We start from the raw sequence: 72,089 nt of genomic DNA on the forward strand, positions 1-72,089 counted from the left end.
CTTTGTATCTGCCAAGTCATTGTCATGGTCGGATAGCCACTTGTTTGAAAACGAGGCTCATTTTGAATTGTAATTGCAGTTATATCTATCCCTTCTACTTTGTATGCTTGAATAAATTTTACAAAGTATAGAGATAAAGCCTGTTGATATTTTCCGTCCCAATCTTGATGAAAATCGCCTCCGTATAAGGTATTGGTGGATTTCATCCACGCGGGAGGACTCCAGGGTGTGGCAACTATCTTCAAAGACGGGTTAAGACTCAATGCTTCCTTTATGATAGGAATAAAGAATTCGCGATCTTTTTGAATGCTGAAGTGATTCATCTGGAAATCTGTTTGTCCCTTAGGTATGTCATTGTATGTATATGGGGGTACAGCTTGAAAGTCAGATCCGCCCATTGTTATTCTTATGTATGACACACCTGTAAAAGAAAACAACAAAACGCATAGATATACAATAAAGTAGTTAGCATATTGGGAGTATTACTTTGTACTAATATCAATTTTCTTTATACAATAATCAAGATGTTACACAAGCACACATAGTTATAGATTTGCTTGGTATTTTGTTTATTAATATCCATAATTGATAAATATCAAAAATATGGTACGAACATTTGTTTAGATATATCCCAGTGACAACGGGTTCCCGTAGCAAACACTACATACGCAGCTGAAATCGTAAAATGACATCTGTCATGCAAAAATTATGATAATAGTTTTAAGGTTTAAAAAAGAAGGACGAAAGACACCAAAGGGACAGTCAAACTCATAAATCTAAAACAAACTGACAACGCCATGGCTTAAAATGAGAAAGACAAACAGACAGACAATAGTACACATGACACAACATAGAAAACCAAAGAATTAACAACGCGAACCCCACCAAAAACTAGCAGTGATCTCAGGTGCTCCGGAAGAGTAAGCAGATCCTGCTCCACATGTGGCACCTGTCGTGTTGCTTATGTGAAATCAAATCCGGTAAATAGTCTAATTCGGTAGGTCATGACATTAACCCTTTAACGTTCCTACCGGTCAATCTGACCGTTAAGCTTAATTTGTGGCGGAGTAGTTTGCATGAAGTTTTGTATCGTTGACAATTTTTGACGTACATATGTGGTTGTGGGCTCAAATTGAAGATCAATATACCACCAACTTGATTTTTGGTGTCTGAAACCAACAAAATGCAATGCATTATGTCAATTTGCCCTATATTGACAAGAATTTTTTTGGGGAAAACTGTTTTATTTTCATTTTTAAATAGAATATTTTCACAAAATGTCACAAGACAAATTGTTGCTGTTTTTTGTTTTAAAATGACAATTTTCATAACTGTGCCGTGATCATTTACAAGAATACTATCAAAACTGTAAGTAAAACCCATACACATACAAAAAATCTGATTCATAGAGTATCAACACTGAAACAAAACTCAAATTACAAGGAGTTTTCATGTTTTGTTTTGTCAGTTTTTATAGCAAAAGAGATGAGAACACCTAAAATGTGTTAAAAATTGTTAGCCAAGTCGGAATAGCAATAACAAATCTTTGTTTCTTTAGTGTCTGGTTATGAGGGTGTTGGATATCGTATCGCTAAGGTATAGAAATAGTGACATATAGACGAAAAAACGAACATTTCTGAATTACTTTCATACAAATTTGCTTGAAAAAATAATAATTTTCAAAAAAATAGCTTCTTAAGAAAACGAAGTTGGATTATGTTCTCCCAAAATTAATTTCTAGTTTTACAGAGAGGATGACTTATATGCTTAAATTTCATAAGATTTTCAATGGTTTCTGTGGCTCAGTGGAAAGATGCACAGTCTTACACCCGGATGAGCGCGTGTTCAAACCTCACTGCCGGAGTATGAAAAAATAAATTCCTATATTAAATGAAACTTAACTTAACTTTACTTTCACTTTCAATTAAGACAACTGAAATACATGATTACATCAAAAAGAAAATTTTACCCCCCCCCCCCCCCCTTTTTGTCCCCTCTCTCTGTTTTTGTTACATTCTTAGCCTGGGCACTCAATAATACCAGATTTTCATTCAATATTTACTCAAAATTCTTTCCTAAAGCCTCATTCTGTAAGCAGTTATGAATAGTACCTATTTAACATAAACTTGGGCCATTTATTTGACTATGACAAAAATTCTCAAAAAATCCACTATTTTTCGGTGTTTCGAGTCTCGATATTTCTACCAATCAGACAGGTTTTGCATATATCTGTATAAAGTTTTCACCGATAACGTTGCCGAAAGTCTTCATGCATTAATTTAACATTAAAACTATGTTCTATTTTTGTCACTTAATGTCTGGAAAACCGCTTTTCGGCTTGAATTGTACATTTTTGCCACTTTAATTCAGCATGTCACGTGACTTTTGAGAGATATCACGTGACCAACGTAAGAATTATTTTCCTTAAATCAAGTTTTCCTGAAACCTTGGTCAATTATCTATCAGATGAGTCTAACTTGTCCTTTGAGTGAGCTTTTTATCGAAATGTGCAATTGATTGAAAACAGATAACCTTTATTCGGGAAGAAAAGGTTAAAATTCCTTGAATGTTAAAGGGTTAAATATGGCTTCCATTTTCACTGAACCATAACATATTTTTTAATGGTACAGCTGAAGCCCGCATTTGGGTGCGTGATTTTCTCACTGTGTTACAGGCCCATTGTTGACCCTCAGTTGTTTTCTGCTCTTTGGTCGGGTTGTTGTCTCTCAGATACCTTCGAAATTTCCGTTCTCTATTAATTCGTTAGAATAACACCTTTAAAATTGCTTTGAATAAAACTTTAAAACCAGTTGTTTCCATTTATTTTGCAATTTGACAAATCAATTACAATTCCATTTCTATTAATTTTGTTGTTATTAAATGAGATGTCACTGACGCTTACTTATAGTTTGCAACACAATTTTACGTGTTAAAGGTTAGGGTAGTTACAGGACGCTTCATATTACTTTTGTAATTCCATTTTAACACCTAACAGATAATAAATGAGTTTAATGCGAAAACCAAATGTTTAACAATTCAAGTGTTTAGACAAGCTCCTTTGAAAAGAACTTAGCAAGATCAGATATGTACATTTTGCTGTTCCTAGTTGTTTACACAATAGAAGCCGATTTCATGTGGACAAATAAAAACTCTAATTTTTCATAACCTTCAAAACGAGTAGCCCCAGGTACGTTATAATTGCGTTGATTTTTAATCAGATATTAAAGGATAAAAAGGTATTTAAACATGCAGTGTAAATGACAAACTACAAATAATTGTCATGAATAATAATACATCACAGTAAGTTTACCCTCTTGCATGAATAACATATAAAATAAGACAAAAAAGTTGTTTTCCGATGTAGAAAAAAAAAATCTATTTTCAAAATATAAGACAAAACCTGTGGGTATCGAATAAACCCAAAACGGAAGGATATCGGTCGCGTCGACAGGTAAAATGTCTTGATATTGATATAAAATCTGCACTGCAAATATATGTTTTAATTTTTAGTAAAAATGCAACTAAAGAGAAAAATAAAACGCACCAATTCCATCACTAGAGCTAAAAAGTTGTCTCATAATTTCATGTCTTTTTGGACTGTGGTAGATTACAGAGGCAGCTGAGTTCGACAAACCGGCACCAAAACCCTCCATTGTCTGATAACGCTGGTTCTTGTTGATATTTATTTGAGGCAAGTTGTTGTTGTCATGCAAGGGATACAGATCTGCTTCCTGCGATAACTTCTTCGACTGGTCACCAGTAGTAAGAAGCACTTGCACCTTCGCTCTGTCCAGCGTACTGAATAGAAACGAATCGACAAAAGTGATAAAGAGAAAGGATACTGAAATCAAAACATCAATAGATTAATATATTACAATATAAGTTGCTTCTTTATATTATGCTACAAAAAATCAATTAAAAATGTATTAATTCGTGTTGGCTTTTTTTTAACTCATCGGTGACCTATATTTTTTTTCTTTCAAATAAGCTGTACTTAATTTTAACTAAACAATCGTAAAATTGAAGGGATTTCTTTGACGTATGTCAATATTGGTCTCACATTTTATTACATATATATATACACATTTTCGGAATAGATTCATTGTGATTTTTTACATACTTGACCAAGAATTTTAGTTTTCTCTTCCAAACTATAGGTGCCAATGTATGTGAAGTTAGCAGCCGGTTCGTTATTCGATATTCGATATGCAATATTTTTGGGAAAGCCCAAAAGAGAAATACATAGTGAAAATCTACCCGAGACCGCTTAAATTAGGGTGAGACCCCCTTGGTCTTTCAATGTCCATAAAATTCATTGAAAAATAAATCATAGACTCTGTATATATAAAGGTTGTATCAGAAGAATTTCCAAGAATAATGTCATCTTCGATATCTACGGAGAGCTTATATTGTCACTTTTTAGCTAAAAATTGTCAAAATTTTCGGACAATGGGCACAGGGCAATGGTGAGAGCCACCTGATCTCTCAATCTTTCTTATATTATGCAGACATTTAGTTAATAGGTAGATACAATCTCGACTAAAAGGAATTTGGGTACACTTCCTGTCTTCCATGTACGTATACGGAGCGCCCACAGTGCCAGTTGGATATTCAAAATTTATAGTGAAAATCTACCCGAGACCGCTTAAATTAGGGTGAGACCCCTGGATCTCTCAATCTTTCTTATATTATGCAGGCATTAAGATAATAGGTAGATACAAACGTGACTAAAAGGAATTTGGGTACACTTCCTGTCTTCTATGTTTACGGAGCGCCCAAAGTGCCAGTTGGATATTCAAATTATGTAGTGAAAACCTACCTGAGACCCTGTCACGTTTGTATCTACCTATTAACTAAATGTCTGCATAATATAAGAAAGATTGAGAGATCAGGGGTCTCTCACCATTGCCCTGTGCCCTTTGTCCTAAAATTTTGACAATTTTTAGCTAAAAAGTGACAATATAAGCCCTCCGTAGATATCGAAGATGACATTATTTTCGTAAATCCTTTTGATACAACCTTTATATATATACAGAGTCTATGATTTATTTGAATTTTATGGACTTTGAAAGACCAGGTGGGTTTCACACTCATTTAAGCGGTCTGAGGTAGGTTTTCACTATATAATTTGAATATCCAACTGGCACTTTGGGCGCTCCGTAAACATGGTAGACAGGAAGTTTACCCAAATTCCTTTTAGTCACGTTTGTATCTATCTATTATCTAAATGTCTGCATACTATAAGAAAGATTGAGAGATCATGTTGCTCTCACCAGTGCCCTGTGCCCCTTGTCCTGAAATTTTGACAATTTTTAGCTGAAAAGTGACAATCAAAGCCCTCCGAAGATATCGAAGATGACATTATTTTCGTAAATCCTTTTGATACAACCTTTATATATACAGAGTCTATGATTTACTTGAATGTTACGGACTTTGAAAGACCAGGTGGGTTTCAACCTCATTTAAGCGGTCTCAGGTAGTTTTCACTATATAATTTGAATATCCAACTGGCACTTTGGGCGCTCCGTTAACATGGAAGACAAAAAGTGTACTCAAATTCCTTTTAGTCACGTTTGTATCTACCTATAATCTAAATGTCTGCATAATATAAGAAAGATTGAGAGATCACGAGGCTCTGACCAGTGCCCTGTGCCCCTTGTCCTGAAATTTTGACAATTTTTAGCTGAAAAGTGACAATCAAAGCCCTCCGTAGATATCGAAGATGACATTATGTTCGTAAATCCTTTTGATACAACCTTTATATATACAGAGTCTAAGATTTACTTGCATGTTATGGACTTTGAAAGACCAGGTGGGTTTCAGCCTCATTTAAGCGGTCTCAGGTAGGTTTTCACTATATAATTTGAATATCCAACTGGCACTTTGGGCGCTCCGTTCACATGGAAGACAAAAAATTGTACTCAAATTCCTTTTAGTCACGTTTGTATCTACCTATTATCTAAATGTCTGCATAATATAAGAAAGATTGAGAGAGCATGAGGCTCTGACCAGTGCCCTGTGCTCCTTGTCCTGAAATTTTGACAATTTTTAGCTGAAAAGTGACAATCAAAGCCCTCCGTAGATATCGAAGATGACATTATTTTCGTAAATCCTTTGGATACAACCTTTATATATACAGAGTCTATGATTTACTTGAATTTTATGGACTATGAAAGACCAGATGGGTGGACCGTTCATCATTTAAGCGGTCTCAGGTAGGTTTTCACTATATATTTCTGTTTTTTAGGCTTTCCATATTTATTTTTATTTATAGTTCTATATGTTTCTAGAGTGATCGGTTTTTGTTTTGTTTTGAAACATTAGATATAAAATAACATTTTTGGCGTCGTTTTATTGATAAAAACCTGTATATCATAAAGACAAATATGCAACTTACGTAAGCATTGATAAGGGTTTATATTCGAGGACAACGAGAGTTTAAGACAACGTTATGGGGTCATAAGACGATTACCTATGTATCTTTTCGCTCCTTTCAACTATAAAAATCATGCTTTTAATGTTATCAAATATTGTATTTTTTAATGATTTTAAAATAAATTTTAATATCCAATCCTAGCAGCCGGTTGGATATTGAATATCGAATAACGAATAACGAATCGGCTGCTAACTTCACATCGAAAATCTAAATTGTAATTGTAAAATACATTTGAATACAATATACATTGTACTTTTAATGTCAACTTACAACAAATTTGTCGTCCTTCCATCTTTGTTTATATGCGTGTTCCTTCTTATTGACATTTCCGTCATAGTATTGGTATATATAGTCCGAGATGTTATCTACTACAGATGTAGGCCATAACTATGTATGTACTTGTTTTACGTGTACATTAATTTTAAACTTACTAGCCTATAAAGCTATACTTACAATTGGATATTTCGAACCAAGAAACGATATATAGGACAAATCTTATCAAAACAACGATATCTGACTTAGATGAGAACACGAGTAAGGATATATCTTAATTTTAATCAGATTGCATATGAATAAATTTAAAATGTCACTTTCAAGATCTTATTGTGAAACTTCAACAATTTTTTATTTTTTTGGGTTTGTGTTTAATCTAAGACCAGATTGCATATGAATAAATTTAAAATGTCACTTTCAAGATCTTATTGTGAAACTTCAACATTTTTTTTATTTTTTTTGGTTTGTGTTTAATCTAAGACCATAAAAAAATAACGGAAAAACTAAGAAGAATTACAGTGTCCAGTATTTGTCGTTGGTTCATAATCATAGGACTCAACATCACAGAAGTATATATTAAATATGATTCGATTGCAAAGTTCAATCATCAAAACTGGATCTGATAAAAAATAAAATGCGTCCGGTTATTGCTCACATGAAACATGAAACATCACATAAAAGTATAAGCAGACGTGGAATGATTGTCAATAACTCATCATTAGAGACCAAGTGAATAAGAAGCTACCACACATTGGTCACCGTACTGCCTTCAACAAATGAACAAAATGCATACCAAATTAGACAAATATAAAAAAAAAAATAAGAACGAGAATAATAACAGCCTGATTTATTTATAAAACAATGAAAACTATATTTTTTATTAAAGCAAAATTACACCTATAAAAGGGACAAAGGCATGACAATTAACTAACTGTAAAAGCATACGCATGTCTTTATAAAGAAATACTGTAAACTTACATATTATATTTGCGTATGTTCATATTGCTAATATTGTGTTTCGTCCTGAATATGCATGAAATATTTGCCACTGAACAATAAGAAAACACTAATCAATAGTTGATAAGTGATCCTGTATTTTAAAGGGGCACTAGCTGTCAAATTCATTGTAATCGATTTGACTCAAATTCTCATATTTGGTTTATAACAATGTAAAACATTTATCCAAACTATCAAAAGTCTAAAATAAACAGTTTACAGAGCATGGGGTAGATAATATATAGGTTCGTTTCGTGTGTATTTTAGTCCAGACGCCATCTAATTAACTATCGATTTGACCTCAGATGACCATATAAGCGATGTAAACAAAAATAAAGATACGAATAGATTAAAACAACACGTGCAATTGCATTTTTATAGGTCTGTTTGATTTTATTTTATAGATTAAAAATAGATGTTTCTAATTGTTTTTAACCATATAAGAATGCTTTTATGTGCATCGAATTAGTAATCAAATGATTTACCGTAGTTTCACTTTCATTGTTGACATTCTTTTTATTTAAATAACCAGTACACGTACAATGCATGCGTTGTCAATCTCTAGCTAGGGGTTAACTTGAAGTTCACATGAATACCGGTTAGAATGATGATGACGTTTTCACTTGCAAGCGAATCAGTCAAAAATTATGTTTAATCGCTTATTTCAACAAAATTAAAGGAAATTGATTGCTAAAAGCAAATTATTATTTCATTATTCCAATTTGATTAATGATTGATCTAAAAAAAAATCATACTTTATTTTTTTATATATATCGTAGCTAGTGCCCCTTTAAACGAAGACGATCAGTTTTTTTAAAAGTTCAAAAATGTTGACTGAAACAATCAAACTGAAAGCTCTTTCATCCACACACAGATCCTAATAGAAAAACAATGGGACTAAACTTTTATTTTTAAATTTGATAAAAGAATTAGCATGAATACCATACATTGTATTATCCTTGGCCTATCTCTTATAGGTCATTTGTCTACTTTTTGAAATACCTTTAGTTCTTAAACTTGTAATCTCTACATAGAAAGTGTGAGAAGTATAACGAAAAGGATAAAATATTATATTAGAGTGCATCCGGTTCAAGTCACGGATAATATACACAAAATATTCAGATATAATACATGGAAAATTGAGAAAGGAAATGATGAATGTGTCAAAGCGGCAACAACCCGACCATAGAGCAGACAACAGCTGAAGGCCACCAAAAGTTGCATAAATAAAATATTTTTTGATGATTGTTTTACTATTGGGTGAAGTTATATATTTTCAAAAAGAAAACGATAGTATTTACGTTGCGTGCACGTTAATTATAAAACGATTTCAAATGTTGATTATGTAATATGTAGCTTTTAAGGGCCATCTGAAGGGTGCCTCCGGGTGCAGGATTTTTTCGCTTCATTGAAAACATATAATTTGTGGCTTTCGGCTGTTGGTTGCTCATCATGGTCGGGTTGTTGTCTCTTTGACACATTCTCCATTGCCGTTCTCAATTTTAATTGGTAAGACACTACATCTGTTAGGTGCTTATATGAAACATTACATGTTAATAAAAAAGAAAGAAAGAAGGCTAAAGTGTTCAATGTGTGTTAACTTGTTTTATGCGCCTGAAATATTTGCCGCTGGACTTTATGTAAACAGCCATCAATGGTGACTGGCACGGAATCAATAGGAGTCGGGTATTCTATTTCATATATATTGAAATGCATGTTATTGAGCCCACTGTTCGTCAAAAATTGTAAACCGGCACAAAAATGTAAACCGCAAAGTCGATAAACGTAGTGAATGCATTGACAAAAACCAATCAAATTACCCAAATTATAAACCCAATTTTCGAAAAAAGCGAGAAAAAAAAGCTCTTTTAAAAATACAAGATAAGGAGACGTGACATGATTACTAATGGGGTAACTAATCACAAGAGACCATACAATGTAAATTTTACGTGTTACAACCGTAAGTCACCGTACGGCCTTCACCACTTATCAGGAATGTTATATACATGTATCATATACTGAAGTTCTAGTAAGCCTGATTATCGACCAATCTAGACTGAGTGTGTCTACTCTTCGTTATAGGACTTCAACTTGCATTCAATACATACATGTAGCAGATACATGTAGGAGTAAGATGGAAAGTATAAAATATTATTAATGTGCATCTGGTTCAAGTCACGGATAGTATACACACGGGGTTAAAATATCCAAGTTGCATAAATGACAATGTTTACATGTTTTTTTTTTTTTTTACTTTTGGGTGAATTTGTATACACTCTTAAATTTTATCTTCGTCACGTTTAGGTCAAATATGAAACGATTACAACTTGGGAACACTGAATTTAGAGCTATAAAATATGCATGACAGACGTTTCCAAATTCCAGCAGCATTAAATGATTACCGGAAATTTTCGTTCTTTCTTTCCACGAACCTTCAAAGATTGGAACAGTCTCCCACCTGGAGTAGTGTCAGCGCCGTCAGTCTAGGTTTTTAAAGCCTCGATGACAAGCTGAACTAAATTCAAACAATATGGGGGAGGGGGTCCATATGCGCACCGAAGTCATGGCAAAATATTCAGTTAGTTGATTGTGGCCATTATCCGGTAGAAGTAGAAGTAGGGATATTATAATTATGATGCACTTCCCATTTGGTTAAAGTGGTGTTAACTTTAATAAAAGTTCATAAACACAAGATCATTAACATTTGACTAAGGCATAATATATTATGTAGTAATCAAATTTACCTACATGAAGATTTTAAGTCTTTGTTTGATAGTTGTTTCTTAAATAAAAGAGCAACTTAAATGAATTTTCATGACATACATGTACAAATGTATAACACGTCAATACAAACGAAGTTGTTATCCATGATTTTACATTAAATATTCAGTGGTTATCTTTCTTTTCCTATAAATATTTCAAATGACATAAAACAGATTTTCTAGCATAGTATAAAAAATACAGGATATCACGTAGATAAAATGATTAATTAATTAAGAAGAAAAAGAGAAGGAACAAACCTCACTAAAAATAAAAACACGAAATTAATCAAAAGAATGAGCAAAAATTATAAGTCTAAAGAGCAAATCGGCACGCCCACAAAATACTAAATTTTACACAATACACTTTTCAAATTGGTCTTTTGTGGATAGTTGTCTCATTGGTAATCATACCACATCTTCTTTTTTATACTTAAACCAAAAATGAATAAAAGAGAAACAAAGGACAAGATACAAAGTGAAAATAAAACAAGGTCGAAAATGACACACATAACAATCAATGAATATTGGTACAAAGAAAAAGTAGAAGGACTTTCAACTGTCAACAATACACTGCATATACATTGTACACCATTTTTGTTCATTGACAGTCGTCAGTGTATATGTTTTTTTAAGAAGACTTATGCTTTTGTTATTATCTTTATCAATGTGTTTGGCGCGTTGCTTTTGCACGAAAATAGACCATGTTTGCGCGACAAAACGCATGTCATTAAATGCATGTTTCGATAGGTTTCATGTTTTAGTGTCATTAAACTTTAAAGGGCAGTACTTTGGAATGAGTTAACACTAGTACACCCCGTTTATAAACAAGTGAAACTGCGAGCTTCTGCTCACTCAATAACCCCCCCCCCCCCCCCCCCCCCCCCCAAATTGCAAGTGGACAACTTTTATAGTGAAAACATATTATGTAATTGATCGGTAAACAGGAAGTTGTAATCTGAAAACGCATCACCCAGTGTAGCTGACATATATAAACCCTGAAACCAAATTTCAGAAATACTTGTATTGAAGTTTCGGACAAGAATACGCTGAAAAATATTCATGGGACCGACAGACTGACGGATGGATTGGTAGACAGGGTTAAACAGTATACCCCCTCTTTTTTTTTTTTTTATAAAGCGGGGGAATATTAAAATAATTAACCAACTTGTTCTGTGAAGATTCTAATTATAGTTTCAGGTTCATGGTTCAAAATAAGAACAACACTTTTTAAATTTGTTGCACCCGAAGGACTTTTCTATACTTACTTTCATCGGCAAGGTTCAAAGCCGAATAATTGAAAGTCAAATATGTATCATAATAATGGTCCATCATACGTGTGGATCATATGTGTAGATTCAGCCAGGATCATGAAATCATACTATATTTCTATACCTAAGTAACTACATAATATGGAGGAATGGAAAAGGGTCCCTATTTCCAATTTCCCTTACTACATTCAGTCTTCCCACCAAACTTGATTTCGTTCCTTACTCTCACCCTCCTTTATCCCTGTCTACTCCTTCTTATATAATCATATTTTTTTTAATAGTTAGGAAGGATTAACGAAGTGTTCCCATTTGATGTTTTCAATAGCTACATAAAATTCTGTGAAATTCAATGCTTGTTATATTGTCGTAATTTTATCTCCATATAGAATTATAATTCTTTAATAAACCAATACCTGTAGCTTTCCTATGTTGATTGCAAGTGAAAGAAATGTGGTCAAACCTCTTTTTATTGTAAAAGTATGTTCAATTGATATTTACGACGTCACTCCTCATGTTCAGATACAATTAATGTCAGCTAGTGCATAGCACCTATCAACCCATGAACTAACAACGAGCAAACAAAAGAAAGATTCAGGGTGTAGTAGGTAGGGATAGAAGAATGGTCGATTTTAACTTAACTCAAATATTCTGTAAATTAATGAACTTTTTCATACCTTTGAAACTGGCATTAGTTTTGCACTCCCTTTTTTTAGACGAGTGAGAGGTTAAATGTACGTATTGTCTGTTTACAATTAGGCATTTAAGGGCGGATCCAGCCATTTTAAAAAGGGGGTTCCCAACCCAGGTCAAAAAGGGGGGGGCAACTATACGTCCCCATTCAAATGCATTGATCAGCCAAAAAAAGGGGGTTTCCAACCGCCCCCCCCCCCCCTGGATCCACTAATGGCATTGCATGACGTTTCATAGTCTCTGAACACAGTTATGACAATGTTTATTTATTGACGTCACTCGTATTATTTTACCTGCCAACATCTCGGTTACAGGATTCTTAGATTTGTTTATAATTTCGAGGAACCTCATTGTCAATAATTAATAGAAATCAACTAAAATGTCAAAGGACGACAACGATAAAATGTTATGAGTTTATTAAAAATACACCTTCTTTAAATATAATATTGGGTTGCGTGGGAGGAGAGTTTATGTCGACCATCTGATATTGGGTTTAGAGGGTTCAGGAATAAAAGTTTCCCCTTCAGAAGATCAAAATATAGCCGCTTAACTGGAGATGTAGACTGCTGTACAACAACTTTAAAACAATCGAACAAAAATGGCCAAAACGTGGTCTAACTGATGACAAACACGGCTTTGTTGATTTGATTTTTTTTTACACTTTTTAGGCTTGGTGTTAGTTGGCACTTTTTAGTCTTATAGTTCTTCAAATGGATCTGTTCTATTTACTGCGTCCGTCTCAGTACCAGAGTCTGAGACTTACGACATGAATTAAAACTCATATACAATAGCTAAAATATTTCAGCTTGCAGACTCATGAGTAAAACAAATGATTATCCGAGTTTTTTTTACCAAAGAAAGATTCGTTCTGTTCTCAAAAGGTACATCGGAAGGTACCAAGCCTTGAAATAGATAAATATTCAGTGTCGATCTCACAACTAATACAGGATGGTCTACAAATTCTACGAGATGATGTTGTTTTTCATTTATTTGCTGTGCAGTTTATCACTTACATGTACTTGTCTGTGTACTGTTTCTCTATTTTTTGTCGTGTGACTCTTATCGTGGCTAAATGTACAAATGTAGGTATTAATACATCCGTGTGTCTCGTTGTTTTTATCCGCTTGTGACTATTCTGATCTAGATGGTTGAGAGATGCGACGAAAACGCATGCATTGTTTTATATCATTATTTTCATTTGTATACCATTGTTTTATATTAGCATTTTTCTTTGTATACTGTTGTCAGATCATTAAAGATTGCATATTTTGGCTTTAATATTGATTCACTTATAGGGTCATTGCATCGGAACTTATATAAAAAAGAAGATTAAAGATCAGTTGTTAGCATGACACGGGTTATGTTCTTCTCATATATTTTATGATATTATGATACTAAACCCCTAACGGGAGGGATTGTGCCTGATAGCCATATGATGCAGACACTCTTTCAATCAGTTTAATTGAGGTCTGGAGCTGACAGGTTAGTTAATTGCTAGTAGTCTGTTGTTATTTATGTATTATTGTCATTTTATTTATTTTCTTTTGTCACATATTCTGACACCGGACTCGGACTTCTCTTGAACTGAATTTTAATGTGCGTATTGTTATGCGTTTACTTTTCTACATTGGATAGAGGTAAAAGGGGAAGGTCGGGATCTCATAAACATGGTTAACCCCACCGCATTTTGCGGCTGACTCAAGTCAGGAGCCTCTTGCCTTTGTTAGTCTTGTATGATTTTTTAAGTTTCTTGTGTTTAATTCGGTGTTTAGAATGACGTCCATTATCACAGTAAAACATGCATGTAGTATACATATTTTTCAAAAGGCCAACTGAAGGACGCCTACGAATGCGGGAGTCTTTCGCTACATTGAAGACCCATTGGTGGCTTTCGGCTGTTGTCTGATCTATGGTCGGGTTGTTGTCGCTTGACACATTCCCCATTTCCTTTCTCAATTTTATAATTGTAGTTATATTTTACTTTATTTGAACTTAAAAGGGAAAGTGTGAACTTTTAGTTACATGGTGTGTTTGTTTCCTAGTACGATATATATGTGGTCAGTAAATTCCATACGAGATAAATCATGCATTAAAGGTAAAAATCGGTCTTCAACACGGAGCTTTGGCTCACACCGACCAGAAAGCTATTAGAGGCCATCATTTAAGGAGGTAGACCTAGGTTAAGGGAAATAACTCTTAAAATCATCAGTACGTTTGTGTCAACCATTTTCATAAATATATTCTAAGCTTCTATGTTACATAGATTATTTTCAATCTGTTTCAGGTAAATTCTTAAAATACGTTAATGAAACTTGACTTTTACAAACACATAACTGATTTAAAGAGTTATCTCCCTGAACCAAGGTCTACCACCTTAATCTATAAAAAAAAACGAGAAACGAGAAACACTTATGAACCACATCAACAACGACAACTACAGTACTGACTATCAGATTCATAACCCATGAGAGGTGCAAACAAATGCGACGGCTTTAAACGTTTTAACTTATATACATCTATAAGTATGCACTTTTGATTAAAATATGGAATTGGAAAGGAAAGACTTTTAGTTATAAAATGGATAACGCTCTATAATTGCGAACTTTATTAAAGTAGCATTTTTCCATTTCATGTCATCTACGTATAAAGCAAGTGCAATAAAATTAATGAATATTCAATTATCACAGAACTTGTAAACAATTTTGCTAAGGGGCCAGCTAAAACACGACTCCGTATATTTTGTCGCTGTATTGAAGTATCATTGATGGCCTTCGGCTGTTTTCTGCCTCATGGTCGGATTGTTGTTTATTTGACACGTTCCCCATTTCCATTTTCAATTTTAACTGTTTTGTCCGAAAGAGAAATAACAAAACTGCAAAGGAACAAATTATGTATTTGTCCTTCATCTAAAAGGCGATCAACACGAAGTAAAAAAAAACCAATCTCACCTCACTTCAGGATTGAGACTGTCTCTAGCATCAGCTTTTATTTTGAGTGGAGTTCTTTGCAAAAATAATGAGGATTAACTTTATAAGATGTAACAACAAATCAAGCTTGGTCTATTTACCGTTCTCGAACTTGCATTCATCCCGAAAAAAGGATCAGACGCAACAGTATTTAAAATACTGGATACATTATACAATTAGGTTTGATAGGTTTGATATCGTAACCATGTACAAATGTCGTAAAACATTTTAATTACCTTTTATGAAGCCATGTATCATAAGCATGGTAAGCAACCTATCATGTTATGCACATTTCATATAGAAAACCTTTCATGGAAAGTCAAGTTTCATGTTTAGCCACTTTTCATATGTATAGCATGTATATATTTTCCATGTTAAAATACTTTTCATGATTAGTTATGTTTGATTTCTTACAAACTTGCATGCGTTACTATCTTTCATTTTAGTCAGGTTTTGTGTTAGCACAGTTTCATGTTTTGCCAGATCAATGACATGGTCAGCAACCTTCCATGTGTTCCCAAGGTTCACGTTAAGTTATCTTTGAGGTTTGACCACATTTCATTTTCAGCCATTATTTTATGTTTAGTCAACTCTCATGTTAAGAAACCATTCATGATTATAAGCAACTGTCTTGTATAAACATCTTTGGCGTTTGGCCACCTTTAATGATTAGCCACCTTTTACGTTTACAGCCTTTCAAGCTGAACCACCTTTCATGTTGAGTCATATTTTATGTTTGGAAATCTTTTATATTGAGTCATCTTTCATGTTCAGTCACCTGTCATAGTAAGACGTTTTTAATCTTAGCAAAATATTCAACGATAATGCAACCCCCGGCTGTTATGGTGAACGTCCAGGAAGTTACTATTGTCGTGATGGTTTGCATGGCTACGTTGATACTGACAATGATAATATGAAGACTTTATACTGCCACTTGTAGATGAATAGAAGCTATTTAATTTGTGTCTCTATGCAAGAGAGTGTAAAACATTAATACCATTAATTGATCATATATTCAATAACAACTACATTCAAGACCCATTGGTGGCCTTCGGCTGTAGTCTGCTCTATGGTCGGGTTGCTGTTGCTTTGACACATTCCTCATTTCCTTTCTCAATTTTTAGCTTCTAACATGAATACAAAATGAAGCCTTCGTTGTCGATTGGCCAGTGACCAGTTTTACAATAGTATCACGAGCGTGTCAATACTAATATTGGAAGTTCAACAGTGTTCGAACCCCTCACCGATCTAAATTTTGTACGATAGCTAGTTCCTACATAAAGTCAGTTGCTCTCTCCTGGTACTTCGAATCCCTCTACAAATAAAACTAGTCACCAATCACGATATGACTAAGAGGGTTAAGATGGCGTTTTAACACCAACTATTAATCGACATCACCATGATATAATAAAAGAAAGTCACTGGTTTCCGGAGTTTTATACTAACTTTAATGAAAAACATTGTACAGAGATGAGCGAAAAGTTAATGAAACATAAATACTGAAAATTGTACAAAATGAGTAAAGCAAAATTTAAATGAAATGACAATTGTTGTCCGAAACAAAGATTCATCTCTGTGATGTGTTTAATTGCCAAACCTTCATATTTTGCAAACGAAAACAACAAAGTTCTTTTGCGATAAATTCATTCCTAAACTTTGAGAAATATTACTTAGGTCGAAAATAAATGGCTATAATCAACAAATCAGTTAATAAATTAATGATACGAAACTTAAATATTGATTTTATACATATTTGTTTTGTTGCTTCTCAGTTATTAAATTGTAAAACTGAATTACATTTTTATTGTTCATATCATTCTAAATGAAGATTTTTAATATGACAATTATAAAATTTCAATAACATCAATTTTTACTGAGAAGTTTTAACATACTCCCATAAACTCGTACACGTGGGAATATTATGTTTGTAAACACCAACGCTTTAACAAGTTACTGAATTAGCAAAATCTAATTTTGGACAGTGATTTTATTTTAAGGACTGTTTCTAATGTATTAACAGATATAAATGTATATTTTGGAAATTTGATAATATTTTTTAATTACTTAATATGTGTTATGTCAGTTTATGTAAAATTGAGAATGGAAAGTGTGTTAACTTTTTTTCCAAATTGTTATTGCATATGTCGTGAGATTAACATATTCATAAAAGATTTTACCTCTGTGTCCGAACATCTAACGAAATGATTTTTTTTTAAAATATGCAAAGAATAAGTATATTCAATTATAATATACAGAAAAAAAAACCATACTAACAGTTGAATACTCATTGCATCTGGGCATAACAAATACAATTTCTTATGGCTTTCTCAAATGTAAATATATAATATGAATTCAAACATTATCGTAATGGTTTCAAACACAATTTTAATTAGTAACAAAACATAAATGCATGATAGTCAAATTATGTCAGTCTATTCAGAAAATTTGAAGCAAATAAATATAATTTCAGGAGATATATGCTGCCAACCAGGGCTATAAAACTGTTAATGGTGATTCAAATGAAGATATGTTAAATCCGGAATTTCTTTTCCAGATTCGTTTCATTTTTACACTACCGCATAAGCTTCCGTAAGAGTTCTTGATAACTGACTGACCCGTCATCTAAAAATATAAATTATAATGGTGAGTTAACTAACTAAAAAAAAAGGTGTGAGGTTTAGATACATGTAGCTATTAATCAGGTTTAACATATCTTATCCACATTTTTTTACAATTGAAAGGTCGGTACCAAAGTCAAGATTATGACAATTGTTATCCATTTGAATGTTTGATGTGCTAGAGCTTCCGATTTAAGCCATTTTATTAGAGACTTTTCTTTTTTGTATTTTCTTCGGAGTTCAGTATTTTTGTGAGTTTACCTTTGACACTACTAGATATGTACATGGAGTTTTATTTTAACATGATAAATTTTTGAGTACATCCTGTATTTCCCTGGTCAAGATAATATATACTACTTAGGAATGGTATACTAGCATGTCACAGTTGGTGCCAATTTAAGTAGATATATATTGAAATAAACAACAGAAAAATAGCATTTACGGCCAGCTGTTTTTTCGAGACACGTATCATTGTTTTTTTTCTAAATATTCCAGTAACACCTTGAGGAAACCACAACACTCAGACGAACCTTCATTAGACATGTAAGATGGGGGCTGTGCTAATCTGTCGTTTAAGAAAGGTAGCGAAACGGATATGATCTAAGAGTAACTTTTTGAAAAATCAATTAAATTTAATACCTATTTAGATTCTTTAAATTAAAAATTGTTTCGTAAAAATTGGCCTTATAAATTAAAAGCGACGGGAAATAAAATAAATACTACTACTTGATGTCAAAACATATTGTTGCGTTTGCAATGTTTTATATAGGAATTCCATTTGTATTTCCCTCTCATAGTTTGATAGCATCCTTATGTATTTTTTTACATAAAGTAGATTTTCAAGGCTTTAATTTCATCATTTGAAACCAAAAAGAATCGCTAGATGTTGAACAAAATTGAAACCTACAACCTTTCTTTCACCCTTTCCCCCCCAGCGATATTGATACTTAACGTTAATTTTGAGTAATATTTGTTTTAAATTATCTGTTTTAATCATTTGTCAACCAACAAATTGAAAACGCTGTGATTTGTTTATTGGAGAACGCACCGCAATCTACTGCATGCGACATTGATTCGCCATAAATCATGTCCGTGAGCTATTAATCTCCAATCACATACAGAGTTAGCAGTAATTTCCTTTCCATATTATTTTCGTATCGACATTTTAATCACAATTGTAAGGTTAATTAGTTACCTGTTTGATCGATGATAAAAACTGACAACTGAATCGTTTCTGTTTAAAGTGAAATATGAATAAAATTTACAAAACATAACATTTCTTCCGTGTAATTAAAATTTTACATTTTCTGAGAGGTAATTATGGTTTAATTCGGTTTCAATTAATAGGGCAAGCATATTGATAAGTTAAATCCTACCACAAAGTACTAACGCTCATTAATTCATTTCATTTTAGTAGTTCAATAGGACGGTGTAGAACCTATGCACCATTTATAATCTTCGTAACATATATAATCCTCCTAAAGTTATATGCTATCGTAACATGTTCACGCTCATTACTTTTATTTCATCATAGTAGTTTGATAGCACGGTTTTATTACCTTTGAACCATTTATAATCTTTAGAACATACCTGATCCTTCTAAAGGTAAATCCTACCGTAAAATATTTACGCTCATAACTTTTATTTCATTCTAGTAGTTCAATATGACGGTTAATAACATATTAACCAATTATAATCTTCAGCACCATACCAGATCTTTCTATATTACCATCAATGGGGGATAAGTATATTTCCCTACTTCAATTTCACTTAAGGCATTAAAAGATGTGTGCATTGCATTCTTCTTTGCTACCATACACACAAAATAGTATCTTATCTCATGGAAGGTGCATAGATTTGATGGCAGTGATGTGTAAATTATTCTTATTTCGTATACACTACTTTGGCAATCCCCAATTACACAATCAACATGACATGCACTTGTAATCAAAGTTTGATGCGACTGTCATACAAGTGAGAGGTTTAGCTAGCTTAACAATTATGCAGGTTTAATCTACCATTTTCTAGATAAAATAATGCCTGTACCAAGTCAGGAATATGACAGTCGTTGTCTATTTCTTTCATGTGTTTGAGCTTTTGATTTTGCTTTACTTAGGGACTTTCCTTTTTGAATTTTCCTCGGAGTTCAGTATTTTCATTTATTTCACTATTTATTAAGGAAAACAATTAATTGTCACGTGCAGCTAAAAACACACTGTATGTGCCATTCGTTGCAAATATACAGGGACAAAAGTTCGTCTGACTATTTGATAACTATTAACACCGCTGGGGCGATGTCACTGCTGGTGCACGTTTCGTGGACGAGGGTATCACCAGCCCAGTAGTCAGCACTTCGGTGTTGACAACAATATCAATGATATTGTCATTTATAAAAATACTGTTTACAAAACTTTGAATTGTTCGAAAAACAAAGGATTTTCTTATTCTAGCTAGCATAGACTACCTTAGCCGTAACTGGTATGATTCCCTTTAATTTTGGGTCCTCATTGCTCTTCAACTTTGTACTTGTTTGGCTTTATAACTTTATTCATCTGAACGTCACTGATGGGTCTTATGTAGACGAATGATTTTTTTTTCTATAATACATACCATTGATATCAATAAATTTTCGTACTATGGCATCAGCTAACACTTCACTTTGCATAATATGTCGTACCAAATCTTCTACTGTCATTAAATCACTGAAAACAAATAATAAAAATTAAATAAATAGTCATACCACATCTCCTTGTATCTATCTAAGTATTAGGCGATACAAACCAGCTTCAATCCACCTTTTCCTACATATGGAAATGCTTGTACCAAGTCCGGATATGACCGTGGTTGCCCATTCATTTGATGTGTTTTATGATTTGATTTTGCCATTTGAGTAGGGACTTTCCGTTTTGAATTTTCCTCCTATTCAGTATTTTAGTGATTTTACTTTATTTTTACCTTTATATTGTCTACAAAAGCAGGTTAAATCTTCTGACATCAGACTCGGACTTCTCTTGAACTGAATTTTAATGTGCGTATTGTTATGCGTTTACTTTTCTACATTGGTTAGAGGTATAGGGGGAGGGTTGATATCTCACAAACATGTTTAACCCCGCCGCATTTTTGCGCCTGTCCCAAGTCAGGAGCCTCTGGCCTTTGTTAGTCTTGTATTGTTTTAATATTAGTTGTTTGTGTACAATTTGGAAATTAGTATGGCGTTCATTATCACTGGACTGTTAAATACTAGTATTTATTTAGGGGCCAGCTGAAGGACGCCTCCGGGTGCGGGAATTTCTCGCTACATTGAAGACGTGTTGGTGACCTTCTGCTGTTGTTTTTTATTTGGTTGGGTTGTTGTCTCTTTGACACATTCCCCATTTCCATTCTCAATTTTATTTAAAGTATTTCAAAAAATACCTGACCACATTCATCGTTTTTGGTTTTATTTTCCCGATCTTGTTCCTATAAATGTTTAATTGGTGAGAAAGACATGTTGCATTTCTATGATACATATTTTATTTTTATTCCGTCTTTAATTTAGGAATTGAAAAAAATGTTGTCATTCGAAAGCAATTATACTCAGTAAAATATGTTTCTAACCAAATTGATCATTGTTGAAGGCTGTACGGTGACCTATATCTGTTGATAAATGTGTCATATAGTCTCTTGTGGAGTGTTGTCTCGTTGGCAATCATACCCCTTTTTTAATTTTTTTATACATACTTAAAATGAATCATATATGAGTCACACATGCAATAAAACTTGTAGATTTATTGTAGTAATAGTCGATTGCAAGGCGAAGAGATACAGTTCATTTGGAAAATTGAGACAAGCCTTTGGAATAATTCAGCCATTTCGTCATGAAATATTTATAACAATTAAATATTAATAACCAATATTGCTATTAGATTCTCAGCATGAGCAAATTTTATTACATATTAATTCCAATCAAAAATAGAATATGAAAATAATATGCAGATTTGTAAAGATGTACCTTTTGATAAATAATCATTCCGAAAACCTCAAATATATGTTCTTTTTTCTCCGTGTAATATAAATACATGAAAATTTTCAAATAGAAGCTGAATAATTCAACCCGTTTTTATCTTCTGTTTTTATGTGATTTTCATAACATGTAGCAGTTATGTACAAAATATGCTAAGTAGATTATCAAACGATGTAAATCAAAACATAACACACAAAAGAAATAAATTATAAATAACAAAAAGTAACACCACAAAAACGCTGAATTCCGAGAAAAAATGAAAACGGAAAGTCCATAACCAAATGGCAAAATCAAATAATAAAACACTTCAAACAAATGTGCAACAACTGTCATATTCCTAACTTTATAAATTACTTCAATTTAGAACTTATGTAAAACTATCCTTTCTCTTACAATATGAATGATTTTGATGTCATTGTTCATTTAAACTAACCAACAAGTTTGCAAAAATGAAACTTACTGAAAAAGAAAAAAAAATAACTTGACCATTACGTGACAGAATTTACTTGTCCATAAGTTTGCATTTTATATTGGTGCATAAATTCGTGGTCTGATTATATCTCATATTGAACCTACTATCTGGGAATTTACTTTCATAGAGATAGTTATTACACTCCTATAACAGATATCAGAAAAAACGCAACCCATTCTCTTGCATCCAAATATAATTAACTACTTGTTGAGATGTCTAGGAGTGAACATCAATACATAGGTTTAATTCCAATGTACAGAATGAAACAATATAGAGCTACTATGGAAGTCATTATGAAAACACATTGCTTAATCTACTACTTTGGTCAATCCTTTCAAAAATGACATACCAAAGCAATCAACGACAACCAAACAATGGATGCTACATATTAGTGGAAAGTGAACTAGTAAGAGTTGAATTCAAGTATCATACTAACTTATCATTACTAAAAATGAATAATATTGGTGATAACAATCATAATATTGAACGTTAGCATCAAATTAGATATAACATTCTAGAAATAATAGTGCCAAATTTACACAAATTTTTGAAAAATTATATATGAAGCCGTCAAGTGTATTTGGCTGTCCTTTACAACAAAAGCAACAGTAGTATACCGCTTTTCGAAAGTCGATTGTGAGAAAACAAATCCGGGTCACAAAGTATTTTATCAGACCCCTGTAGTAGAATGATGAATACGCCTTTTTTCAAGGGCATTATTTCTAAATATTTCTGAACTTCAAAATTATACCTTTTACTTGAGTACATTGAAAACGTGGTCTATTGGTATTAGAAAATTTGAACATAAACATATAGATTTTAACAGGAATTAAGGATTAGTTATTTAAGAGAAGATACTTGAACCACGACTAGATACACTATAAAGACGTTCATAATTTTACCCAAACTCAGAATCGATGACATAAGCACTAGCCACATTTTTTTTTTGAATTATGTTAATTTTAATATAAAACCGCTTTATTACAGACTAGCGATATTTTGAATACAGCCCTGTTTTAAGTCAAGAGGGCTTTGTTTTGACTTTTAAATATCTTAGTTAAAACACACATCTGTATAACGATTAAGTGATACAAAATGATAAAGCCAGTGCTTTAACCGAAACAAATACTTATTTCCAATTACAAAAATGAATTAAAGAACTTAAGCTGTTGAATAATTTTTCAGGTGTCAACATATTATAAAGCTCTTAACCTATTGTTATCATATTAAAACTAAGTATAACATTCCAACAACTTAATATTACCCTAGAGATTTCATAAAGAGATTCTGAAATGATTTAACAGGCGATTGTTTTCAGAATCTCAATCATCGCGCGCTGCTAAGGATAAAGCCAATAAAGATAATATTATAACAAAACATCCCAGTGATCAGTTTATGACTTAAAACGTACAAATGATCAGATTAAGGCGTCCAACTGATCAATTTTATGACTTTCCGATAGAGATTGACACAATGTAATGAAACGATTATTTAGTTAATGTCGTTTATGATAGTAAGAAATTGTAACAGTAAACAAAATAGTTATTCGATATGTGGGAGATGAGGCAAGAAACCATATAAGAAAAACATATATTCTAACAGCATCTCACAACAAACAAACTAGGTTTTGTTGTGTGGGAGATATGGGACGATATGATATACAAAAAAACTTGATTAGGTTTTTTTTCTTATTCTAAGCGCACCACACAATGTGTTTCCCAAAAAAAAATGTTATCTTACCAACTCTTAAGCAATATAGTTAAGTGCTTCTGTACGTAGTAATTGATTCATGTAGTTCAAATGGTTTTTTTTTGTCACATAATGAATCGGATACAAATTATAGGGTTAAAGTTAATTAGGTGTATCAAGCTTGAAATTTTATGAAGTCTGATAGAAATAATAAATAGACACTTTCATTGTTATCCTTTCTTTTGATGTGTTTGAGCTTTTGATTTTGCCATCTAATAACGGACTTTCCGTTTTGAATTTTCTCAAAAGTTTGGTATTTTTGATGTTTTACATGTTGTTTTCAAATATATGTTCTCAACACCACAGACAGAGAAAAAGAAATAAATACAATTGGTATTCCAGTGTGAATGTGGAATTCCTCTGTTTGAATATGTGCTGTATTTGGCAAAACTTTTAGGAATTTTGGTCCTCATTGCTCTTCAACTTCGTACTTTGGCCTTTTTAACAATTTGGATTCGAGCGTCACTGATGAGGCTTTTGTCGACGAAACGCGCGTCTGGCGTATATACTAAATTAAGTCCTGATATATTTGATGAGTTTACTTGCAATAGACGTAATGATAATAGTATACCATAATTGCTTCCAATAAAGATATTCAGCTGGGTTTTTTAAATATTTATCAGTGCATAATGTTAGAAAGCATGGTAATTTCCTGATGATATATTGCTTACTTAGACTGATTGTCAGGTGGAGCACATGAGTTCAATCCTTGCTTTTGTTGTGTTCATATTGCCTTATGTTTAGTTACTTGTATAATAATCTGTTAACAGTTATTTTATTTCATTTAAGCAAGTTGTTTTTAGTTTCTTAACCGACCTTTGTTAATTGCACATTTAGTTTAACAAGTAATGAGTTAAATATTGCAAAATCTGAACGCGTAACGGGTAAGGTTTTTTTTATTTATCTAGTCACATTTCTCTATTATTGGTTACTGCTTCAGCCAGAAAACGAACACTATCAACGGACTGGTTATACAACCACGAATAAGGCCAGCCGATCAACTCCAACGATATTCATTCCTTCCCATTTTCTTCTTTTTTTAAGACTTTTAAATCAACCATACCAACCGCAAATATATTTTGTAAAAATCATTAATACTCGCTTAGTTAACATGCTCTTAAATTCCAATCTAAAATATGACGGAATTTTATGTAAATGCCAAAGTAATTGTTAATGTCAAATATTACAACCGACAAGTAACTAATTCCATCACGTCTTAGTGAGCTAAATAAACATTTTTGATTGAAAACTCAATTCGAGGTTTACAATTCATCAAATCACATCATACATCATGCTCACATTCACGAAGAAGCTTGATTTTGACGCCCTTGTGACCATACATGGATAACTATACCCAATCAATAAACGTTACAATGACCGTGATGAAAACGAAATGAAGACAATGACGGAGGAGACTTGTTACTGTCAGTGTACCCTAGAGATCACATCCGGTGATAAATAAAACAAAATGTACAAGTTTCATCCCCCAATAATAGATATTGAGCTTAATTTCCACATTATTTAATAAATATGTTCGAAATTTGATGATGACATGTTTTTCGTCACAGAATTAACTATTAATCCCTACGTATTCAATGAGTCAATTTATTCCCAACCACACTTCAGTGAACCCAGTTTGGTTTATTTAATGTACAAAAATATTTCAAGAAGATGCGCTAATGGACAGTTATTGATGAAATGGAAATGGAAATTAAAGCTGATGATGTGAAACTGTAAAACTAAAAAAACTGCCGGTGTTACAAGCGATGGGTATTTTTTTTTTTTAATGAATACGAAATAAAATATAAATGCAAGGCTTTTAAAACCCCAAAGAGAATCCTGCTATGTTTAATGTATTATTTGCTGTATTTCTATTTTCTATGTATTATCATTGTTTTTTATGGTATTTTCAGTGGAGAAAAGATTGTTGCATTGATAAAACTTAAACAGTTTGTGGGACTTAGTTGTGTCTTTACATTTCAATCGGCAATAAAACGGTAAATTATGTCTCAATAGAGATTTTCCATGTATTATTCCATGAATAAAATGCACTTGTAATTAATAATGGAATACTTCTCTATTGGCACATAATGCCTTATATCATTGTTATTCTTTGTTAATACAAATTTTTTTATGATTTGTTTGTCATGTATTGTACGGTGCAATCAGCAAATGCATAATAAAATATATCTCGTCAACTCTTTGTACTTTTATAAACAACCGTTCAAAAATTTCCCAATTTTAACAAATAAATTGTAAATTCATTTACATTTTTGTACGTTGACAAGTTGTGCACGTGACAAAATCTGTTTTTGCAAGGGACATTAAAATGTGATCCTGGTATTGCACTTTTAGAATCTAACGAAATATTGGTAATCTAATACTTGGAACCTAATGAAAAATAAAAATATCCTCTCGCCGTAAGTTTCGCTTTTCAACAAATCACAACGTTTCCATAAAATGTAAAAAAAACCATACACATAATACATTTGAATCTAAAATGGTACATTATCTTCTTCATTTGGTTTAGTTTCATAATATTGGGGTGGGGGGAGGGGGGCAATGTTAGTTTCGATTTTCCCACCAACGTTTTTCCCACCCATGAAACTTGTTACAAGTTACAGGAATTAAAACAAAATGATGCGCGGTTAGGCCTCACTGTTTTAAGATTTTGCAAATTGCAAGTTATTAAGGTAGTTGTTTGAAGTTTAGTATGGCGTTCATTATCACTGAACAAGTATATATATTGGTGTAGGTTCCAGCTGAAGGACGCCTCCGGGTGCAGGAATTTTTCTCTGCATTAAAGACCTGTCGGCGACCTTCTGCTTTTCTATGGTCGGGTTGTTGTCTCTTTGGCACATTCTCCATTTACATTCTCAATTTTAATTGTATCTTTGTAAGCAATAAGATAAAGGATTCAATAAGAGACGGAAGCAGAGCATGTACTATGGTATGTTGAAATTCTAATCTTCTAATGTAATTCAGTATACTCGTATTTGCTATGACATATTGCCATTAGTTTATGTTTAAAAACAAAACTCCGAAAATGAGATCTACTGACAAAAATGAAAATATTGGTAATCGTTTACAATATCCTAGTAAGTGCTTACCAGATATCACATCATTGTGTTACATTTCTATGAACATGCTCAAAGTTCAAAGGGGGGAAATAGAAAAAGATTAATAAATATTGACCCAAAACATAACAAGTGAATTAAATTAAATCTCATATCAACAATTATCATATTGATGTAAAATATTTAATTAAATGTCAGAAACAGTTATTTTCTTTTCAATTAAATACAGAAATTTTATAAAACAAATATGGGGGAGTACATAACATGTTCTGTTAAACGATTTATCTTTTTTTCTTTTGAAGTAAAACAAAATGGAATACTATTAAATGGTATTTTTTAAACCGTTAAATAAATAAATAAAATGTCACGGCACCAAGTTAACAATGAGTATGCTAACTAGAGAACAAAATCAATTTGAAAAGTTTCTGAATATACAAATTATAAAAGATTATCTGTAACCACTCTAAAATAACCTTTTAAAATTCGATGACTAGGAAATCAAAACGTACCAGAGAAAAATTGAGCAAAAATCTGTAATCAAATAACTGTCTACTTTTTATGAGGATATGAAAACTCACCATCGATACAAGGGTTTTAGTTTCGTATGCCAGATGTGTGGTTTTTCATTAAAAGACTCATCAGTGAAGACGTTCGTAAGAAAAAAGTTAAAAGTAAAAATCAAGTACGAAATTGAAGTGCATTAAAGACATGCAAATTCCAAATGTTATGCCAAATACAGCTAAAGTAATTTATTTCTACAGATTTACGTCAATGAGATAGCAATTTTTTATTACATTTATAAAATAAGTCAAAATATGGAACTAATAAGAACATTCTGATTAAAGTTCACAACTGTTAAAGAACCAAACTCAACATAATCTGACAATAGTACGACTGATATCGCAAAGGAGGATTCGCATGAACAGACGAGAGGGAAAACTCATGAATAACTTTGTGTTTTATATTCATTACTGTTTAACGTGTTTAAAAGATTGATTCTTGATGGCTGATACCAATAATCATGTAACCATAACCGTACATTTTTTTTAAGACGGAGATATCTTAATGAAATCAGTATGTATGTTACACTCTAGTATAATACATTGCCAAGATCCAGCTTTTAGGTCTATAGTAAACAATATGGTAGTTAACAATTTAAAAAAAGGTCTTCAACAGTGAAAAATCATCATTCAAATGTCGAGTATTATTTCACGATAAACCCGTGACACAAACGAATTCACAGTTATGCAATGCAGTTATAAAGAAACCTATTATATCAGTCCATACAGTAATAGGTAAATTTGATATAAATTGACCGTGAAGAATTGTTACGGTTTTCAGAAATCAGCAGAACATGTGGTAATTGAATAAGATAGATTTCATTCTCAAATTAGAGAAAGGGAAGACGTTGAAAAATAATATTGTAAATTGATTACAGGAGGGTTTGCCATGTGTGATTTTCTAGGAAAACATGTTTAAATTTATGTACACGATTTTGTAATCAATTAGATGATAGATGATATTGCAGGATGAAGTTACTGAAATACAAAGAACAAGGAAATGCATACCAGTAAATACATATCTGTAACATTAGCTACATATTGTTAATTGTTTGTACATGTATATCATCATTTGATATGATAACAGTTCAGTAATAAATGAAGTTATACATGGTGAATGATTGGTAAACTAGAACCTACATATTGTTAGCTTAGATACCAGGTTTAACCAACTACTGTTTTTTTTTATAAACGCATGTACAGAGCCAGGAATATGACAGTTGTTTTTGCATTTACCTCGGAATTTTGTTATACTATTTCTATTTGTCTGTTTACTCCATAATAGTTAGAATTTCAGAGTACTGTGGTTTCATTTATTTTCGTGGATATCAGTTTTCGTGGATCGCTGAAAACTTGCAAATTCGTGGATGTTTAATTTCGTGGTTTTGTCAATCACTGTATACAAAGCCTATTCAAAATATGCTTTTCGTTGGACATTTGAATTCGTGGTTCACCAGTACCCACGAAATCCACGAAAATTGGTATCCAACGAATATTACTGAATCCACAGTATATATAATCGTGATTGTTTTTAAAGAATAGATGAACATTAGAAAAAAAACACGAATGTATTTGAAATTTACGCGGAAGGCACTAACGTAGAATCTAGGAGAATAGTAAAACAGAGAAATAAATGAAATCCAAATTGAGTTATTCAATTGTTTAAGAATCGCTGTTATATGTTTCTTATACATACAATAAAAGCAGCTGATATGATTTTTATGGTAACAGTATGTTTTTCTGTAATAACATTCATATATTGAGCTCGTGGTTAAAGTTATGATAGCCAAATATATCCAATTTAAAAACATAGTGGTTACACACTACGGAAGACGCAATTATGATACACAAAACCAGGGTCAACCTTGTCTGAGTCAGTAACATAAGTAGATTGTGTTAACATAGTTTTCCTGAAAAACATAATTTCCCAAACATACATATCTTAATCATTGTAATATATAATCAATGTACACTTGGCGAGTAATACACTAGTAACAATATCAACCAAGGTGTCGCAAAATTATTCCTCAGCACTGTAAAGCAAATATTTTGAATGGAGTTTAAGCGAAAAATTCAAAATAAGTTTAGACAAGATTAATTTGGACGTTGAATTGATACATTTGTAAAACTATCAAGCCCGCTGGTTTGGTGTCAAAAGCTAAGTGTAATGCTTCGCTTGAAAAGGACTTACATCGAATCATTTGCATGTTGTTGATATTGTTCGAAAGAAACGTCATGAAATAACCAGACTTAGTATGACTTTGTACAACAGGTGAGCGTTATATATATTCAGCAGTGATGCTCATATAATAAAGTTGAAGATATGTTACGATATGAAGTAAGTAAATAGAGCAATTGATGTTAACGAAATACAAATTATATATATATGTGTTTAATGTATTTGGTTTCCTTACTTGTGACATTGCTCCATAGTCTAATTAAGAAACAAAAACAAAGCTGAAGATTTTATGAATCTTATATGTTTATTAATCTTTCAAAAAACTTTCATTTTGCATATACGTTTATAAAAAGTCTTGTTTATTATCATATGGTGGACATTTCCTGATCTGATTTGAATATTTGGTTTAATTTGTTTATGACTGTTCTAATTGTATATTCAGTATCAAAGTTTTACAGTCTTTGATAATTGCCCATTAACGCAAACATCAATTTGTCTGCATGCTTATTAACAACACATTAACAATCTCTTTTGACCATATGTATGCATAGATTTAAAAGGATAACAGTATACTACTGTTCGTTTAGGAATTCAGTATCAAAAATGTCAAAGTCATATCGTAGACAAATTGTAGACAGTACTTGACGAGATAAGGAGATTCAAGGGTCAAGATGTATTATCATACGCTAAAATTCCGGACTTAATTGCCTCGCGTATGGCTTTTTTCAAAAAGAGCTCACAATAACTAAAGTATTTAACTAATTATCCTATAAATTAGGTTACAAATTAACTCTACCAATGAGAAAGGTAGAGCACCATGATTGTCAAGCGAAGACAGTTGAGTCGTCAAAATTAAACTCGAGCATATTGAACGTTTCAATTATTTGGAGAGTTTACTCTTGTTGAAGGCCGTACGGTGACATATAGTTGTTAATGTCTGTGTCATTTTGTTCTTTTGTGGATATTTGTCTCATTGGCAATCATACAACATCTTCTTTTTAAGACTCATCAACCTGCATACGAACGATGATGAAATCAGATACTGTTATGCCTTGATAAAGAGCTATATTTTGAAAGAAAATTGTGAACATTCCATGAAACGTCATCAAACATGGTTGCCTTTTTCGTTATGTCATAAAAGGTAAAATAGATGACACTTTAATTGAATTCTGACCGATAGACAACTCAGGACAAGAAACAACACGTGGATTTGAATACTCAAATTGATTCAATATTCATTAAATAAATAAAAGCTGTACTTTTAAATTAGCACCTAGATATAAATCATCATTAAGTTCCAAAGTTGACATGTGCGCATGTATTTGACAATTTGACAATGTTTTCTAAGAAACAGGTGAATGTGTATTTAAGTTTTAATACATTAATTAATATTTATATTGGTAGTAATGTGAAAAGTACTTGTTTCGATTATAATCATAAACAAGCAAATCCCTTGGGTAAAATTACAATCATTCAGTCCATTTGTTGTTTGTATCATCTGTATTTTTTCTGGTTGTCAATTTCCAATAAATTTTTCACATTCACTATGAGTATTCAATTGTTAATGCATTAAACATATCTATCCATCGTTGTTTTTAATATTTTCGGAAAATATTCAATGTGCTCCTTGTTACGTTAACAATCCAAACAGCCAGTGTTTAAGTTGGTTCCAGGTGATTTTTAAAATGTAAATATCATTAAAAAAGTTATCTTCCTTTGGTGCAAAATTGCCATTTTTGGCATTAACATTGAAGCACCTTGTTTAACTCATCGGTGATCTATATTTTTATTGTTGATTTTTAATAAGATGTACATAAACTAAATAATTGTACAATTTAAGCGATTTCTGTTATTTAGTTCTTGTCTTATTTCAATATTACCGCTTTTTCTCCTATTAGTTCAACAGAAAAAAAGGACATTTACAAAAATATATGGTTCTTTCAACGGCAGATTGTGAGCGTAAATAAACAGTGACCCCATTCTTTTATTTTATTTTTTTATTAAGTATAAGATAAAGTTCATTTATAGAAAAATAGCGAAAGCATATATTAAATTAAAAAAAAATAGAACCGAGAGCCCTCTTAAGGGGGTACCATATCACTTTGATTAAAATAGATTTGGCTCGTTTGTTTTTCCTCAAATTTTTACAAAATATTGATTAATGACCTTTGATACTTCAAAGAGATTTTTGAACGTGGCGTATTCTAGAAACACATTCCTCTTTTTGTCAAAAAAAAGCGGTGAAGATATGATTTCTGCTACACTTTTGTACGTCTAGACACGCTTTGCATTATCTAACATGTAAATTTCTCGAAAATGATATCTCATTCCAATGGATTTTCATATTGAAATGAATTTGAATTTAACAAATACAGGAATGCACCATTAAAGTTGATTCTCGAATTTCACATACAAATGTGATTTTCCATGCACACGAAGGAAAGTCATGAATTCGGAAAATAAATATCAATATGTAGTGTTACGTCAATATAACAAAGTTTGTTCATACAAAATTAGAAGGTTATGAGGAACAATATTAATAAAATCAAAATCAGGAATAATCAAAAAAACTTAATTTGGTCGATTTCGTTGATTGGGTCGGTAGCCATATTATAAGCAGTAAAACAGAATATGACATGACAATTGTATTATATCATAATACAGGTATTTACTTTGATGCTTAGGAATACAATATTACTAAAAAGTAAAAACACAAAAATACTGAAGTCCGAGGAAAATTCAAATAGGAAAGTCTCAAATCAAATGGCAAATTCAAAAGTTCAAACACATCAAATGAATAGATAACAACTATCATAGAGCTAACTTGGTACAGGCATTTTCTTATGTAGACAATGGTGGATTGAATCTGGTTTTATAGTTAGCTAAACCTCTCATGTGTATGACAGTCGAATCAAACTAAACGACAGAGATAACAGAACAAATCATCAAAGTTACCAGCCCTTCAATGTTAGACGCATGTTTCGACTACATAAGGCTCATCAGAGACGATCCAACCAAAATAGTATGAAGACATATGAAATTCGATGAATAACGGCATTCAAAACTAAAAATAATTTTAAAACAAGTCAAATAAGGCTATGACAATGTGTATCCTGAGATAAAAAATCCTTAGTGGTTATAATAATTTTACATCCCCTTGAAAGGGAAAATGAGCATTAAGACAATTGGAAGATTAACAGTAGCACACAATTGTACTTCATAATAGTATTGCTATCTACAATAAGCAAACACTTTAATACGCGTCTGGCGTATTAAATGATAACCCGGTACCTTTGATAACTATTTACACCACTGGGTCGATGCCACTGACGGTGGACAGTTCGTCCCCGATGGTGTCATCATCCCGTAGTCACACACTTCGGTGCTGAAATTGATACCAATTATATGGCCATTTTTATAATTTTCCTGTTTACAAAACATTGAACTTAATCGAAAAACTAAGGATTGTCTTATCCCAGTAGAAGATTATCTTAGCCGTATTTTGCACAACTTTTTGGAATCTTGGATTCTAAATGCTCTTCAACTTTGTACTTGTTTGGCTTTATAACTATTTTTATATGAGCGTCACTGATGAGTCTTGTGTAGACGAAACGCGGGTCTAGCGTACTTAATTATAATCCTGGTACCTTTGATAATTCCTTATAACATGTATAACTGATAGAATGGGGGTGTCTAATTCATACTGGATCACTCGACTTCCCGTTACTTTTCAATCAATTTAGTACCGTTCAATGGCTATTCTGACAATTCAGTATATTGTTGATATTTACGGATAGAAATCGACCTTATGCAAGTGTTTGTAGGACTTTGGGTGATTTTGTAACATTTTGTGGTTGATTTTTGAACAATCAAATACAAAACAAGAGTTAAAGTTTTTTAGGGTCTTATAACAGTTTAATTTTTAAACCATAACAGGTTTTCCAAATGGGATGTTTTCAATCCGAAATATGAAATCAGATGTATTGACTTTTATCAGACGCAGGTCTACTACTACACATCTTCATTTCGCATATCTTCACCGGAATTTAGCACATGACTTTTAAATAATTGGTGCAATCATAAAAAATGGTTAAGCCAACCAAACAAATAGCAGAACATACATGTCTACAAATAAGCAACACAAAAACGAACGCTGAAAAACACCAAAACGCTTTATACGTTTGCAGCGGTTTTTTTTTTAATTTAATTTTCTTTTGATTGCTAGAAACCGAATATTTAGAAGCCAAGGATGTCAAAAATGTATAAGAATCGTATCTATTGAAAATTTATATGATAAAAAAGGGACATAAAAAAATTAATGCAAAAATATCATAAAAAGCTATCATATACAAGTATCATAGTAGTTTAAGGTTATATATAAGAGTAATAGTATTCATAGTATTCCGATAGCGTTGTAACAGAAGACCTATCAACCTTCAAGTATATGATTTCTTTAATAAAAACATATATGAATTTCCTTAAGATATCTATTCATTTCTTTTAAGATCCATTTTAAAAGTAATTAAAAAGAAGCTTGTTTATATCGATTTTAACATTTTTAATGAAAAATAGTTTGCACTTAAGAATATTTTTGTTTCTCGTTGTGGTATATGGTAGAACAGTTGTTCATTATAAAAACTTGTAATACAATCTGCTTGGCATAATAAAGAAGAAGTTCACATTAAATCAACGTGACAACTCAGTTCTCACCACGATTTAAAAAATATTATATAATGTTCATCTAAATCTGTACCTGTATTGTCATATCTAGTAGCCTGGTGCATATACATTAATAAACACAAATTTCAACAGAAACACATGTGAAAAGCTAGAACAAATTAAACTTAACCAAAAAGTCAAAAGAACCTTATCAGAAAAAATAGATATTCTGAGAACATTTGTCATACGACAAAATTATGTCTATGGGCTGATAAACATAACGTCAGCCAATCAGAAGACGCGTTACATTCAAAATCAAATTATATTCATATTACAATAATGTTATATTTTTTATATGCTGTTGACTTTGAACAGAAATCCAACGATGTATAATTCCTTAATTCGTGTGTTCACGGATTGTCTGTCATGTCTGTCATTTTAAATTTTTTTTGCAAATTATTTTTATAATGAATTAGGCAGTTATTTTTAATGCTTCGTAAGATGACATACATCTGTTAACTTCTATGTTATAGTATTTAAACTTATCATGGATACCAGGACTAAATTTAGTATATACGCTAGACTACAAAAGACTCATCCGTGACGCTCGAATCCAAAAAAGTTAAACGGAATATTAGTCATTAGTGTACAGATGTCTCATTGGCAATCATAAAATCTATTCTCTTTTTTTTTAGAATAGCCAGTAGCAGCGAAAACAGCTTTGTTTTAATATACTGAATGAAGGAACATCGATTCAAAAGTAATAAATCGATTGAAAAAACTCAATTCGGGGTAACAAACTTAACCCGAGTGAAACACATAAACTATATATAATAGGAAAACAAAGGAATATTAGGGACACTGAAGTGCAAAAAACAGACGCCAACATACATAGAAAGGAACTATTTCATCGCAACAGCCATATTACTAAATAAATATTTTTTTAACTATTTAAAGTATCATATCGTTCATCTTGATGCATGTAATTTCTTTTTATTTGGTGATAATTTGTTTGGAATGATATACTAGTAATTAACAGTGTTTAATCATATCAATTCAAAATTTATTTTTAAAATTTCTAACATGATATCACGTGTAGTTGTAGTTTTGGTTATGTTTCCCAAAGGTTGCGAGTTTACATGCCCTTAAATATGTTTGAACGATATTTTATTGAGTTCAATTGCCTTTAGGGATCGATTATAAATAATATAACCTTTTTAAATCTAATTATCATCAGAATAAGCAGGAGAATAATTTTGTCCCGATGATCTTTTTGTATCGAACTTTAAATGGTTGTTTTCAATTCGATTACTTTTATTATATAGGTCATGAGAAACGCAATAGTAGTTTAAAATGCGGTGCTGCGTATCAACTAGGGCAAGGTAAAATCAATGATATTTTTAAACGCGTAGTGCTATCGGCTAGGTTAAGGCAAATCGAACGTTATTATGGGCCTCACCCGGTTCATTATATGATATGGGTTTGAGATTGTTACATGAGTTTCTGTGGATATGTATTATTTTTCAGCGGTATATATGAAATGTAAAGATTTAAGGTAATTAAAGATAGAAAAAAAAAAAAGAAAAAAAAAACGATTTTAGGTAATTAAAATAAATGCCTTTATTATTAATGTTTATATAAGAAGATATCAAATACTTATAACAATGATTGTTATTTTTTTATTATGCACAGAATTCTGGGATTTCCCGGCAAAAGCAGGTTATTTTTATAAATGTAAACAAGGTACCATGTTCTTCCAACAACTCGTTTCTAAACTTTAACGATCTATAATGTGTAACATATAGGTTAAGGTCGACTGAAATGCAGTTTTAAATGCGGTTTAAATAAAAAATTTCAGAATGAAAATTGAGAATGTGTCAAAGAAAAGACAACCCGAGCATAGAGCAGACAAAACAACTGTTATCAATGTTTAACAATATGTAAAATTAGCCTGATCGTTTCTAAAATAATTCTACGTTACTTACTCTTTATCAACGTCATCTACATAGCTTGAAAGTATTGGGTCTGTTCGTTTACCAAAACCATGTCCCATTCGATCATGTACTCCGGCTAGAAATCCTCGTTTATGCCGACTAAGTGCAGGCGAACTGTCAACAATCACAATAGATACACTAATTAAGGCAAGCAGTCCACACAATCTCATGTCGAAGTTTCTTTTTATGTATATCTGAAATAAAAAAGAAGGTTAAATATACATGTATTCGTCTCCGGGTGCGGAATTATCTCGTTGTGTTGACGACACATTTGGTGGCAGGCATTCGGTTGTTTTCTGCTCTTTAGTAATTATAAGGTTGTAGTCTCTTTTACGCATGCCCTATGTTCATTCTCAATTTTATCATCTACATTATTGAAAGTCGTAAAGTAAGTCTCATACCCCCACATACAAGTAGTAAAATCGCAATTTAATGTTAAATAATAAAAGCAACGACATTCCCCCTTCCATTTTCAAACAAAAATAAATAAATAAAACACTTATTTTGATCTGCAAATGAAAAAAAAATAATACAGCAACACCAAACGTTTCACCTTACTACTCTGCATGGGATATATCTTATTGTCAATCATCAGTTAATCCTATCAAAGTAAACAACATCCGTATTTTTCTCCATAAGTGTCATGAAAACAAGTTTCTGAATGAACTCAATATTAATCATACCCAACTATAACATTTCAACTCATTCTGGAAAATATACGATATTAATTCCCCCTGAAGCCAGTACGTATCAAAAGATCAAAGCCAATAATTAAGATTAAAATGAAATATTAGCGTTTTTATATGGATACATAACATATTTGATATACATAAACACATATCCTTTTTTCAAAGTTAACTGTCAATGTATGTCGACACTTAAATACAGAAAACTCTACTATTGAATAGTTTTTATTTTATTTCTAGACATTTATTTAAAACATACACGTGTTTAGGTCACAAATGTTTATGTGTATATTCACTTTGTAATTCCAGTATCGGCCTTGTACATATCGAGTTATTTGTAACATCAATAAAATAAAAGTGTAACAAATACCTTGAAGCTTGTAAAATTACAATTAAATATGTTTAAGTTTACGAAGCTTAAATCACATAAGATCACATCGGTCAATTCCGTAACAAACACATGAGCTGCGGATTCACCCGATGTTTGCCGATTGCACACAAAATGTAACTGGATATTTACCGAACATTTACTTTTATACCATCAGGATAAATTATTAATATTGTGGCAAAATTTTCATTACATTATGTCAATAAGTATTATAACTGGTTGTACAGAACAAAACAATAAAGATTTGAAAATTAAAAGCAAACAATTCTCACCGTGTGACTCAGTCATAGTTTTCACTCCCAAGTTATTTAACATTAATTTTAATTGGTGGGAAAACATAACGATTATCCATATTATCTCTAATTATATTATTATTATCTCATACCGTATCTTTCTAGGTTAAGTGTGGGTGTAAAATCACTTGTTTTCTCTAAGGTAGGTGTTTAGAGTAGAGGTGCCCTATTAGCCAAAAGTATGGCATAATTACATGTACTCTAACCCGGATTATTCAATCATTCCCCGTCATTGACTCTCCCTCTTGCAATGTTAATGTAGTCATCGTAGTTCAATTGAATGTAATGATTGAATTATTCGGGTGTCGTGTACTTTTGATTATGGTGACTTCTCTTATTTCTGCAGAGTTTTTTCCATCTTGTTTATTTTATGTTATTTAACATTTCCAATTTTAAGCAAAAAGGTTAAGTGACTAGGACTAAGATATTTGATTCATAAATATTTCAAATAAGGTTATTTTTTTAAGGGGAACCGCAAACAATCTTGTCAAGTTACGAGTAAATTGTGTATTTACTATTATTCTTTTAGAATCATATTCAACGTATTTGCAATATTGTCACAGTATCTATAAATATTTTGTGGTTATAACAGATACTTGTAATCCTATTTTATGTTAAAATAATGTAAACTTCCAATCTTAGTGAGTAATATGGTTTTTGTCCTATTTTATTTTTAGAAAAAGCTTTTACTGTCCACCACGTGAAAACAGTGTTTACTTGTTTAAAACTGTAACACTGCTGTCACTGTAACTTTAGGGTTATAAATATTGAGAGCGCACAAACATATTTAAACACACGACACTCTGTATGTGCGTGTCCAAATCAGTATCATGTAAATGATTGATTGTCACTGGTTACTGGATGTTGCTTTTAAGTTTAGCTAAATTATTTGTTATTGGTTTAAGGTCATACAGGTTCCTAGAGTTGTTAATGTCTGTGTCATTTTGGTCTTTTGTGGATAGTTGTCTCATTGGCTATCATACCACATCTACTTTTTTATATCCTATAGTTGGTTAAATCCGCAACTATCCAATTCTTTTTGAAAGTTGACTCATTGACAATCATACCACACCTTCTTGTTATATTTTAAAGCGTCTTTTCGTAGCGGACAATATCCAAGCCTTGTTAAGCCAATTGACTTTATCAAACATTGCAGCAGTTAAAACTGTTGGACCTTATTAAATATTGACATTATAATTATAACCATGCATGTCAAACAGTAAAGATTTGTTGTAAAGTTTATTAACAAATATAAAAAAGAAGATGTGGTATGATTGCCAAGGAGAGAACTGTCCACAAGAGACCAAAAATGACACAGACATTAACAGCTATAGGTCACCGTACGGCCTTCAACAATGAGCAAAGCCAATACCTCATAGTCAGCTTTAAAAGGCCCCGATATTAAGGTTATTAACAAATATACATTTTAGAGGGTCTCCTTTTGTGTTTTCTTCACGTTTATGCCACTTTCTCTATTCTTTATGTTTCTCTCGTGTATTGTCTATTCTTTTAACTAGTGACTATATTCGTAACTCTTTAAAACCTTTGTTGAAACCTTCATATAAGTTTGACATTTACCCTAATCCCAAAAAAATAATTAAAATCAGAATTATAGATCTGTAATTTATTTCAGATGCTTATCTTTACACTTTATTATAGAATAAGGAGCTATAATGATACATATCTTTAAGAGAAATTTAGCGAATTTATTTTCATAATTCATACAAAAAAAGAGATAGAATAAAACATAAACATAAAAAATACATAAAAACTGTGTTTGATAAGAAATAAAAAAACGAAAATATTAATAAGTCATATTTATCTTGAACTAAAGGTTATATGAAGTAGTTCACATTGACATTTACAAAATTTTAAAATTGCCGTACAAAACTTTAAAAAAATCCAAAAACAATAACGAGGGGAGAGTGATTGCAAAACAGATGAAACAATAGAACACATATAGGGCATAGACAATACAAGGTACCCCCATACACATCATAAAGACGGAGCAACGAGCATCCCACAAAAAGTGGTGCTCCTGAATGAGAAGGGAAGGTATATGTTAGTGTTCATATAAAATTGAGAATATACCATACCTGTTTAAGGTAAACGGAAGTTTATAAAATGCGATCTCACACAAAAAACGAGACAGATAAAGAGACTGTGTGTTATTTTTTCCTATAATTCAACATGTTCAAATAACTTGTTAATTTTAACAATATGCTGTCAATGGGGAAATCAATATAAATAGATATTTCTGAGGACATGCGAGCGTCATATTAATAGCAGAAAATTTTACAAATTGAGGGGTAAATGGCTTATTCGATGAAATTCCCTTCACTTAGCAAAATATGCCTTCAATGAATGATTTAATTGGAAAATTTGCTTTCAATGGTGTAAAACAAGTTAGTGTTATCGAACTATATTATTACTTATTGTTTGGAATAAACTTGCCAAGCTAAAAGATGGTGGCTGCATAGTGGTGTACTACTGAAAAATGCACTTTAACAATTATGTTCAACCTTTTTTAAGTGTCTTCTTATTTTTTTTTTTTTCATCCCTGTTTAAAAAAAATCTAAAATAGTTTAAATCATGCTTTCCTTTTAACTGATATGGACTAGCTTTAAAATTTCGATTATATTTATCTATCGAAAAATCAACATTTTCACCTTTATGTGAAATGCAATTTTGTGATTCAAATTTAAATTCTTAATGAAGGTTATTTGATCCGCTCTTTTTTTTTAATAGATATTCGATATTAATTAAATAAATTATACATTGTAAACGTGAAGTTTGATCACAATTCTTTCATTTAAGTGGTAAATGCAATGCCACTAGTCAAACGTATGTGTCCACGTAGGATGATATGATAACTATCTGTTGCACGTGCAAAGTACGGCTCATTATGTTAGCCTCATACAAATCCGGGTTCATAATTATTTCTAATACAATAGCCTGTTCTAATTTTAAAAAAATAGTACGCATTTAACTTGTCACTGGACGTTGAATAGAAGTCCATCATCATCATCATCATCTTTTATTTTCAGTCTTCGTATAAGACGTGCCCAAGAGAATGTCATCTATACACTATCAATGTACAGAGGCAATAACATTAAGAAACATTCGCATTGTTTGACGAACTTGGATACTGACAGCCTCGTTTTGAATTTTGTCATTATGTCCCAGATAATAACATGAGTGTCATTAATGAAATACTTTAACTACTAAAATTTAGGGATACAAAGAAACTAAAACACATTACTCTGATTCCTTAACGCACTTTCTTTAATGACCGTGAGTCCAAAGAGCAAAAAAGTGGGTCTGAATGGGGCTTATAGAATACAAAATTATGGTCAAAAGTCGAAAAATATAACAACTTTTCCCTTAAAAAAAATATAAAGAAATTCAGGGCAAACAAAATACAGAATAGAGAATAAAGAAGTACTAAAAGAGGGATGAAAGTCAAACTCACAAATCTAAAACAAACTGACAACGCCATGGCTAAATGCGAAAAAGACAAACAGACAAACAGACAAACAATAGTACACATGACACAACATAGAAAACCAAAGAATAAACAACACAAAAGTAAAAAACAGAATAAACAATGACATGAAAGATCTCCTAACCACACCCTCTTTAAGAGAGCACGAAAAGCAAACCAACAAATGATAAATTGAAGGGATAACAAGAATCTGATAAAACACGGAACAATATACAATAACCTTTATGTTACCCCAATGTACGAGCTAAATGAGTTCTTTTCATAACATTTTAACGCTCTTAAAGAATTCCAGGAGTGTTCCGGAGATTTACTTGTACTACAATCATAGCGGTGTTAATTCTACCACAAATGGTACGACAATGGAATGAAGGTAAAGGATGAAAGAAAGGATTTAGCTTTTCTAATGAATCTTTGTGTTTATAATAATCATAGCGTCGTTCTATCACAAATGTAACGACAACGGAGTAAATTTAAAGTAAGGAAGAAATTATTTAGCGATTCCAGTGTAAAGCATTGATAATCTAAATTAAAAAAAAAAAGGTATGGGTTTGCATTTGTCTGTGTTTAACAGATTTATTGTATTGATGCTTAACGTCTAGTGGCAAATATTTCCTGTACGACCAAGACGACCCCTTGTATACACTACGTAATTTTTACATCACTGTCAAACATGAATTATTTTAAAACGTCATTTCAACTGTGGATTAAACATAGAAGATAAATTCCTCCTACTAACTGGGAATTTTTATATATTTTAGGATTTTTAAGTCAATTAGGTTTAAAAAGTTCAACACTAAAATACGTACAATTTTTAAATTACCTACACTTTATTGAATGGGTTTCTCCTATATTCTAATTAATTCAACATAAAGTTATTTATTTATACTGCATGTCATCAACACAATGATCAACGGCCTCAATCAGAGAAACATGAAAAGAAAAAAATGAATCACGCTAATAGTGCCGTCATGTTCAGATGAATAAAATGCAGATTTAACAAAATATTAAAAAATTAAGGAAACGTTAAATTAGTGGTTTAATGACAATATGTATTATATTTCTTCTGATAAAACTCACATTAAATCTATAAAGCAAGAACTAAATACTTTGTTGTACCAAGTATTCATTTCATGGTGATATAATTATTTACGACAATTTGAGGAAACACATGAACTTCATGATACATAAACTTCATCTATTAAATAAATTCTGCATACAGGTTATTACAGAAAATTTAGTCTTAGATGCATGGATTTTATTTATAAGTTGTGAGCGGCTTTGAAGTAGCTGTCAGATATTTTGAAAACAAAATCATCTACAGCTGTACTTTTGAAGTGGGGCCAATTTTGACCCTTTATGTCTCTTCTCATTTGCCAGGCAGGCGAGTGTGGCCGTGTTTTTATAGCTAGGAATTATACAGATAACGTCTTATTGAGATTGAATTATCAAGGTTTACCTATTAAAGAAACAAAATAAAAAAAGAACTTTTAAACCAATTTGTAGTCTTGTCACTTGAGCGAAGATTTCATTCACAAACTTAAAAAAAATGAAAATAGGCACACCAATCAGAAAAAGAAATAGGGGACTCTTGTTTGAACTACCCTTTAGATGTACGAAGACGTGGCATGAGTGCCAAAGAGACAACTCTTCATTTAAGTCACTATTTGTCAAAGTGCACCATTATAGGTCCCAGCATGGTCTTTAACACGGATCCTTCAATTGGCTCACACAGAACACCAAGCTATAAAGGTTCCAAAAAATGACTGGTATATAAAATGAGAGAAGCACTTCTGCATCACAACAACAAATGACAACTGTTCATGACTTAGGACAGGTGCAAACAAATGCTCGTTTGCTCACGTAGTTTTTCAATAAAAAAATTGCTCGATCTTTTATACTATACTAATAGGTATTCCTCTTGATCACAAAGAATTATGCATTGTATTTATATCAATTTTTCAATAGGTTTGTCCACAGCATCAAATATTTCTATGAATCAATTCAAATATTCTGCAATTTCCAACAACTTTGTCAAACATAATCAAACAACAAAGTATCAAGAGAGCTCAATAATTAAAAATGAATAAATTTAATACAAGAGAATTTCTATTCGTGGTGAAAGCTTGTGACTGTTAACACGAGTAACATTACACCACGTGCTAATATGCTTTTAAAGTGCATACAAATATCAGAGCATAAGTTTGATGGAAGGCAAATGTCTAAAGTTACAAAATTCACAAGAGAATTGTTCTATATTTATTGATAAAGCGTCTAACTATTTACAACATAATTAAATAAAATTCATTCAATGCATTCCATATGAATAATGCAATTTTACTGTTGCAAGTCCATTTATCCAGCCTATTTTGCACATATTTGCACTGCAATCTTCAAACGGTTTTTGCTATAACTCTCTTATTAGATGACAGATTATATTACTCACTGCTGTATATTTAATCTTTTTTGTTTGTCTATGCGTCTGATCTTGTTTGCTCATGCGCGTGTTTCGATACCTGAACTGCCGTTCGTGCATTGTGTTGTTTATTTCTATTTCAATGCAGTTTATACACAAGGCATGATTAAAAAGTGATAGGGGGTCTATCAAAAGACTTCTTTATTACATTGTAACTTACAATTTTGTATTACTTGTTTAACTTATAATCTGTTATGTTTTTATTTTAAATTATCAGCATAGCTTTAGAAACTATTTCTAAATTTTCTAGAACAATTCGTACTTATAGGAATTGATAGAATTTTTAGTTTACAAGTACAAATGCCTACTAACAACATTCGACAAAATTCAGATCCGAGCTTTCCCTTTTTGGCAAGCCACATTATTATGTGCCTATCACAAACTAATAAAAAGACAAAGTCTTTTTAGTTAACTTTAAAAAGCTATTAGTGTTTTCAATAGTTTGGTTTGAATGGCTAATCTTCGATTATTTCTGATAAATTATGCAACCTTGAGACAAGTTAGAGTTTGGCATAGCATAAAAAAATGCACAGTTTGTACCCATATAGATTGTTGATAATTTTTTGCAAAAACGTCCCCCAAACGTAACAAACATGTTGTCAACAAAAATATCTAGCATTCTAAAGATGCCAATTTCATAGAAATATTTGTTGAATATAACATTTAAAAATGAGCGTTTGAAATTCAATAAATTGCTTGATTATACGTAAATTCCTTTTTTATCGAATATTATAAGTACAAATCAGCATGCTTTTGGGTGGAATTAATTCAATTTGAAAATTACTATCAAATTTATCAAATTGTTGAAAAATTGAACACGCAAACTAATTAGGTTTAAGAAAAACATATTAATTCGCCATAAAGTGTCTTGTTTGTAGTCTCAATTACAATGCTAGAACCTTTAGTGACTGTATGAAAACGAATTAGATTTCGTTAATGAGTGAATTTTGCAAAATTGTTGACAAAATTAATTTTCCAAATAAAAGTTCTAAAACAGAACTCTCCGTAGATTAAAGACTCAGTCTACTGTAATCTGTTTACCCTTCCTGGATACGTTAATCATCCCGTTTTTTTTTTTTTTTTAAGGGGTTAGTTTTGTAAGATACTATATTCGCCATTTCTCATTTGTATACGTGTTGTAGTCATCTTGAATTTTACTAAGACTGGTATTTTTTGGTCCCTACTTGGTATCTGGTGCATTTTTATTTGCGCGGGAAAACTGTAACATAACTGTTGTTATAGTTATTTGAGCTATAATTAAAATTGGCAATACGAAGCAATAATTTAATCTGCTTATAAAGTTCAATAGAGTTATTTGTGCATGTATCATGTATCCTAATTAGGAGCCTACAGTGCAGTGGTTGTCGTCGGTTATGCTGTAATAATTACATTAGATGTAAGTTTCATTATACTACGTTATTCTGATTGGCTAACATGTTATTCCGTAAACAATTGCACCAGACAATAACATTTATCATGCATGATGACACGAGGTCCCACAAAAAAGTGCACAGGTGAATTAAATAAAACTGGATAAAAATCGTGTTTTCATGATTTTAGCTAAAAAAATGTAATTATAAGTATTGAATACTTCTTTTTGAAACTTTATAGGGTTGTAAAAGCGTTGACCGTGCGTACATTTTTAGAATGAAGCGCTTCCGCGCTTCATACAAAATGTACTTCGGTCAACGCTTTTACCACCCAATAAATTTACAAAAAGAAGCATTCAATTCTTAAATATTTGTTTTAGTACGTTAAAATTGTATTGTTATAAATCTGGTCGTTGGGTTTCGTGTCATTTGAATTTTTCCGACTTTGTCAAGTCGGAACCTTTTATAGCTTTGTATCGTGTATTTGGTTTGCTTATTGTTGAGGGATATATTATGACCTATTTAAAGAAAAGAAGATGTAGTACGATTGCCAATGAGAACACAAGAAAAAAATTAAACGTAAATTAACAGCTTTAGATCACTATACGGCTATTAACAAAGAACAATGCCCATACCACATAGTCAGCTATTTATAAAAGGTCCCGAAATCACAAATGTAAAACAGTTCAAAGATAAAACGGCCGGCCTAATTATGTACAAAAAAGAAAAGAACAATAAATATGTTACACAGCAACAAACGACAACCCCTGAATTACAGGCTCCTGACTTCGGAAAATAGTTACTTAAATCCATGTTATTCGTACTCTGGTACATAGAGGAAATGCACTGCTAACAATTGGTACCTGAACCAAGTCAGGAATATGAAAGTTGTTATTAGTTCCTTTGGTGTGTAAGAGCTTTAGATTTAGCCAATTGATAAGGGATTTTCCGTTTTGAAATTTCCTCGGAGTAAAGTATTTTTGTGATTAAACTTTTTGATATAAATACTCATTTACACATACCATTAGGCTATTAAAATGAATTTAAAGTCGTCATTATGTCTTAGGCCTACAAAATTTCATGACTTAAAATCTAAAACTATTGTATGCCTCACGCAAATCAGCTGCGTCGTATAGAATGCTGCCTTATGCAATAAACATCAATACATCTGTTAACCTATTTCGAGCTGACAAAAGTCTCTATGCAAGTCTATAAATGCTTAAAAAATTAACTAGATTTGTAATAAAAGTACAAATGGTAAAACTATACTTAACATACAGAAAATTAGCTTAAATCTATATCTAATTGAGAATTGGATGTTGTTTATATCGTTAATGGTCGATAAATGAAGAGTCAAATGTATTTAGGATACACTTTTGCGGAAGCGCATTTCCGTAATCATTGAATTACTAGAAAATAGTTCTGATTGCAAGTTATATATATATGTAAAGAGCATTCATAGATACGATCTCTTTTTGAGACAAGTTTATTATTCGTCAGATATTTAGTTTTGTTTCTACACCGGTCCCCAGAAATAATACCCATAGATTTTACAAGACAATGTGAAAAGGTAGAATTGACCCATAGTTTGAATACACCATGTATTAGCAGTAAAAAAAAACCTGCGTTTCTGAATTTTGCCTGTATTCTTCTAATCTGTAATTTTACCGATTTTGTCCCATCTCCCATTGTCACCTTTTGTAATAGCGTGTACAATTTTCATAAATACGCTTAACCTATCGACAAACGTTGCCTTTAAAACAGTCCTAAATATTTGGAGTACGACTTTGTTCACAAAGCAGACTCAGACGTCAAGCAATCATTTTTATTGTTATTTTGATATCAAATTTTGTACTCCGAATAATCTGCTAAATGTAAGAACCATAAGCCGCTATATCGCTTCTCTTTGTATTGATGCGATTTCCTCAGATTGTTTTCGTCTTTAACTTGGCTTGTCTTCTTGGTAGATTCACGAGATTTCTACATCAATAAACTAATTTTGTCTTAATTTACAACGGGAATCTACATTTACTTGATTATGCATTAAAAAGTAAAAAGAATCTGCCAAAAATTGCCAAATCTCAAATAAGCAATTTCAAACACTGTGACTAAAAAATATTAACAACAGAATGACAATCATTGTATTGTCGACAATATTCGATTCATAAATCGCTCATTGAAAGTATTTGCAACATTGTTATTACTATAATAATGTCATCTTTTAACAACATGTGTCATCATATTTGCCAAATGTAAATTAAAAGCCTTTAATAATTACTTAACAAAATGAAAATTAAAATGTGAATGGTATGGTCTGGTACCAACTTGTAAAGTACATTAGGATTTTATTATTTAAACATTTATTAAGGTGAATACATCAGGTTGTGTTATTCAGGGGACTATCGATCTAAATGATAAGCCAGATGGGTCATATTCAACACTCAAGCCGTATTCACTAAATCCAAAATCAAAACAACATAGAAAACTAAAGAATTGACCAAAGTCGGAAGTAGCTAAAAATCGGATACAAACTTAAATGTGACGTATTTCCGAAATGATAAATAACAGGTTTGACTTTTAGACATTATCAAGAATTTGATTCAATCAAAGTAGCATGACGAAAAACGCTTAATCCTAATTACGGAATTAAGGCAACACAAATGATTGTGGTACGTATTATAAGTATCATTGATGGATGAAACTTGTCATACATATTGTGTGTTGCATTTGTGTTGCATTTGATAGGATAATTCGAAGTTGTTTAATTCTTTTTAATATCAGTTTCAAAAAGAATTACAAATACATCAGGTGAAAAAGGATTACTTACAAAACAAATTATTTTTTATAAAGTTCGATATCAGTTTAAAACTATTATCAGCTTAAACAGTGATCGAATTCTGAGTCTAGGAACTTGTTTAGAACAGAAACTCTTGAACACTTTTTTTTTTATTGAAACGCATTTAACGCTTTATACATAAATTGTGTTTAAGGGTTGTTGTTACTTCTTCTAGATTTGCTTTCATCAGAAACGCTCAAACCCGAACATTCATATAATAAGGATGTTATAATGAACGGAAACGTTAGGATGATCATGACCAACAAGGGACATAAAAAGAAAGGCTTAAATAAAATAAATCAAAATTAATAACATTTACAGCAGGTAATTTCGAGAATCCAAAGTGATTCTCTGGATTTACCTTTATTGGGAATGCTTAATCTCAAATAATCGGAAACAACAGGTTTATAAATTATATATAAAAACATTAAAAGTTTGATGGCACAAGTAATAGCCAAATAAAACGACTTAACATCCAATGAATTATCAACAGATAATCTTCTAGGTTCAAAATAGAAAAAAAAACAATAACGTAAAAATATATCAAAACTAATTTACCGCGAGAAAGTGTGAGAATGAATAGATAAGAAATATCAAAATAGACTTACCACGAGTAAATGTGCGTATGAATAAATGTGTAAATCTCAATCTGTAGTTTGTAGTTATCTAGGCAACGTTGTCTCAATTATACAATAAATTAAATTGTAATGTAAACTATCACTTTAAACACAATGTAAATGATTCAGTGTTAAATTTCATTGTCGTAAAATTTCATTTTCATACACATTTTGAAAACTAATTATTTAAAATAACTTAATTGCTAACTCTCCACGTGGTATCCCGGTAAAACTTTTATGTATGAATGTTAAATAAATGTTTGCAAAAATACTTTTAACCCTTTTCCCAAATCGATATTTCTAAACAAAAGTTTCTAAGCTTTTTCTATGTGTAGTGCGTTCGCAGAAACTCTTTAAGATACTATTGGTTGAATGTTTCGCGTTTTTTTATTGATTCGGGTAGGAGTGGCTGTAGTAAAATTATAACAATTTAATACAGAGTAATATAGCCTGCCTTCTAGATATTTGAGGACAATTATAGCTGATAGATTATTTATGTATATTGATATAATATAATACGAGTTTTTATTCATTGACAAAGATATTTTGGAAACAGAAAGTTTAGATAGCATGTTTTATCTAAGGTGTTATAGACTGATCGAAAATTTAAATTTGTATCTATTAAAGGTTTTCAATTAATGTTTTTATTTTAATTTTTATTAATTATTTTCAAACAACATAATTTTATGATGTTTACATAATTTATTTACTTCCATAGTTCTTTTTCAATTTTCTTCTCTTTCATTTTGAGATGAAACTATATGCATTAATAAAATTTTTAATTTTAAAGGTTAAAGTTCGGTTCTACTCATAATGAGTTAGCGAAAAGTATAAAATTACGCCCGCTCATTGAAAAAGAACCAACCAAAGTATTCAGTCTTAAAGTGGGGGTAATTGCGCTAATACAACCCATCGAGTACGCAAGAATTAGATACGTTTTTATCAAGATTCAATCCCAATAATAGTTAGCGTAGGTTAAAAGTGATAAAAATGGGGAAATGTTGATCAATAACACATTTTTTTCTCGAAAACTACACTAACTTCAAAATTGTCAATGATTTAATAATGACTTATTCATATGTCAATGACGTCTTTAAATAAGCGATAAGCATTAATACTTTTTTTTCCGAAAAATACACTGGTTTAAAAAAAATTGCCAGAGTATAAATTTCACATAAGAAAGAACCACTTAGAAAATGAAAGAATCACCAAGATAACAACCAAAGAAAAAAAAAAAGAAAACGATTTCGAATCTTCAATGTCGTGATAGATTTCGTCAAGGTTATAAACATGAAGTACATCACCTGAAATTCAATCAATAAATATCTGATGTAAAAGAGAGGCGAAAGATACCAAAGGGACATTCAAAGTTATAAGTCTTTACAAGTGATAACTCAAAGACAGATCCATTCATTGGATCACCAGTGAAGGTGATACACGACCGAAAAAAAAACATATCCTATTCATGATAACTTTTAATATCAACTCTACAATTATGTAAAATTTGTTCTTCCTTCGCCGGGATTCGAAATTATGTTATTGAGACATCGAAACTGTATCTATCGCTCTAGACCAATCAACAACATGTTTAGTTTAAACATATTTATTTAGAGTGGATTGGGAAACAAGTTTTACAACTTATATAAATCCCTTTCCACTTTGCGGGTGCGAGTGCTGCCTTGTAGCGGCATTAGCCTAATCTTTTTCGAAATCTACAAGGGTGTCTTTAACGTGCAAGAGATATGGTTCTCTCTTAACACGGGTCAGCCATTTATCGTGCCATTCCGACGGACTATCATCGTTTCCTTAAGACCATACTCGCAAATGGTGTCAAGGGAGAGCCGAAAATTGAGTTTCTGAAATTTTCATCCCGAACGGGAATCGAACCAGGAACCTTTGTGTTAGTAGTCCGATGCACTAACCACTACATCACGACTACATGTACATGTACGTATTTATTTGGAAACATGGACAAAATGCAGACGGCGTTGTCCCGATATCCAAATAGCAGTAGTTCGAATTCTATTTCTGAAAATTGACGTAAAAAAGGGATTAAAGTTACATTTATAAATTAATACTTTTTATACCATTCAGACCAAAGCAATAGTTATAAAGGGTTTAAGATAAAACTTTTATTATTAATTTTGTGCTTCCGAAGCTCTTTTCTGGATTGAACCTAGATTATCCCCGGTCTTTGATGGGGTTTGTGATTGGTTTTCTATGTTGTGTTCTCTTAATACTTTAATGTGTCGTTTTGTTTTTGCCAAACGAAAAGCTACACGATTTAAAGGGATAACCAAATACCTAAAAGTAATCATTGCATGTGCCTATGCTAACAATACATAGGTGAATAACAGTTACTCTATCCTTTCTCTATTTGGTTTATTTATTGTTGATCTGATTGTAAATATTAAATGTTAAACATCAAAATACTAGCTGTCAGGGAATGTTTGAATTTGTACATAAACCGAGGAAATATTATCAATCAACGTTTCACTGAAATTTTGATTTTAGCACAGTTTGGTGCTCAACCAAAAGGTTGTGACAGTAATTGATTTGTGTCATAGAAAATTAAAATTGATTAATATTGTAATTACAGAAGTGCATTAATATATTGAGCAGCCGACGGATTGTCATGTCAGTTTCGACATTCTGTAATTTCAACAACTTCCGGTACCGATAAATATGGCGATACAAGCGAAAATTGTTTGATTTTTTTGAATGAGTGGAATTTACTTTAATCAACCACTTTCTGATTCAATACTACATTTTGGAATAGGTTTTATACACTGAAGGACATGTATTTATCGGATTTAATAAGCCTCAGTCAATATTTGCATTGCAATAAATGAATAGTGTGGCATTTAAAAAAAAACCAATGGCAGAAATTGACAAGTTCCACTATAGTAATTTCAAGTGTCAAAATTTCTAGTTTTTTATTTGGTTTAATTATTTATACATTGTAGTAAGCGATGAACAAAAAACTTGCAGTTTGTTTACATAATTGCTTTCAAACGGGATCAAATGAAGCAGATCGAAATAAATTATTTCAGTCCTATCACCTGTCAATCACCTGTAAATTAAGGAATGTACTTTTTGTTGGGTGAATTGTGCAAAAAGTGCAAAAGTTTTGAAATGAAATTTCTCGTATTATATTAAATTATAAAATTCAAAAATTCAAACAATTCTGTATGTTTGTTGTTATCCATTCGTCTGATATGTTTGAGCTTTTGATTGTGCCATTTGATAAGGGACTTTCCGTTTTAAATTTCCCTCTGAGTTCAGTATTTTTGTGATCTGACTTTTTGATAGCATGTCTTAAAGGTAATACTAAACTGCTTTTAAAACAAAAGTTTAAAGTGTTAAGTATAGCTTTAAAAACATAAAATCTTGTGAGAGACCCATCTGAAACTGTTAGCTAAAATTGATTAGGAAAACGTATAAATACCAGAATATTACTGAACAACTAATACCATATACCCACTTTCAAAATGGGATGTTTATGCTTACGTAAAACCATCTTAATGAAGCTCCTTAAATTTTCCTTGTTTGTGACACCAGCAATTGTGACTTTAACCGAATGTTTACTTGAATTGAGGCAACACGACGGGGGCAACTAGTAGATCAGAATCTGCTTGCCCTTTTCACGCTTATGAAATCAACCCTCGTTTTGGTGAATTTTGTGTTGCTCTCTCTTTAATTTTTGTGTAGAATTTTGTTGGCAATTGTTTGTATTTCATCGATATTACGTTTTTACTACGGTATTGTTTCACATTTTAAGCTAAACAGTACCGCTAAAATAATGTCCAAGTGACCCTTGTATGTGTGTTATCAGTTAGTGTACCTGCTTACTCTTGAATAAAGGCAGTAGTATACCGCTGTTGAAATGAGGCCATAAAGAGTAAACTTTAGTCACTTAAAAATGTAAGTTTTATAGCAAATAAATCTTTCAAAGATATTGGTTTTTTATTGTGTTTTTGCAGTCAATCTTCATCCTGGTGTTTGAACGATTACAATAAAAATGTGTGAATATTGAGATATGAATACAATTGAATTAAAAAGATATAAAAAACGAAACTTATGATTGTGCAAATATTAATATTGTAACAAGAAATTTGAGTAATGAGAAAAATTAAAAGGACATTGATTTTTTACAGCTTCATAATTTTATGGTTGGTTTTATGCATTATCTAATAAATTGTCAGCGCAATAGTTTGCAAGATTAATATAAGTTAATATTTACATTTGAAACGTATTACTATATCGACAGTTTTGTTTGTCTAAACTGATGACATATCTATCGAAATCTGAACCGTAGTTAAGGTTAAGTATTAACATTGTCGACATTTGTCATTCTTTAGCAACGATTTACATAATTCTGTATTAAAGAGTTGTAAAGATACAGAATCCAATATCATGTCCAGACGGGAATGGACTTCTGATGTTATACAAGCTATTATCGTCACGCGTTGCCCCTGCAGTAAGTATGTGACATTATTGAAATGAAGGGATTTGTAGAATTTCTTAGACACTCATTATAAATACCTGTTTATTTACAACCGCTGGGTCGATGCCACTGCTGGTGGAGATTTATTTCCCCGAGGGTATCACCAGCCCAGTAGTCAGCACTTCTGCCTTGACTTGAGTTGTCAATGATATATATATGTTCATAATAATAGATTAACTGTTATCAAAAATTTTCCACCGCAGGAATAGATTACCTAAGCTGTGTTTGGCAAAACTTTGAGGAATGTTTGGTCCTCAATGCTCTCCAACTTCGTACTTTATTTGGCCGTTTAAACATGTTTTGAATCGAGCGTCATTGATGTGTCTTTTGTAGACGAAAAACGCGTCTGGAGAAAATATAAAACGTTAGTCCTAGTATCTAGGATGTGTTTATTTAGATACTCATCATAAAAACATGGTTTGAGATATATGCAAATCATTCGAATGTAAATAATAATAATAATAATGATAATGCATTCTTTATTTAAAGAGGATAACTTAATAAGGACTAGTCTAATCTTCATTGAAACTCTTAAACAAAACACATGTTTACAGTTAACATTTATATATCAAAATACAATAGATGTAAACAAAAACAACAAAAAAAAACAAATGTGTACATGTATATATTGGAAAAACATATTCGATTTGATAATTTGGGAAAAATTAAAATAGACTTTTGTCAAAAACTTGTATTTTTCAGCTATTTGCAGAACAAGATTGTATTCTTTCACATTTAGACGATACGTTGGCTTAAGTGCTTTTAGCGGACTGCAGACTATTGTAATTCACTGAAAAAGAGCTGAATTAAAATACAGCGGGTCGTGTTCTTTGATGTCTATACAACAAAACAGACAACTTCGTCATTAAGACTTTCTTTCCAAATGTATACTGGTGTATACCACTGTCATTAATTTCTGATTTCAACCCTTCTATCTTTTCAAAAAGTTGATTGGAAAATGTTGAGAGATCGATTACTTTGGTAAACTATATTTTTCATTTTATATTCACCTTTTTTAAGTTTCTTGAATTTTAATTTATACATGGCATTTTAATTGCGTTTGGAATTTTCAGAAATGATATTGATCTTACCACCAGTGGGGGTATATTATTGTATTAATATTTTATTTGTATATCACGAAGGACAAGACAATCCGTTTCAAAATGTAAATTAAGAGTACATAATCGGCCAAATTATCATATCTGACGTCACTTTAGAACATTTCTTGAAAGCAGGCTGTCGAGTAGTATCAGTATGAAATAGAAAACTAGCAACAATCGTTAGTTTCATAATTAATTAGACTTGACAAATGATTGGTATTTGAATTTACGCAACAGCGTTTAAACTAATTATTTGTGTGACGTCATCCAATAACTGATTTCATGGTCATTTTGATTTAAATAGTTTGCAATTTTAAAATTACATAACGATTTATATGATAAGAATCTTACATTCTTTGTTATTCTTGGTTATCAATATATCTATCTGTATAACTTTAATGAAATATATGTCGAAATGGATATGTGGGGTAGATATCAATATACACCAACGCAACGTCAATATCAAGCATACACTGATCAAGGATACTAGGCTTAGAAGACTATTCAGGGGTGAAAGTACTCAAACAGTATGAACAAATAGTTAAGTTTGAAAAAAAAAACTGAACCCCTTTAGAAAAAAATAAAAATAAAGTCCTTGAAGTTTCTGAGAATTGGAAACTAGGAACAAAGACAAGTTCGGAATAAACTCATCAACGATTTACTAGGTACTAGTTTTGTGTACGCCAGATGCGCGAAATCATTGAGCGGTCAACACTAGAACTTCAATGGCAAACGTGCATCAGTATCTGCATCACGATGATTATAGAAATGTTTGAATTTGATATAGAGTAGTGGGATTAGCAGAATGACGTGGTTTACTGATGGTAAATTTGTGTATGACAAGGATTCACCCCAAACATCAAAATGAAAAACACCAAAACCATCGCTGAAAAAGAAGGAGATATTAAACTAACTAAAAGAGAAAGCAGGTAAAAAGATGGCAGTTGGCTTTTAATAACACGCTAAAACAGTTGACAAACACTTTTTTAGAATTTTGGATTATGACAGTTCTAGAACATTTTTCATTAATTTAAATCAGGTTTTGATTTTTACATAGCAACAATTGGTCGCTAGAAAATAAATGTCTATTTTTATTTATACATTTATATACAAATAATCATTAATACTCTAAAATAATAAGCACATGTCTTCATTGTATCATAAATATCATACCTATATAGCGAACAGGATATTTAAACAGATTGCAAGGCAATAAAAGTAAAATAACTGTCCAAACATCTCTTCAGACACTCCGATACGTTGACGAAATTGAAAGTGTTCTTTGAATAACTTATAAAATATACGAGGATTAAATATACACCTAATGCAAAATATGTCTACAACTGACTCATCAATGAAGTGTCATTGAAGAACCAAAATCCTTTCAATATATTAGGGAACCAGAACATTTTGTCTGGTTCCGTATTAACAAAACATGTGTTTGAGTTCACAATACAAAGATGTCTAACATTAGAAAACAGACAACGCTTTTTAAACTATAATTTACTATTTTCAGTTATTCCTAATCGTTGCTTTATTTATGACCATACCCTTAATACTAAAATTCCGACTACTAACTATACTGAGAAACAATAAATTATACATTAGGAAATCGAGGCTTAATCAGATATCCGAAACGGAAGCAGGTCATATTGTTCCGGAAATACTTATTCCGATATTGATTTAAGATGGTTTTATTCAATGTACACAATGATTATTTAAACGATACTAAAATCTTTGATGCTTCTAGCAATTAATAATATAATAATTCTAATTGGCCTCTACGGAACTCGTGCTGTAAAACCATTAATAACACATGACAGATGCTTTTCACTGTTTTCTTTGTAACCTTTGATTAAACGTTATTACGACGCATATTTATACTTAGTTTCGGATTATTTTAGGGGACTGATTATTTATTTTCGTAGTTGATTGCGCCGTCATAATTTTGAAAATAAAACAATATTTCCCCGCAGCGGGACCATTGATTGGATAAACAGAGATTACAAATTTCATTTCTGTGTATTGACGAATGTTATTTCTATGGATATGAATTATTTAATAACATTATTATGATTACAACAATACCTGGTATCATATCTCAAATTTCTATCATTTTTATGACTAGACTACTACTATTTAAAAGTAATAAAATATCTTCAATTCGATGCAAAATAATAGAAATTGTCTAGGCTGGGATTTTGTATTGTATGTTTTACTTTTATTAGTAGTAGAAAACAAAGTTTACGATCTGAAAATTAAATTAGATATTGAAAAATGTTTAATCGGTCAATAAAAAAACAACTTTAACGTTTTAATCATTAACCGAAATGTGTTTCCTGTTGTTCAATTTATTTAATTGAACAGTTTTACTCATGTACGAATTCAATATAGTATGATTTGTCAAATTTCCGTATATGTCCTGTCTATTGAAACTTATTGTTGAGTGTAATTTATAATTTTCTGTAATGAAGTCATAAGTTTGTATACACCAGCAAGCAATTCAATTAAATACTTGGAAAAACATTTTATACTATTTTACCTTTCGACTAATTCCAAAAAAAAAATGACAACAAAAGTATGTTGCACACTTGTCGCGTTGATTAAAGAAACAAATTTTGTTTTTAAGGGATAAATCATGATTTTAATTAAAGTAAACGCCACTCCCTGCTCGACTCTAACAAAGCCATTTAAATCAGACAAATCAAACCTAAATAAAAGAACTAAACAATTGAATCGCACCAACATAAAAAGCAAAACAAAAGCAAATAATAAAAAATTACAAAAAACAGAAGGAGTAGTAGGGAAACCACCCAAAACAACAAAAACAAACCAACAAAGCAAATCAAACACTTAAATTGTTTTTGTTTTTTTTCACTTTAAACTTAAGAATCGACATTTGAAAAAAGACATTTGTTCCAAATACAAAATGTGTATTACCCTAGGAATAAATAATCTGTATTTTGAAAAAAACCCTTCTAGTCTGTTTGGTCATCAATACTTTTCAGTTTCTTAGGCTTTCTTAAATTTGTTCATTCGCGCGGCATTGGTGAACCTTTTGAAAAGGAAACATGCGTTTGGCTAATAAAATGTTATACCTTGTATCTATGTTGAGTTTATCAAACAAACGTGTAACTATATTGAAATGCAAACAGCGCTACGTACTCGTGAAAAAAAGAACCAACGCATTTAATTCGAATTAGGATATCAAAACCTAAGCGTTCAAATAGATCCACTTAAATAACGCACATATAAACAGTATCAGAAAATAGTTTAAACCATTAAACATGAGTTGAGTAATACATTATATATATGTAATATAAATATATCAGCTGTCAGTGACAGCTGCACATACTGCTTACAAATTTGAGAACTTGTTTTACGAGATCTGCTTATCCTTATAGTTTTGGTGTATTCTGCAATAATTTAATTTTGGATGTAACGCATTTTCTGATTGGCTGACGTTATTTTGTTATGAGCCCATAGACATAATTTAGTCATGTGACCGTGGCGTCATCAACGTTTTTTCATGGTTTTCAAATGACTGTAATATTTTTTCTGTCTATTCGAAATGACATAAAAAATGTGGTGCACACTGTTAAATAACCCGCTACAGTCATTCCTTAAATGTTAATATTTATATAGATATTTTGAAAAAAGTAAAATCACAAAAATACCGAACTCCGAGGAAAATTCAAAAAGGAAAATCAAAAATCAAAAGACAAAATCAAAAGTCCAAACACATCAAACTAATGGATAACAACTGTCATATTCCTGACTTGGTACAGGCATTTTCTAATGTAGAAAATGGTGGATTGAACCTGGTTTTATAGCTAGCTAAACCTCTCACTTGTATGACAGTCGCATCAAATTCCATTACATTGTCTACGATGTATGAACAAAACAAACATACTCAAAGAGTAAAAATGTCAAAAATTGAGTGACTTAAGTGAATTAAGGTGACTTATTGTTTGTTAAACGTCTGCTAATTATATTGTCGGTCTCAATACAACTTGTTGCGAATTGATTGTTTGCTTCTTTGTTTTGTCCCTGCTTACTTAGACAAATCTTCAAAGAAGAAGAAAGAACATCGAAAAGGCAGAAAAAAAAGAAATGAAAAGAATAACTTGGTTTGTTACACAACTAACACTAGTAACGTGTCTTTAATAAACGTGTATTCAGTTTATATGTACCACACATTTACATAACTTATTGCGGAAGTGCTAATTGCTTGTGTTTTTTAACCGTATAACGCGCAGTGAATTGATACTGCTAGCAAAAGGTGAAGATTACAAATGAGATGGAAATTACTTGATAATGATAAAATTGATGAAACATTATGAAAATGCAACTATAGGGGAAATGGTAAATGAAGTACAATTGCGAGAGACACACCAAATATCCTACTAGAGAACTATCTGGTGTCATGCGGCTTTAAATATTAGCAAAACCCATACTGATTAAAAACTGTAAAAGGTCCCTACATTACAACAGGAAACAATTCATCAATAATAAATCCTCTATTTAAGACTCCTGACTTGGGAAAGCCACATCCAATACGTTGCTGAACTGAACATGTGTGTAAGCTCTAACCCATGGAAATGATGTGACACCAGAACGAAAGAGCATGCTCAGTGAGAAATAGTTTGACTGATCAAATTATCAGTAAGTCCTCATCTAATACATTACGTTTAATCCGCTGCAAATGTTTGCACTTGTCCTAAATCTGAAATCTGATGTACAGTAGTTGTCGTTTGTTTTTGTAATTTATACGTGTATCTCGTTTCTCGTTTTTTTATCTATAGATTAGACCGTGGGTTTTCCCGTTTGAAAGGTTTTACATTAGAAATTTTGGGGCCCTTTATAGCTCGTTGTTCGTGTAAGCCAAGGCTCCGTGTTGGAGGCCGTACATTGACCTGTAATGGTTTTCTTTTTTAGATTGTTATTTGGATGGAGAGTTGTCTCATTGGCACTCACACCACATCTTCCTTTATCTATTACTAGTAAGTATAAATGCGTCTACACATTGACTTTCGGTATAGCATGACTATTTACAGTGCTCAAAAAAGGTATAAACAAGACTAAACAATTCTTGAACATGTAAGTGTGTAGCAGTGTTTAACACTACATAGACAATTGTGTGTGTATTGAATTAAACCAAAATCAAAAATAGTACAAAAAAATGGCTTTATTCAAATATCTTACTAGAGCTACCTTGATAACCTTTAAACGTAATTTTAATCAAAGAATCAATATGTTCAGATGGATCGTATTTAAATCCACGTTCTCTTTTAATCATATCATCAAACAGATTATGAGGGGGTTAATTAAGACGATAATTGCGTACAGAGGTCGATGTCCCGTATGCATGATATATTGTATCAATAAAAGTGAGAGAAACTAGATACCACATAAGTGTTGTCGGTTCAAGACCACTATATTTCGAGCATTGAAGTCTGGCTACTTTTACCATGTGTTGTTGGTTTTTGTTTGCCTCTTTTAACGGCCTAATTTTTCCGACGAATTCATCGTCGGTAGTTTGCCTGACGTAGTGTTTTTTAATTATCTTTAATAGTTTTTTGTTCTAGTATCAAAGATCTAATATAAAACCATCGAGTTTTGACATGTAAATGATACACACTCTTGCACCTTTGAAAAGACTGCGTTACAATTTATATTACTAAAAATCATTTCCAAGAATAAAAACGAAAAAAATCTAACGTTTGCATCGACTTAACTTATTATTCATCTATTTCCGGAAAATATATATTTTGATAGCACATTTTATTTTAAACTATTAGATATTTTTAGTTATCTGCACTTAATTACACGAAAATCTTATATGTTGTTGAATCCAAGATTTCATGATCAATTATGTACTAAATTTAACAAACACTGCTAAAAAAAATTAAAATGACCTACCTCCAAATATTATGAAATTAAAGATGCAAGTGAAAGTATGTTCCGTCTTTTGTTCTTTGTTTTACAATCATTCATTTCATCTCCGTCTATCCTGCGTTTTGTTCATTATTACTATGTGGGTGTTTTGAAGACAAATGGTAAAATGAGCTAAAATATATAGCAGACTGAAAGGATAATTGACCTATGAACTTGTTGTAAGACGATTATTTACGTATCGTCGATCACGTGTAGATATTATATATAATTCTGTAAATGGTTTATGTTATGAAAATTCCAATACGTACAACTGGGTTTGTTTGAGCTTTTAAAGTGCAGTAACCGATTGAACATTTATCTAAAGACACAAATTGACATAATTGACGAGTTATAAAACATATCAACGTCCTTTTATATTTGAGATGTGAAGAAACAGTTCGAAAATCCTATAATTTTGTAGAATTCTAGAAAAGGTAACCCATTGACTAAGTTGTAATTTGACCTGACATTAAAAAGCAGGAATATTTAAAATCTCTCAGATCTCTGAATCGACATTTGTTTGCAAAATATCTCTCTATCTTTTATTCGACATATTTTTACATACGAAAATAAACACAAAAAAATCAGGCGATCATTTATTGTTTTATATTTTATATTATTAAATGCTATATAAATTCTACTTTTGTTAAATCAATTCTACTGTATTATATTACAGATATGGCGTATTCTTCAAATACAAACTTGTTCATTGTTTCTAAAAAAAAAAAACACATATACTTGAATTTTACTTTATTCTTTATATAAAATACGTATTTTGATTAAGAATGATTAATATAAAATAGATTTAAACGCGTTTAACATAAAGTAAATTCAGTTTTCAAATAATACATTTCTTTTCTTTTCACCTTAAAATAGAAAATTAAATAACAATGATTATGTATATAGTTCTAATTTTAATTAATTAAAAAAAATTAAAGCTTTCCATATTTTTATTGGAGATCAAATTGTTCTTTTCTTCTATAATCGATCAACTCATTCGTTATTGTCTGTATGTCTTTGATGTCTACGGTAATGTGATGAGCAATCTCTCTGTTAGGTTAGTTAGGGTAAATCAACAAAACATCAGCTGCAATCAACATACTTGGGAGTGTTGTATTGAGTTGAGATAGTACGGCACAGAATAAGAAGGTCAAAGGTTACCATTGACACCTTTAGATAACACTGACAAAAGGTTGTGTTTTTTTTAATTCGATTTAAAATTTGAAAAATGTTCGTAAAAAATATTATTGTGTTTAATTAGCGTTGTTTTATAAATCTATTTGTGTCTCCTTCTGTGTCTTTTTTATTGGCTCGGGTATTGGCTTTATATTTCCCTTTGCTCTTTTCATACTTAAATAAGAGTTTACAATGCAAAGGGTATATAGATTAATTTACATTGTAGGTTTTTGTTCTTGTGTAATGCTTTGTAAATAAAAGCATTCAGATACGGAAGTGTGTTAAGATTGGAAAAGGTACAACATCTAACGAAACACCTACTGACAAGGATAAACCTTGGTAAATAATGAGGTTCTCGTCATGTTGTTTTCAAATAGATATAGAAAAATAGTTTTTTTTTACACGTGTTACTTTTTGCACGTTTCATTTTTCATATAAACTGCGTTCGTAGATGTGTTTATATAGAAAAACCTAACGAATGCTGATCTTAAAATAAATCAGGACAAATTGATAAGGTTATAAACTAATTTTAAAAATAATATGCGAAAATTCCTAAAATGATGATTTTCAATATCTATCAGCAACGTTTATTTGTCTACTATTTTAATTTCATTGTGTACAATATCCTGACGTCATTGAGATGTTTCAGGGCAAACGTGCTGGTAATTATTTTAACGAATCATTGAGGAATAAAGGCATCGACATTGGAACATTTGAAAAAAAAATAATCGCTTAACAAAACAACTAAATTTTGCAATTGTAACGTTATCAATTTTCCGATGATGTTATCAAAAGGATTTAAGACGATATCAACAGCAACTACATGTGTCCCGGATAATAGCCATATTTGTTTTCTCTTAAATGCTTTTAAAATAAATCCGGTCACTGCTTTTTTATTAATTGCTGCACAATTAATCATGCAGCGGCCTTTCAAAGCTGACTGAACAGTAAAGGATTTAATAATTGTTGAAGGTCGTGCGATGACCTATCGTTGTTTTCATCGTCATCAAAATATGGTCAATTGTCAGTTATTTTACTTTTTAGTTAAACACTATCTTTTTTATGCAGTTTCTACTTCAAACAAATAGTTATTATAGATTGTAGATTGTTATACGTTTTAAGGTCTTGTGATATTTTTGAACAGTTATGTATATATTTTAAATGGGAACTTTGGAAAAGGGTTTACTTCGTTTTTAAGATTGAAACAAATAATGGAAAACATTGAGTAAATTGAATCGTTACAAAGTACAAGAGAACTCAAAAAGTCACAGTGCTGATTATCATAGAAGATGGACGAAAGATACCAGAGGGACAGTCAAATTTATTAATCTAAAATACACTGACAACGCCATGGCTAAAAATGAAAAAGACAAACAGACAAAAAATAGTACACATGACACAACATAGAAAATTAAAGAATAAACAACACGAACCCCACCATTAACTAGCGGTTATCTTGGGTGCTCTGGAAAGGTACGCAGATCATGCTCCACATGTGCCACCCGTCGTGTTGCTTTGATAACAAATCCGGTAAATAGTATAGTTCGGTAGGTCACATTCATGAAAGGGAAGGGGATTGCAGTTACTACGTAAGGAACATATCCGATATCATTTGTGAAACGGTTATTCCATAACGGTCAACCAACTCGTGATGGCGTCAGAAAAAATTACGAAGGGATGATTTCAACTTCACCATTAGATGACATAATTAATATAAGAAAACCGTATAGGACAACTTTTAAACATGAACTATTGATCTTTCCGTACTATTTTTGCCCCCCCTTTTCCCACATTTTATGCTACAGTCTCAGCTTTTGTATTTTTGTGTCTTGAATTAATCAATATATGAAGATATCTGTCCGTGTTATGCTACATGTACAAGATTTATAAAAATATATAGCTCTGAATATAATATACAAAACTTCGAAAATAGACGCAATTGTGTACCTTGTACTCTAACTTGCAAGTTATTCTTGAGACTGGAAACGAAATTTTGAAATTATAAAAAGATGCGAACATCAGAATTGTTAGAACTTTGAATTCATGATAGACTTATTTGGTGTAAAAACAACAACATCTGCTAAAATACAAATGACAAAGATATCGAATTTCAACATCACATTAACAAATTTCTTTAAACATTTGTGTTCTATTATATAGTGCATTGATTTATGACTGTTACATGCTGATTACCGAATAATGCATCTATTTTCATTTGATGCTTTTACACTACTGTTTTATGTTAGGGTGAAGGTTGGCAACTGATAAATGTTTAAACCCATTACATTTGATTGCATTTGTCTTTAATCAGAAACTGTTGTTCAGTGATTGTCGTTTGTTGATGTAGTTCATAAGTGTTTCACATTTCTTGTTTTTATTATAGATTAAACCGTTGATTTTCCTGTTTTATTGCTTTACACTAGTCATTTTGAGACTCTTTATATGTTTCTGCTCGGTGTGATTCAAGGCTCCGTGTTGAATGTCGTACTTTGAAACATTATTGTTAAGTTTTTATACATTGTGACTAAGATGGAGAGTTGTCTCATTGGCAATCATTCCACTGTTTTTTATTTCTATATTTGGTCCAGGGACAGGGAATATCTGTGCGCCTTACCCTCCGCATTAGAACACACCAATCACTATGATGGATTGTGCATAAATAAAATCATCATAGATACCACCGGCAGGATAAAATTTTATATTTACGCCAGACGCGCGTTATGTCTAAAAAAGATTCATCAGTGACGCTCGAATCCAAAAACGTTTAAAAGGCCAATAAATCCAAACAAGCTTAAAAGGCCAGTAAAGGTACGAAGTTGGAGAGCATTAGGACCAAAAGTTTTGACAATTACATCAAAGGTATTGCCAAATAATCTATTCCTGGGTAAAAACGCCTTAGTATTTCAATAATTCAAAAGTGTTGTAATCAGTCAATTTATAAATATGACCACATCAATGATTATTTATGTCAGCATATAGGTGATACCCTTGGGGATTTAAAACTCAGTGGCAACGACCCAGTGGTTTTAAAAAAAACTCATCATAGATACCAGAATTAACTTTTGTATTAACGCCATACGCGTTCCGTCTAAAAAAGACGCATACGTGTATTTCAGTTATAGAAGGTATATCAACACAGATTAAATGGATAGGAATGCAAAAAACTCTGTCCTAGATTAGAGTATGGGTGCTCTTAAATATGTTGAAAACCCCAACCCCATTCCCAATCCGCCCATCTCAAGACAGAAACGTGTTATTGAGTTGTGGTGTTGGTTGACGTGAACCGCAAAGTAAGCTGCAACATGCAACATTTATAATGATTCATATGTATCCGTTCACTTCAAACAGAAGCAGAATACATACGTAATTTGTATCTATAGTAAAATGGTTAAGTGCAGGGCACAGGTACTTCTTCCATCACCCAACAAAAAACATATTTGCGTCAGCAGACAACGTGCGATTTGGTTTAAAATAATCAAGTTTGGTTTAAAATAATCAAGTCATAAACATTTGGTTTACAACATGTTGATCAAATATTCTAAGAATTTATTTAACGGCATGCACATGTTTGGTTTGTATAAAAGACTGAAAACGTCATAATTCAACTGCGTTTCTTACGTCCATTCTTTTGCGGACAATGCACTTTAGCGTATGGAAGCATCGCACTTTAGCGTAGACCATCGCACTTTAGTGTGACCGTCGTACTTTAGCGTCCCCGTCGCACTTTAGAGACCTACATATACCGGTATATTTGTGTAGGGGTCAGCTGAATGACGCCTCTTGGTTTAAGAATTTCGCGCTGCATTGAAGACCTATTGGTGACCTTCTGCTGTTGTCTGTTCTATGGTCGGGTTGTTGTCTCTTTCACACATTCCCCATTTCCATTCTCAATTTTATTGTATTACAGAATACTCATTTTAGTCCCGTCTTTTCAAAATTGTGTTCAGTTCTTGCCAGGCTAGTATATTAATCATTACAACCCACCTGTCAATACCCTTTAATAATGAAATTTAATAGTCTCCCATAACTATCCCTCTGATACTTGCAATGTATATTATCATTGATTGAAATTAGTTATCTTTTATTTTATGTTTTTTAGTCGATTTAATTTATAAAATATTAATTCAAAACTCATCGCTCAATGCACCTGGCGTTACTGATCACTTAATTTAACGATATAGCTTAATTCAAATTTGAAAATGGAATTAAAGTGCTCTTAATTTACGCAAATGTAATGCATATTAAAATGCTTCTGACAAATCTAATAAATCAAAAGCCCGGCTCTAGGTTATATGTTAGTTCCTGATTGGTTGAATTGTGGTTTTTACTGGAATTTTACTGTTTACTTTCATTGTATTAATAACGAGTCCCAGTTTGAAAATAAACTAGTTGTTATGTTGTCATTTTAATTATACTAAAATTAAACAATAAATATTATTTAATACACTTTATAATATTGTCTAGAAAATAAATCATGTTGAATACTGTTGTACATAGGGACAAAACGAAATTGATGCTTGGATATTTTACAATGTTATGCTTGTTATTAAAATTGAATATCTTTTTTTTACGTGCAATCAACCTTCTAGTGAATATATTGTTTACTTAACAGGGTACAATGCCTTTATCTATTTGGCTCAAACAGACAAAAGAGAAAACGGGTGTCTCGGATACCCGTACATGTATGTGGAAAGGAAGAAAACCAGCTTAAGTATAATGCCAAATCAAATACATACCTTCGTATTATTGCAAGGTAGAAGCTACAATAACAAATGGAAAACGATCTTCAAGAATTCCAAACGGAAAATGTCAAATGGCAAAATAAAAAGCTCAAACATGGATAAAATGGACAACAATTCTCATAATCCTGACTTGGTTCAGGTATTTTCTACACTAGAAAATGCTGGATTGGACCTGGTTGTATAGCTAGCTAAACCTCTGACATGTATGATAGTCGCATAAACCTCCATTCTATTGACAACAAAGTGTGAACAAAACAAATACTCATAATCACTTTATAAAAAATAAAATCACAAAATTACTGAACTTAGAAGAAAATCAATTCGGAAAGTCCATAATCACATGGCAAAATCAAATAACAAAACGCATAAAAAACGAATGGACAAGAACTGTCATATTCTTGACTTGGTTCAGGCATTTTCAAATGTAAAAAATGGTGGATTAAACCTGGTTCTATAGCGCTAACCCTCCCACTTTAATGACAGTCTCATCAAATTCCTTTATATTTACATTGATGCGTTAAATAAACAGACACAATAAATAAGATAGTCAAAATATGGGTACATCAGTAATCATCGTATAATAATTTTAAAAGGAATAATTTAACAGAGCACAAAAACATCTACTATCTACGAACACATTCATTGATTTGAGTGTCTGACTTCAGAAAATTTTATACGTCACATACATTTGTCGTTCAATGTGCATACACAATTTTTTTAAATTTACATAGGCAATGTTAGTATAAAGGGTTAAAAAATCAAAAGTATGTAAGAATAAGTTTCAGAACAATATAAACAAACAAATATGTAACAAGGGAACACAAAAGGCATATAGACAAAGCACATTAGTGAAAGCATGCAAACAAAATATAGAAGATGTTCTGGTTGATGTGACCGGAACAACTTAGTAAGACAAAAGCTTTATACAATAGAGGGTTGATTTAAGTCCTTCGATAAGGAATGACCATTTAAAGCTGAAGAGTTTCAGACATTTATCTCGTATCACGAAAAAATCGAATGTGTGTGATGAACAGTTACTTAGCATTTTATCAAATGGCAAATACTCTCTTTAACTATCGTATACCGATTACTAATGCAATACATTAAAAAATAGTATATTGATGTTATATTTGTTATTCTCATAGGATTTTGTCTAATGCTTAGTCCGTTTCTGTGTATGTTACATTTTAATGTTGTGTCGTTGTTCTCCTTTTATATTAAATACGTTTCCCTCAGTTTTTGTCCATGGATTTATGAGTTTTGAACAGCGGTATACTACTCTTGCCTTTATCAAAACTTAGCTTAAATCAAGAATATTATCTTGAATCACAATCAATTGTGTTGTGTTTGTGCTTGTGTTAAGGTGCCAAAGATTATTTACATATTTGTTTGTTTTTATAGTGATTAAGATATTATCACCTTGGTGACTGCTGTACCCCTATTTTGACATTTTTACCTTTTATGACTGTTTGATTTGTTCACTCACCGTTGTCAATATATTGACATTTTATGCGACTGTCATATAAGTGAGAGGTATAGCTAGCTATTAAACCAGGTTTAAGTCACATGATTTATCAGCAAAAAAGATTTTGGCAATTAAACCAGAAGTAATACCATAGTACAGAGATTGATAATTCTTTTTGTCATACGAAAGCAGTTGAGAAGTTTTAATTTGATGTTGGAAAGATCCAAAATTAAAGAAAATGATACTTCTCCTGTTTTTCTTAAAACTCATTGTTCTTATTAGAACAAGAGAAAAGATGAGATGTACTTTCTTATAAATAAAATGTAATCCATACTGCCAGTTATATACATATCTCTCATATAATTTATATTTAGTATTGTATATAAACTTTATTGGCTAGCTATATATAGAACTTTACAACTTGTTATTTCATGAAAACCATGTTTTTTCTGTACATTTTGGCTATTTACATGACACCGTATCTTTAAGAAATAGCGGTGGCGGATTTGCAGATGAGTGTTTTGCAAAGTTAAAGTTTCCAGTGTTTCGACTCGATACATTTAATTTAAACCCTATGACCTTATATAATAACAAAGCATCAAATGAAAAGAAAGTAATTTTATTCCTATGTTCTGAAAGTACAGACCTTGATTTCACGTTAAAAAAATAGTTTCTCTTTTCCGGATAATAAACACTCGCCCAATGTGAATTCGATATGACTTAAATTATAATAAAATTGTAATTTTATTTCAAAGCAGTTGCGATAAAATATTAAAGTTTTAATTTCTATTTAAATACCCATTGCAGATTATTAAAAATATCAGATTTTATGGTTAGTAGTTATTTTTTTTTTAAAGTGGGGACATTGTATAAAATATTCAAAACAATAACGTTCGGCATACTGTAAACAAAACCAACAGTAGTATACCGCTTTCAAAAGCCATAAATCGATTGAGATAAGCAAATCAGGATTAAAAATAACCGAGAGAAACACAACAATTATAACAAGAAACAAAGGAACAACAAAAACAAACGCCAATGCAACATACATAGGGACAAACTTGTGATAACTACTGCCATACCCCTGACTTCATTTTAAGAATACAATGTGTGTCGAACAAGTTCCAAACGTTTCGAATTGTGACCAGGAATCAAACTCCTTGTGTTTAAAAGATGAGTTAATTGTGTTAGTTTTGTGTTAGTTTTCTTTTCTATGCGTTTGAGTACATCTTTCTGATTTGATAACTTATATATTTCAAGATTGTCTAAAGTGATAACGAAAAAAAAAACCAAAACGTTTACTACTTTTATCAGAACAATACGTGCTAGAGAAATACCCACAAGTAGGTGCTTATGCATCCGCCACGTTGAAAAATTATCTAGTTTTTCATTTTTATATAATCCGCCGCTCTCCTAGAGAATACAAAACTAAGGTAAACTAAACATGAATACAGAATTGTAAGGTTAACTTTGTCTGAAAGCTGCAACCTTAGCTATTACAGCGTAATTATAAATATTTCATGAACTGATTATTTGCAGACAGAATGTATCATATGAATCTTGCCGATACCGGAGCACCGTCACCAATCAAATTGATTAATTGATAAACGTTACAGAATATGCACCAGCACTACGTTTACTCGTACTTGATAAACGAGAACGAGGTTAAAATTTTGTAATGAAGCTTAAATCTAAAATTGGAAGTAACGAATAGACCCAGATTTTCTAATCTGTACTGTCACGATTAACGATTATTATGGTTAATATTACATCAGGCAGTGAAAATTAAACCGTAGTTTCGTACTCACAATTTAAATTTGTCAATCTTTTTTCATCGCTGAATGTCATTGCTAAGAAAACAAATATTGAAAATTGTACAAGTGATTACAGATTCAATTAAACTTGTGTCAGAATGTTCCGATATAAAATGATTGAGAATTTTATAATTATTTACATAAGTATTTGTCAGGTGTTTCTTTAAGGAGTGTTTCCTAAGTATTGTTTCTGAGTACTACTAAATCATTAAGTTGTCAAAGTTGAAATTTGTTCTTTTCATTTTGAACTTTAACGCAGACTATACGGTATTTGCTATTCAATAAAAGACATTTAAAACGGATATGTGTAGGGGTGTTCATTCTTTTACATAAATAAGGCCGTTAGTTTTCTCGTTTGAATTGTTTTACATTGTCTTATCGGGGCCTTTTATAGCTGACTATGCGGTATGGGCTTTGCGCATTGTTGAAGACCGTATGGTGACCTATAGTTGTTAATGTTTGTGTCATTTTTGTCTTTTGTGGATAGTTGTCTCATTGGCAATCATACCACATCTTCTTTTTTTATATTGTAGTCGATAACAGAATGTCTCAGAAATATAAACTGAATTTTCTCTTCTCTTTGGAAATTTAAACACTTCCTTATCCAGAAAGATATTTTCTCTAAGAATCGTTGTGTCTTCGAAAAAACTGTTTTGGTGTTAAAAAGTATCTTAACCGAAAAAGAAATAACAAACATCTGATTTACATGTGTTTAAATCGCCTTAAATCGTTTCCAGGATACAATGTTTTTTTTCGCATCTATTTTCGATTGTAACTTTCATTTTATGTGTTCAGACTTCTATACAGAAGTCAGCAATACACATTTAGCGTTGGAAATTATTATTCTTAATATATCAAATACGTATAAGAATCTCTGAACTCTTAAACTACATGTAGGCCTTTTTTTCTTCATTTATTATGTTTTTCTTCATTTTTTTGTTCATATCTCTTCGTTCTGTATGCCGTAAACCACATCAGGACCCTAACTTATAAATACTTTACGCACTTAATTGTTTTGTTTTTGTTTAAAAGTTAAAATCGAATGATGAGATTTAAAAAAAAAACCACCAACCGTCATTTTTCATATAATAAGTTTTAAATTAAATATAATATTTTCATACGTTTCAAGACTTAAAGTGTATATATGTATATACAGTATACATTACTTTTGGAGTTTAAAAAGGGGGACCTCAGTGGCATAAGTAGTTAAACTATTATTTCACTAGCCAGTCAACACTGATGTTGCGAGTTGGAATCTCGCACGTGGAAGCTCGACTCCAATCTGACAGCCACGAAATAGCATATTAATGTTTGAAAAGGAAAAGAGGGGCGAAAGATTCTAAAACTCATAAATCGAAAATAAACTGTCAACGCCATGGCTAACATAGAAAATGATAAACAGACAAATAATAGTAAACAAGACTGAACATAAAAAACTGAAGAAAGTACCGATAAAAACCAATCAACCAATTGCAATCAACGTTTAAAACAATAATACATGTATAATATAATCATTCCCCCAATGCCAGCTATACTCGGTTAGTTTCTTCAGCTTAGAAGGCCCCTATAGTGACATGAAAATTCAATAATACTATAGTCGCTTAATAACACGCTTTATGGTTGAATAAATTCAAATGTTTCAAATTAAAGCTTTTCTACACTTATTTTAAACAAAGTAGAGAGAAAAAGAATGACCGACAATAACATTACTAAGAAATTGCAACCAATCGTAATTTCAATGGTTAATATTATGATATAAAAGCGATACTATAGTAATAAAATGAGACCGTATTTGAAAACTTAGTTAATTATTAACGTATATCGTCCCGTATATTATGCAAATAAAGCTATTAGAAAAGTCAATGAAATTTTAGAATGCTCATTTCTGTCCCTCCAGATTTTATATAATATTTTAATCAATGTTTTAAAAGGCATCGCGGAGATTTTAATCAAGTTTCGAACTGTTAAATTGAAATTGATGGATGGAATTTACAGAAAAGAGAATAATGGGGCCAAAAAACCAAAATGAAGGACAAAAATAAAATAAAAGAGAAAAATATTGAAACATAAAGACATATATTAAAATTTAAATTTAATTTAAAATTCTAAGTTTAAATTACCCTTATTGCACTGATGCTGCAAAATCAACACAGAAACATTTACACAAGAGACAAACATGTTGATATACTGATTGCTTTTGGGCTTGTCGTCTCATTTTTAATTCAAGAAATAACCTGTGTATTATATACTTTAGGGAGCAAAACTTTGTTAAAGTTCCCAAACGTAATGCTAGTCAATAATATGTGTTAATGAAGAATAAATGGAGATGTTTGACTATTTAATGTAAAAAGGATGTCATTTCTAATAGAGAGAGACACACACACACACACAACAAAACAACAACCCACACGACACCTAAAAGTCGACATATACAGTATGTATTACAGAACATCGGTAAACTGTAAAAATCAAATTGTA

At 31.5% G+C, this 72,089-nt stretch overlaps 2 protein-coding genes across 4 annotated transcripts in view; both read right to left on the minus strand.

Annotated features, from left to right (window-relative positions):
• Nucleotides 1-6,784, minus strand: part of LOC134701305 (uncharacterized) — a 7,541-nt gene extending 757 nt beyond the window's left edge. The window contains exons 1-3 of the mRNA XM_063562439.1: nucleotides 6,707-6,784; nucleotides 3,545-3,841; nucleotides 1-421 (exon numbers count right to left, since the gene is read on the minus strand). The exon at nucleotides 1-421 is cut by the window's left edge and continues 757 nt beyond it. Of these exons, the coding sequence (XP_063418509.1) occupies nucleotides 1-421; nucleotides 3,545-3,841; nucleotides 6,707-6,728 (740 nt within the window). The 5' untranslated portion in view covers nucleotides 6,729-6,784. The remainder of the gene's footprint in view (nucleotides 422-3,544; nucleotides 3,842-6,706) is intronic.
• A 10,040-nt stretch (nucleotides 6,785-16,824) lies between these two features.
• LOC134701308 (uncharacterized) lies at nucleotides 16,825-60,552 on the minus strand. Of its 3 annotated transcripts, none has more exons than XM_063562443.1 (4): nucleotides 60,400-60,552; nucleotides 36,694-36,896; nucleotides 20,620-20,711; nucleotides 16,825-18,013 (listed from the first exon to the last, which is right to left on the minus strand). In XM_063562443.1, exons 2-4 carry the CDS (start codon nucleotides 36,870-36,872, stop codon nucleotides 17,964-17,966), a joined length of 321 nt encoding a protein of 106 aa, XP_063418513.1. In that variant the 5' UTR covers nucleotides 36,873-36,896; nucleotides 60,400-60,552; the 3' UTR covers nucleotides 16,825-17,963. The 3 variants fall into 3 exon arrangements, with proteins under 3 accessions (XP_063418513.1, XP_063418512.1, XP_063418511.1); XM_063562442.1 differs by lacking the exon at nucleotides 60,400-60,552 and adding an exon at nucleotides 48,862-49,125; XM_063562441.1 differs by lacking the exon at nucleotides 60,400-60,552 and adding an exon at nucleotides 37,256-37,285.
• Between the last annotated feature and the right edge of the window lie 11,537 nt (nucleotides 60,553-72,089).

Source organism: Mytilus trossulus, unplaced genomic scaffold, assembly GCF_036588685.1.
Source record: "Mytilus trossulus isolate FHL-02 unplaced genomic scaffold, PNRI_Mtr1.1.1.hap1 h1tg000234l__unscaffolded, whole genome shotgun sequence".
NCBI classification, from domain to species: Eukaryota; Metazoa; Mollusca; class Bivalvia; order Mytilida; family Mytilidae; genus Mytilus; species Mytilus trossulus.

Bases quoted from the DNA above. Each gene is read 5' to 3' on its own strand.
- LOC134701308 (XM_063562441.1), bottom strand. The intron at 20,712-36,693 runs GTAAGTAACGTA...ATTTGTTTTCAG, and splicing joins GTAGATGACGTTGATAAAGA to TGATTTAATGACAGTAGAAG. The intron at 18,014-20,619 runs GTATGTATTATA...TTATATTTTTAG, and splicing joins AAAATTTATTGATATCAATG to ATGACGGGTCAGTCAGTTAT.